The following is a 72089-nucleotide window of genomic DNA, read 5'->3' on the forward strand; positions in this document are numbered from 1 at the left end:
CTCATACAGTATTGTTGTTGAAGTGTACAGTGATCTTCTGGTTCTGCTCATTTCACTCAGCATCAGTTGATTTATGTCTCTCCAGGCCTCTCTGTATTCCTTCTGCTGGTCATTTCTTACAGAGCAATAATATTCCATAACCTTCATATACCACAATTTACCCAACCATTCTCCAACTGATGGACATCCATTCATCTTCCAGTTTCTAGCTACAACAAAAAGAGCTGCCACAAACATTTTGGCACATATATGTCTCTTTCCGCTCTTTAGTATTTCTTTGGGATATAATCCCAGTAGTAGCGCTGCTGGGTCAAAGGGTATGCACAGTTTGATAACTTTTTGGGCATAATTCCAGATTGCTCTCCAGAATGGCTGGATTCTTTCGCAACTCCATCAGCAATGTATTAGTGTCCCAGTTTCCCCACATCCCCTCCAACATTCATCATTATTTGTTCCTGTCATCTTAGCCAATCTGACAGGTGTGTAGTGGTATCTCAGAGTGGTCTTAATTTGCATTTCTCCGATCAGTAGTGATTTGGAACACTCTTTCATGTGAGTGGATATAGTTTCAATTTCTTCCTCTGAGAATTGTCTGTTCATATCCTTTGACCATTTATCAATTGGAGAATGGTTCGGTTTCTTATAAATTATGCTCAGTTCTCTATATATTTTGGAAATGAGACCTTTGTCAGAACCTTTGTTTTTAAAAATATTTTCCCAATTTGTTACTTCCCTTCTAATCTTGTTTGCATTAGTATTATTTGTACAGAAACTTTTTAGTTTGATGTAATCAAAATCTTCTATTTTGTGATCAATAATGATCTCTAGTTCTCCTCTGGTCATAAATTCCTTCCTCCTCCACAAGTCTGAGAGGTAGATTATCCTCTGTTCCTCTAATCTATTTATTATCTCCCTCTTTATGCCTAAATCATGGACCCATTTTGATCTTATCTTGGTATATGGTGTTAAGTGTGGATCCATATCTAATTTCTGCCATACTAATTTCCAGTTTTCCCAACAGTTTTTTCCGAATAATGAATTTTTATCCCTAATGTTGGTATCTTTGGGTTTGTCAAAGATTTTTGTCCTTTGTATCTAATCTGTTCCACTGATCTACAGGTCTATTTCTTAGCCAATACCAAATGGTTTTGGTGACTGCTGCTATATAATATAGCTTTAGATCAGGTACACTTAGACCACCTTCCTCTGAGTTTTTTTTCATTAGTTCCCTTGCAATTCTCGACCTTTTATTCTTCCATATGAATTTTGTTGTTATTTTTTCTAGGTCATTGAAATAGTTTCTTGGGAGTCTGATTGGTATAGCACTAAATAAATAGATTAGTTTGGGGAGTATTGTCATCTTTATTATATTCGCTCGGCCTATCCAAGAGCACTGAATGTCTTTCCAATTATTTAAATCTGATTTTATTTTTGTGGCAAGTGTTTTGTAATTTTTCTCATATAATTCCTGACTTTTCTTTGGTAGATGGATTCCCAAATACTTTATACTCTCAACATTTGTTTGGAATGGAATTTCTCTTTGTATCTCTTGCTGTTGCATTTTGTTAGTGATATATAAAAATGCCGAGGATTTATGTGGATTTATTTTGTATCCTGCCACTTTGCTGAAATTTTGAATTATTTCTAGTATTTGCTAAAAATCTTTTGGGAACAGATATCCAAACAATTTAGGATAACTACTTAAATTTTGTTTCTCCAATAACTAGGTCATGTGATAAAAACCAGCTCAAACCTTTTTTTTTAAACTATTACCAACAGAACTATATGAATAACATTAAATTAGAAACTCACAGTCCACAATGAACTTTAGGGAATTTAAGTTTTTACATTCTCATTGCTGTTTCTAAGTTTATCTAAACCCTATATCTGTCAACTACAGGCTGAAGGAGGAATCTTAAAGAAAATCTATAAAAATTTGACTTGTAAAATGAGTCCTTCAGGTTAAAGATTTACATGCAAAGATAGTTTTCATCATTCAAGTTTGCAAAATTTTGTGTTCCAAATTTTTCTCCCCCCTCCTTCCTAATATAGCAAAGCTTAGAGATTTTACTATGAAGTTAAGATGTGACTTTAATACAGCTAAGTACATTTAGATAAAACTTCCTTTTTAAAATATAAGCCAACTTATAAATTTTCCATTCTAGTTGGGAGTGAAACTAGTTCTTCAAACTCTAAAGGTTGATAAGATTCTAGCTCTAGGCTCAAGATTTAACCCTAAGCTTAAATTAAAGAATCTTTCTCTTTCTCTTATCTCTTGATAGGATGGCTCATCCTCCAGAGGTTTAATAAACAACCTTTCAGCTCTCTACTTTGAGTGATCTCAGAGTATTCATTTTGGGTAGGGGTCTTCTAAATCCCACACAATGTGGAACAATAAAACCTCTTATCTGTTGCTCTTTGTTTCCTGTAAAACTGCCAATCGGATGTTTTTACACATTTTCCAATCTTGTAGGCTGCTAGCCTGCAAACTGAAGTTCCAGGCTTTCAGTTATAAAACTCTTCCAAACTTCTTCAAATTGCCAGATTCTCTTTATGGACTAGTCAGTAGTTATGATATTAATAAAATCTTTTATGACTATAAGAGAATCTTTTTGAATTCTTTCAAACTGTAAACCACAACTCTTGCATACTTCAGTTTATACTCTTGTTAACTATTAACACTGAGTTTTCTTAGTGTGTTAACAGCTTACAAATGCCTGGTCTACTCAAATAAATAGTAATGTAAGTTCTGTTATTTAGTTTATAGAAGTAACACAAAACATTTTCCCAAATTAAAGTTTTTCCTTCCTTCCTTCCTTCCTTCCTTTCTTCCTTCCTTCCTTCCTTCCTTCCTTCCTTCCTTCCTTCCTTCCTTCCTTCCTTCCTTCCTTCCTTCCTTCCTTCCTTCCTTCCTTCCTTCCTTCCTTCCTTCCTTCTTTCCTTCCTTATCTCTTTCCTTCTTTATCTCCTTCCTTATTTCCTTCCTTCCTTCCCTCTCTCCCTCCCTCCTTATTTTTTCCTTTCTTCCTTTCCTCTATCCCTTTCTCCCTCCTTCCTTCCTTCCTTGCTCTCTCCCTTCATCCTTTCTTTTGTTTTATTCTGCACTTTGGAATCTCACTGATAACCACTTTTCAGAATTTTTTCTTCCCCTCCTTTCTTTGAAATATCCAGATAATATTCTGTAATTTCCAAATCAAGAAATTAGCATTTTTAAGTTCTTAACATTTCTATTACAATTTTTTAATAACAGTAGCATATGTTTAAAAAATTTAATTGCTAACATTTTAAATTGATTGAATTCAAGGCTAACATAGAGAAATCTTGATCAAAATATACTTTAAGGACAGAAACTTATTTTTATAGTTTTTAAATACATGAAAGACCAAACTGAAAGACTCTTTTTTGACTCTTATCATCATATACATATAGGGTGATGGTATTTTAGTTTGCTGATGACAACTAGGGTACAAAAATATCATTTGATGTGTGGCAGGAATTGATCAGAAAAGCAAATCTGAGAATTATTATTTTTTAATGCAATAAATACTTTGGATGGACCTAGTCCTGTATATTGCCTTCAAAGTCCCAGAAGTTTTCTTTTTGTCTTTTTAAAACCTATTCAGGGAAACAGAAATGCCTGGAGAAAACATCCAGTGTGTGGGGAAAAGATTCCATCCCACTTATCTGTGTTTCTTGTCTGACTTTTAAACTTGGTCAGCAAAGGCAGAGGATGTTCTTTTCTCAAAAAAAGTTTTCTTAGACTATCACAGAGGTAAACAACAAATGGGTAAAAGGAATGGGCAAAAGGAAAAACAAAGAAATGGAACTTTGAAAAAATATTCTTTTTCAGACCAATAGTTAAATTTAAATTAATTTGCTTGATGTTATCTCTCCTCCTCACCCCTAAGAAAGTAAATTTCCTCAATTTTCTGGACTCTGAAGAGAACTGATGATAGTCCATTCTCCAATTAGGAAGATGCTCAATTTTTTCAGCTCTGAAGAGCATGAAAACAGTCCCTCAATATTTTATTGGGAAAAAAAAATCCTTCAAAGGATTGTCCCCAGGGGATTTACTAGGATTTTATATTGTTAATTATTTCAAAATAGTTTCACTGAACACAATGCACTCCAAGATATTCCTTAGTAGGGTGTCTAAAGATCAAGTTACCCCATAGTGGGGCATCTATCTCATAACTCAGAGGGGTTTTTTAGATTTGAGGGGAAAGTCTGGTCTCAACTTGACTCTCTAGAAGAAATCCTTCCTTTATGTGAAAATTTTGACCAGGTTTACTCAGAAGAAAAGAAAGGGATTTTGTCAAGGATTTAGGGTACCAAGCTCCTTCCCTAAATCTTGGTGGTACCTTCAAAACTGTGGTGGGTAAATGTTGGAGTCCAGTTCCCATAGTGATAAAGGATGTGACATACTGGGGCTAGGTGAAGAAGTCATGGTTATGGACTCTTCGAAGTTTATTAATCAGAGACACAAATATATATATATGTACCTCAAATGCCCATAGGTTTGATACAAACTACACTCTTTTAAAATTCCTATAGCCTAACAAAATTCTACTATAATGCAAATTATTAAACCCCTTAAACCCCAAATCTTGGTTACTTAGAGATGTAAATAGTTGAGATATGCATCAGAATAAAGTTTATTATACCATTATCTCAAGTATCTTTCTCCCAAATACCTTTAGTCTCCTTGTGGACATTCTTTCCTGTCCTAAATTCAAAGGTTTAACTTTTAATCCAAAGAGTAGTGCTTGCATTTTGCTTTAGTCACTAGATTATTAATTTATTATATTGACAAGCAGCCTCTGCTATTTCAAAAAAGGGAGTTTTGGTGAGCCAATTACTATAAGACTCAAAACCTGGAATGGAATCTTACCTCCTGGCCCTCTACAATTCTTCCCTTTTTAAATTAAAAATGAAGTCTATGGACTTCAGTTCTCATAGTTGATAATGATTACAGCAAAACAAATCATGCGAGAGGAACAAAATGCAAATGCATAGAATCAGATTATGTACAGGATTTGTCTTTTTTAACCACTCAAATATTTGATTAGCTACACTATCAGGATCAATTCCATGGACATTACTTCTTGTAATGTTTTTTGCTAAAAAGTTAGCTGTAATCGAGATTTTAAATTGTTCACATGATTCCCTAACTATATTAATGATTGTTCCACTAAGTTTAATTCTTATTTTAACTCATAATCTATATTAATTTTTCTAAAAAGTTTATGATATACTTTTTGCTGATTTATCTGTCAATTGAGCAGTCTGAACAGTTTTTGTAAGAGCTGTAGCTGAAACAGCAAGTGTTTTAATAGTTGATATATCTGCTAGAATTCCATCAGTGGAAATCCCACAAATCTCTTCCACTACTATTATTTTCTAATTTTCTTTGATGTTGTCTCAAACCTGTTCACCTGTTGATTTATACCAATTGTGACTGACCATATTAGACATTATCACATAGGATGGCTGTTTCATAATAAGAACCGTAGGTAGGGAATTTGACAAACATTTGAATAGAACTAAGACATTGGAATAAAATACAATTGTAACATTTTACAATATATCCTTCTAACACCTTCATGATCTGGATTCTAATGCCATTCCTTAAAACAGTATCTGCAGTTAGGAATATCTGTGGTTATTTTAAAATATGTTGTACAGTATATCTCTGAGGCGTTTGAAAAGCATCATGGAATCCCATATCTGAAAAGTGAAAATTTGTGCCATTCACATTGTAACAGGAGACTCATCCAGAGACTGGATAATTTGGGATCCATTCACCAATCAGTTCCAATTCCCCCCTTTTAAACAAATGGGGCTCAAAGTCCTCTGGATGCTAGTGAGGATGATCTCATCTTCTGAAACTGTTTCCTGCTGAGAATGGGCATATATTTCAGTCAGTTGCAGGGGCCATCTTTTTATGGATGGGGTGGCAAGTTGGTGCTGACTGAAGTGTCCAAAGGTTGATTTAATTCCATGAAGCTGGCCAATGTAGCTGTAACTGACCAAAATCTAGAATACAAAACAATTCTAACAAATACAGATTAGGATGATCTGAGATAAAAAGACAAGTCCACAAGGACTTCTATAAGATGTACAAAGACCAATGTATATTGAGCAGCAATGTTCAGGTAATGAAATAAATTTGTATCACAGGACATACAGTATATACCAATCTTAAAGATGTTTCAGTTTTAGTTTTAAATGAACAATAAAATAACAGTTCATTCTTATGGAAAATCATGATAATTGTTCTTACATTATTTTGGAAACTTATAAAGAAATTATTTTACCAAATATATAATATATAATATATAATATACAAATATAAATATATGTATCTATAACAAATGGATGACTAGGTCAAATACTCATTCATCCAATTATTTAGGATATATTGACTATATATTTTCATATTGAAAATAACAAGATATTATATACTTGAATTTGTGTTGACCATTTGCTCTCATCATAGGAACTTGTTATAAAAGGAAAAATACCATCAAAACTGATTCTTCAGGCCTCAGTCTGAAGGCACACACATGACAAAATAAAACTTCTTTAGTTTAGATTGATATCCAATTCTAATGGTATTACTTTATCAGAATCAGAAATGATCAAGTATGAAACAAAGAAACAGAATTGGGAAACTGAGTCAGAAAGATCTCACTTTGAGGAAAGGATCCTGACTTTTATCCCATTCAACTCCTTTTTGTTCAGGGTCACATTTCTCTGAGTAGCTTATGAAATTTCTCTCAAGTGCTAGGTTACTGTCTTAATGATCAGGCAATCAAATTCAAAACTCAGAAATAATATATCATTTGCTGTCCCAAGAGGTTTCATCTCCCATATCAAATTCTATTAACTACAACTTAAGACTAGAAAAATTATCTCTTTTACCAAAGTTCACCAAAAGTTTACCAAACTTAAACACATAAAGATTGTTTAACTTGTTTCATATGCTAAATTCATCTGGGTGTAAAGGATTGATCATTAAATGAACTTACAGAATTTTTGTATATAATTTCCTTATAATATATGTTTCTATATCTCTTAAACAAGCTCTTTTCTCAGGCTTATGCCCTTATCTATCCTGAAAGTTTAAGAAAACTGACAAGCTTAGAATTAAAAGGTTGGACAGTTGGGTCCAGAGAAGGAGCTGAGCTGTTTGTTGCCCAATCCCCACCCTTCACCGAGTTTTGATGGGTTATGCTGTATACTGTGATGATCAGATTTAGGTTTAACAGGATGACAATAGTTACAAATAACTTAGTTAACAAATTTTCTTTTTAATTGTTTTTCCCTGAGAATAACCAAATAATTTTTGTAATTTTTCTAGCAAACATACCTAATTCCTTAATTTACATTTACAAAATAATTTGAGATAAGATGAACAAAGCTAAATAGAGTTTTCACCTTCTTAATAGTTGCCACATCTATTCTGTATCCAAACTACTGAGCTGAGAAGCTCTCAGAGATGATTTTTATTGACTTAAATAATTTTACTTTTTTGTTTAGGGAGAAGGCAAGGCAATATATGTATATACACTTGCACACACACACACATATGCATACATATATTTTTGTTGAGCTAAAACAGATTTTTGAGATTTATATGACTTCAATTCATGAAATTTCCTAAATATCAATCAAATGTTCTGGACAAACTGAATACCCATTTTGAATATTTTCCAGTTTTACACAAATCATTTTTCCTTGGTGAGCCAGTAAAGTTAAGATGTAATTTTTTTATGTCTGGACCCTGTGAAGTCTGATTCTAGATAACTCAAAAGCAGGCTGATTTTTTTTTTGATAGTTTTTAAGTTGTGAACTGCTTTTCTATTTTCCTAAATTTAATGCAAATAGATGACAATTTATATATTCTTATAATGGGCTTTGATTAAAGTTCCTTTAAACCACTTTTATCATCATATCTCAAATAACAAATTATATTGTATTATGCATATTTTCTTTCTCTTCCTTTTATTCCTTCTTCAGGTCAGGGAAGGAAAAAGGAAAGAGAAAGAGATTCCATACATTATCTTCCTAGGCCTAGTGAGGCCTAATTGAATTTGTTTAATGTAATTTACACACCCAAAAAATTATATCTCTCAACATTAGCTTTGCATATTGGTCACATCTAAAAATCCATAGTTATCAAAATATGAAGCAATTTAACATTCATATATCAACATTAGTTGTCTTTACAAATCAAAAAATTGATGAGATATAAATTAATTTGCCAGAGATTACATAGCTAGTCCATTTCTTCAATTATAATAAAGAATGGTGAATTTACCAAAAAAGAAAAGATGTTGAGTGTCTTACACACTCTAGACCATGCTGCAATGCTGAGTGACACCAGGGGCACCCAGATTTTTCTCAAGCAATTGTTGGACAGAAACTGATGAAGTTAGGATGGCTGAAGACTGGATTCTGAGAATGGTGGAGTTTGACTCCCATCCCATCTACATTCCTCTAAGCTTGGTTGGGCAGGAGTTTTTTCCAAGCTTTTGATTCTATCGCTACTAAGGCTTTTCCTACAATACTCTAACATGTAAGAGAAGTTAGGAAATAATGATAAAGATGACAGCAATCCATCCAGAATCTCACTCTCCATCTGGAGTGGGAGATTACTCCAGACAAGATAAGATTCAAAGAAAAGTTAGTAAAAACTGCTGCTATTTTCCTAATTGTTGTTTTTGACTAATTTCCAAATTCCATAATCAATTTTCTCAAAATTTTGAAACTTTTACTAAAGCGTTTTGTTCACAAAACTTTTGAGAATCTGTAAGATATTATTTTAATTTTATTTTCTAATCACTTTTTCTATGCATTTTTTCAACTTTTGGCCAGAGGTCTTAAATTCACAGAAAAAAGATTAAACTCTTTTACAGGAAAATTTTCAGCATACAAACTACAGCACAGAGGTTTTCTCTGGCTAGTTGCCTATGACTCTTTCCAAAATCTAGCTTACACACACATATGATATGGACATTCTGCGCAAAAACATAGATGTAAATAAAAATGACATGGAAGAGAATTGTAGCAACTTTGTATAATGCCATAAATTTGAAAAATATAAAACATATCATTATTACCACTTGCACAAGCATCAACCATTCTTTTACACACTCACATACAAAAATTACTGTTAAGAAATCTTTTAAACAGCAGAATATTCAGGATTTAAGCTGGTTCAAAAAACAGAAAATTTGCTATGAAAAATATTCAGAAAATCTTGAGTAGTATGCAATGTAGTAATAATTGCATATAACACCTATTGTTTTCAAGTATTTTCAAGCTAAGTATTAAAAACATATTTAGTAATAATGTTCAAAGACAAGGGTAGGGAGACAGAGATCTTGAATAAGTTTTCATTGTTATTTTTATGCTAAGGAGGGTTTTTACAGAAAAAGAGACAAAAGTCTTTTTAGATAAGCAAAAAAGGTTTGATATTGCTGGGTCATCTTAAGTTTAGGTTTTTTTCAAGCCTCTCCTCTCAAATCCATTTTTCATGGGATTTAAGGCACAATCTACAGTCTAGATAGATGGAATACACATACAAAAAGGCTAATTTTTGTTAAGTCAGTTATGGAACTATTCATTGATGGTTAGTCACGAATTGTAATTCTAAGCTAAAAATATTATCAATTGAACCTTAGTATCTATTCAGTATAATTTGCCAATCATTAAAGCTCCTTGAATCAATATCACCACCATCTGAGGGCAAACAGGAAAACCCTTCTGAGCCTGGTTAGCAAATACATCCATGCTGTCCAAGTAACAAGAATTTATTGCTCCTCCTCCTGCTTGCAATTAATCCCAGCTTATTTGGTAAGATTTCTTTTAGAATTTGGATTAGGATATCTTTGTAAAATTTGAAATAATTTTGTCAGTTCATGTGTTCCCAATTTTAAATACAGTTTTATTTAATTAATATCCCTCAATAATTCCTGATAAAACAAACTCCTGTAGTGATGAAGGATGTGACATACAGGGGCCAGGTGAAAAAGTCCTGGTTTTGGATTCTTCAAAGTTTATTGATGAGAGACACAAATATATATATATATATACCTCAAATGCTCATATACTTTTAAAAAATTCCTATAGCCTAACAAAATTCTAATATGATGTAAATGATTAACCCCCAGTTGAGATACACATCAGAGTAAAGTTTATTATACCATTATCTCATGTATCTTTCTCCCAAATACCTTTAGTCTCCTTGTGAACATTCTTTCCTGTCCTAAATTCAAAGGTCTAACTTTTAATCCAAAGAGTAGTGCTTGCATTTTGCTTCAGTCACTAGATTATTTATTTATTATATTGATAAACAGTCTCTGCTATTTCACTAAGAGTGTGAACCAAGTTACTGTAAGACTCAAAACCTGGAATGGAATCTTACCTCCTGGCCTTCTACAGGTAAAAGCTTTAAAGATAAACTAAGGTACAAACTCTCAGCATAATCAGATAGGTTTTTTGGGTGGAGGAGCAAGGCAATCCTGGTTAAGTGTCTTGCCCATGGTCACACAGCTAATAAATGTCAAGTGTCTGAGGCTGAATTTGAACTCAGATCTTCCTGACTCCAGGACTTATATTTTTCCATTGTATCTCACTTCACTATCCCAAACAATCATTTTATTAAAAGTGACACATATAATTGCTAACAAAGCAGGTTAGACTGGTCATCTCAATGGGTGAGGGGGAAGATGATTTTTTATTGACACACAGAAGTGGAGACAAGACTAGGTAGTTTTGGAAGTTATTATAATTTGTTACACTAGGAAAGTGGTTTGGCATTGAGATATGGCTAATGATAACTCTCTTTTAAAATGAAAAAATGTTAATTGTTTTATGGGACTCATATGCCTCTTGTAATCTTGGTCAGGAGATCAGTAACTCCACTATTGCTGTCCCTTTGGAGACTCCACACACACAACTGCACAAAGACAGACGAGAATACATATCTTTTGGGGAATGGCACCAGATTAACCTTATTAGGGCTTATAGACAGCAATTTTTTAAATGTTTGTTTGGGGCTAATGGTGTAAGTGATAACAATATTCCCTTTCACCCATACCTTTAAACTAACTTGGAGGGGAAAATTCATTCCTGAGGAAGGTGAGTTCAGAAAAATACTTACTCAATTAGAAAAATCAATACAGCATAAAATCAAAACGGTTGAAATCAGAGGTGATATTAATTTTGTACTTTTCCACAAGAACTATTTTAAAAACCTAACAAAAAGATAAAGAAAAAAGTAATTAAAAACCTTGTGGTAGGCCAGGTCTTCCTTAAAATGAGAGCCCTTAGAGTAGAAGTTGAATCCTAGTCCATCTCACCATTAATAAAAAGAGATTTACTTAGCTACAGGAAGGTAAGAATATTCAAAGCAGGGAGAAGGTATATTTATCAAGGAAACAACATTGGTTCAATTGAATAGCTTCCTTTTTTCACCTGGATACAAAGTAGCCAGAATATGTGGGGCTAGGAGCTCTTTTCTTTCTGGCTTATGAACAGCAAGAAATAGTCTAGACAACTATGCTGGATTGACTTGATGCTTTATCCATTTACTTCTACATGAAGAATTTTCATATGCGAGGATCCTCATTTATGAAATTTGCTATATGTGACTCTTTGTGAACCAATTTGGGGCTTTCTTGGTAAAGATATTGGAGTGGTTGCCATTTCCTTTTCCAATTCATTTTTACAGATGAGGAAACTGAGGCAAATAGGGTTAAATGACTTTTCTAGGGTCACACTAGGGTATAGTAATGGTCTGAGGACATATATGAACTTAGGAAGAAGAATCATCCTGATTCCATGCCTGGCCCTCTACCCACTGTGTACCTAGCTGCCCACAGAGTACTTATAGAATGCTATTTCTGGTAGTTTGGCTTGGTTTTGTTTTTGTTTTTGTTTTTTTGCATCAGTGGTTTATATGACTAGTCTTTGCTTTGATTGTCACTCTAAGAGGTTGATAGTCTAACTGCCCACAAATTAAGAAATAACTCCCAATAAAGTGTTAAAGTGGAGTGGAGTTATTTCCAGATTTGTGGACAATTAGGCCATCAGCCTCTTAGAGTGACAATCAAAACAAAGACTAGTTATATAAACTACTGATATAAAAATAGAATTCCATAAAAGAAAAGACATTACTGTGACTTGTCACCATTTCCAATGGATGTTTAACCAATGTAAAGCAATCACCACAATGAGGAGTCCCAAAGAACTCAGTAATTGCTTCAGCCATAGGTGCTTGACCTATTTTTCAAATAGAGAGATGTGACATCCATAGGCATCATCCATCTAGAATGAAACTCATTTGCTGTGTCTCAATGAGCTATATTGCCTAATAAAACGAAACAAGAAAAATAAGTTTGCAGAAAGCTTGGCATGAGACCCAATTAGAGCACATTATTGCAAGAGAATTTGAAAATAAAAGGGGAGGACATGCAACTGAAAGATGGAACATTTCTGTCTGCATTTCTATAACAAACTATTTTGCCAATGACAGTAGGAACAATACATTTGGAATCAAACATCATAGTCCCAGATGTTTGATATTATGAAATGAAAATGTCATAAAAAATGGAAAGAGCACATCAAGTATATTGTGATGAGATGTAAGCTGGAAGTAACCAGTTGTGTGTCAATGAGTTCTGTTTGGTTTCATTGCCCTTTTTAAGCAGCTCCTCCCATTTCTACAAATTTGAATAATTTTTTCTTATGTCTTCAGAATTTTATTTTTGAGTGCTTCCTGTCTTCTTGGGATGATTTTCTCTGAATAGTATTGTGTTAATAGATCTTAATGATATTTTCTCTGAACCTTTTAAAATCTAGGCTGCATATCAGCCTACATTTGACTTTCTTGTTCTTTATCTCCTGTGATGGAGTAGTCACTATTTTCCAATGATCTTATCACTACTACTTCAGCGACTTTCTTGTTGGTCATAAACACATCCAGAACAGCAAATTTTCTTATTGTTTGTTACACCTTTTGAAAGATGAAATTATCATTTTAATAAATAATAATTTATTACCTGCTCTTCTTTTAGCAGAGAGCACAAATGGATATCCAGATAATTTTTTTTAACTTTTAACTATGATATTTTGCATTCATTCCTGGCTTATTATTTGTTTCCCAAACTCTTCATCTAATTCCTTCCTCTATTCATGTAGTCTAGATTGTTTCTCTTTGCAATAATATTATTTATATTTTTACATTTATAGCATTTAATCTGAATGTTCTCCACCATGTCTCTTCTCTCAGGTTTCCACATACATAGAGATATGTATGTTAGGTATCATCCCTTTTGTACTGTTCACAATGTGCTTGCTGAAATAGGTAGAAAAGAACTTTATTTATTTTTAAAAAGTATTTCATTTTTCCAAATATATTTTTTTCACAAAGATATCACAACTATCACAAAGATAGTTTTTAACATTCACCTCTTTAAAAAAACATATTTTCAAAACATATGTGTAGTTTTTAATACTCACCCTTGTAAAACCTCATATTCCATTTTTTCTTCTCTCTTCCCCTAATCCCTCCCCTAGACAGCAAGTAATTTAATATATGTTAAATATATGCAATTCTTCTATCCACAATTATCATGCTGCACAAGAAAAATCATCTCAAAAAGGAAAAAAAAAGAGAAAAAAGAGAAAAATGAGCAAACAAGAACAAAAAAGGTTAAAATATTATGTTGTGATCCACACTCAGTCTCCACAGTCCTCTTTCTAAGTGCAGATGGCTCTTTCTATCCCAAGACCATTGGAACTGGCCTGAATCACCTCGATGTTAAAAAGAGCCATGTCCATCAGAACTAATCATATAATCTTGTTGCTGTGTTCTCTTGGTTCTCCTCACTTCACTTAGCATCAGTTCATGTAAGTCTCTCCAGGACTTTCTGAAATCATCCTGCTGATCTTAACATTCACTTTTGCAAAACCTTGTGTTCCAAAATTTTCTCCCTCCTTCCTCCCCAAGACAGCAAGAAATGTGTGCAATTCTAGGAAGAAACTTTTGAAAAAAAATTATAAAATTCATTAATGAAGAAACAGTTTCTTAGAAAAAAAAAATGAAGTAGTAACACAGATTGCTAGGAAGGGTGCATAATGAAGGGCTAATCTGCCCTCAAGAACTTAATATTTACTAGCAGTATAACCCTTGGCAAGTCAACTAACCCCAATTGCTTCACCAAAAAAAAAAAAAAAAAAAAAAAAAAAAAAAAAAAAAAAAAAAAAAAAAAGAAAGAAAGGAAAAAAAAGGAGTGTATAATGAATGGCTTCTCATAACAAGATTTTAAAAGGATCTATTTGAAATCAGAGAAAGGACTGGGTCTGGATATTTTTTAGTCTACTTTCACTTTGCATGATTGTTTTTAGAATATGAAAAACTATATCTGACCCAATTGTAAACAAAGTAACTTTAGAGACCATGGGAAGATCAAATAAGTATTGTTGGGTTCATAACTGACAGGAAGATAGATTTCATGAGTTTCCCATTATAAGAGAAAGAAATGTCAATAACTTTGAAAAGCCTTTGATTTGAGACTTTAAGAAATACTTGAAAAGCCAGCTGTGAAAAAGCTATAAAGCTAGAAGGAGAAGCAGGTGATAAGAAAGCTTCAGTTGCAGTTATGGGATCCTGCTAACTGGAACCAGCATTGTTCTGTGGATTGACTAAATAAAAGACTGGAAGAGTTGCCAAGGACTTCACTGAAGAAAGCTGAATTCTGGTGTAGTTTGAGTTTTGCTTTCCAATGATATTTATGCATTGAAAGAGGGGAAACATCTCAGAGATGCCTAACTGCTCTCTACTGCCTTCTCTGGTTTGAGAGGAAGAAACAGAAGGAAAAGTCAGGCTTCCTGAAGCAGATTTAAATCTATATTTATTATAAGGCACTAACTAACTGTTGAAACTACTGGTAGTTTGTCTTCTGCATAGATGGAAAATTTTTTTTTTCCATTTTGTATTTATGTAAAATGAATTAATTTTTTAAAAGACAAGCTTCATATATAGTTTGCTGTATTAATTGGATAAAGCAGAATTCTGTTGAGTAAAGATCTGGTTGTATTCGTCTATTTTACCCAGAAAGCAAATCTGAGGATTTTTACAATTTGGCTTAAGGGAATAAGCTTGTCAATGTCATAGCAAAATACTTTCTCAGATCCCTGTTAATTAAAAAAATTTGCACTTGTAAAGAACTTGTAATTACTCCAAAAAAAAAAAAAAAAAAAGAATGTTTTCAGCATTAAAGCTGAAACTAGAAGGAAAGAAGTTGGCAGAGAAACAGGTTTGTGTGATTTATCTTGTTTCTGAAGGAACCAAAAACATCAAGATCTATAGCAACAAGTTGTGAATTAATCTGAGTACCTATTTTTCTCCACTCATGGGCACCCCTACTTAGTTTCTATAAGTGTGGGCCTTTTCTCCCCTGTGGACATTGTGTATGTTGGTGGGAGACTGTGATATAAGTATACTGTGACATATTTTTTCTGTATTTGTCATATATTGTATAGATGTGAAATTATAATTATTCTTGCTTTTGTCTTCTAAGGTTAAACAAATGTTCTTTTGTTGAGAGTTAAATAGTAAATGATTTTATATAAATGGAGAATATACTGATGGGGGCTCAAGAGTTACAGTGGATAGTATAAGCATATCCTCTCACCTTCAATAGGGTGATCCTAATATTCTGAAAACCACATGTTGGTGGTTCCTCTTTAGAAATCATAGCCCTACTGATGTGATGGCAATTACAGGCAAATTAGTAAGCCCAGAGTGTTGGAGCCACATCATCTATGTGTATAGAATATGCATTCTCATAAAATGCTATTCCACTCCCTCTTTTATCCATTCTACAATAAAGTATCCTAATCACATTTCTATCCCACCAAATTTTAGTGATATAAATAAAGTTAATATTTTCTCCATGTTAGGATCTCATATTACCATGATTATAATCCATGTTTTATACTTTTGTATATAGATATCTGAGAGCATGATTTATATTGTTGATTTTCTTGGATATCATCTTTCATGAATTCCTGGTCTTCTATTCTTGACTCTTTACTGTTATCAGACTGGCTAGATCCGTCTGGGCAGTTTACTCATTTCTTCTCTCTTTTCAAGTTAAAGTCTTCTTGATCAGATGCACAGGAATCCTGACAAATGTTTGCACCTGAGCATATACGAGCAAAGGAAAGAAGGTAGAGAATGAAAAGGATCCAGGATAGAACTTTAAGAGAAACTCACACTAAGGGAGTCTTCACTCAGTCAATAAACATTTATCTTATTTATATACTAAGTGCCAGGCACTTTACTAAGCACTGGAAATGCAAAGAACACAAAAGATAGTCCCTGATCTTGAGGAAGTAAAAAATCTAATGGAGGAGAAAATAAGAAAAGAACTACATAAAAAGAAACCCCCACACAACTACATACAAGGCAAATAGGGCATTTTCAAGACAAGGCACTAGAATTGAGAGGGATGTTACTGAACTTTGTCTGAACTCTGACATTCTATAATTCTACATGTCTTAAAAGCTGATACTGGCAATAACAAGACTGACTATACAATGACCAATTCTGATGGACATGACTCTCTTCAATAATGAGATGATTCAAATCAGTTCCTATTGTTCAGTGATAAAGAGAATCAGCTACACCCAGAGAGAGGCCTATGGAAACTGAGTGTGGACAATAACATAACATAGCATTTTCACATTTTCTATTGATGCTTGCTTGCATTTTGTGTTCCTTCTCAGGTTTTTTTTTTTTCTTTCTAGATCTGATTTTTCTTGTGCAGCAAGATAACTATAAATATGTATACATATATTAGATTTAACATATATTTTAACATGTATTGGACTATCTGCCATCTAGAGGAGGAGGTGGAAGGAGGGAAAAATTTGGAACAAAAAAGTTTTGCAAGGGTCAATGAAGGGCTTTATTTTTATGTATTTATTTTTAACACATTGCTTTGGGAATCATGGGTGAGAAAAATCAGAACAAAAGGAAAAAACCATGGGAGAGAGAAAAAAAAAGCAGAAAAAAGGAGTTATCATAGCATTTGTTGATTTACATTCAATCTCCATAGGTCTTTTTCAGGATGCAGATAGCACTTTCTATCCAAAATATATTGGGATTGCACTGGCTCATTGACCCACTGAAAACAAGTATTTCATAGTTGATCATCGCACTTTCTTGCTGTTATTGTGTACAATGTATTCCTGATTCTTCTTGTTTATCTCACCATGAGTTTGTGTAAATCTTCCCAGACCTTTCTAAAATCAGCTTGTTCATCATTTTTTTATAGAACAATAATATCCCATTACTTTCATATACCATTACTTGTTTTGTCATTTCCCAATTGTTGGACATCTGCTCATTTTCCCATTCTTTGCTGCCACAAAAAGAGCTGCTATAGCATTTTTGCACATGTGGGTACTTTTTCCTCCTTTATGATTTGGGATATGAACCCAGTAGAGTCCCTACTAGGTCAAAGGGTATTGTACAGTTTTATAGCCCTTTGGACATAATTCTAAACTGTTCTCCATAATAGTTGGATAATTTCACACATTATACTCCCACAACAATGCATTAATGTTTCAGTTCTCCCACATTCACTCCAACATTTATCATTGTCTTTTCCTGTCATTTTAGCCAATTTGAGAGGTGTGAGATGGTACCTTAGGGTTGTTTTAATTTACATTTCTCTAATCAATAGTGATTTAGAGCATTTTTTCATATGACTTTAATTTTGTTCATCTAAAAATTATCTATTCATATCCTTTGACAATTTATCAATTGAGGAATGACTTGTATTCTTATAAATTCTTATAAATTTGTCACATATAATTTTAGAAATTTTTATCACAAACACTGGCTGTAGATTTTCCTCCCAGCTTGATTCCCTTTTAATCTTGTTTCTGTTGGTTTTGTTTGTGCAAAACCTTTTAAATTTAATGTTATTAAAGTTGTCCATTTTGTCTTTCATAATGTTCTTTGATCATAAATTCTTCCCATGAAGGACTTTATAATACTATCCTAAAAAGGTTATGAGGAAAAAATTTTGCATTCCTTAAAGCATTTGTTTTCAAACTTTTTTGATGCCAGAATTCCTTTACATCCTTAAAAATAGTCAAAGATCTCAAAGAACTTTTGTTTTTGTAGTGTTATATCTATTGAGACAAGATATTAACTCCCTCTTCATGTTTGCTGCTTTACTTCTGCAGGCCACAAATCCTCTGAAAAATTCCACGTGAGAAAATGAGAGTGAAAAAGACTAATCATGTCTTAGTGTTATTATAAAAATAGTTTCAATCTTGGAGACCCCCTGAAAGGGGTGTTAGAGATTGAACAGTCTATGAGACTTTTTTTTTTTTTTTTTTAATGATTTTCTTTTTTAAAGAATCATTATGAGGGGCAACTAGGTGGCGCAGTGCATAGAGCACCCCCTCTGAAGTCAGGAGGATCTAAATTTAAATCTGGTCTCAGGCACTTAACATGCCTAGCTGTGTGACCCTGGGCAAGTCACTTAACTCCAATTGCCTCAGCAAAAAACAAAGCAAAACAAAGAATCATCATGATGTATATTTCCAAGGGAAATTAGGGTATTTCTTTAGGAGGAACCTTCCTAAAGCTAGGGGAGTCAATGAAATTGACAATGAAAATATATCTATTCCAGTTTCTTGACTACGTTATCTCCAGCATCCTTTTCATTATTAGAGGCAGCTAGGAGGTACAATGGCTAGAGTGCTGCCTTTGGAGTTAGGAAGGCTTGAATTCCAATTTGACCTCAGACATTTATTAGGTGTGTATCTTAGGAAAATCACTTAACCTCTGTCCCCAACTATAAAATGAGGTTAATAACCACTTACGTCTCAGGTTTATTGTGAAGATCAAATGAGAAAATATTTGTAAAGATCCTGATACACTGTATAATAGACCCTTAATAAATGTTTGTTTTCTTCCCTTCAATATTAATCATAGTAATGATTAATTAATACACCTACAGATTATTCATCATAGTTTCATGGATTTAGAGCAGGAAGAGACCTAAGAGGCTATCTCGTGCCCACTTGTATAATTATACAGGTATAAAATGTCCAGAGACTAAATTCCAGATTTAAATTTCCATTTACATTCGTACTCTGAAGCCAAATGTGGCTCTTTGCTCACTGCACCTTTCAGTCGCTAAGGTTTCTTCCACTGCTACAAAGTCGCTTTGTACAAAGTGAGGGATCATAAGCCTCCTCCTCTTCTTCCGTAGCACTCACTTTTAGGCAGTCTCTGCTTTCCGGAAGTTCTCTTTATTTCTCGTCCCAAGATAAGCAGAGCACAGCATGACCGCCGCCCAGATCCAGCTGCGGGCTCCAGCTGCGGTCAGGGCAGCCGGAAGGATAGCCTTCAGAGTTCCCTGACGCCTCATAAACATTTCAAAGCCAGTGCAATAAATATACACAACTCAGCGTGGCGTGGGCGTCCATCCCAGCAGCTTTGACATTCGGCTACCCAAGCTGGAAACTGGAGAAGGTTTAGAAGCTGGAAAGGGAAAAATCTGTAGTCCAATTTACTTAAGACAAAACCCTTTGGTATCACCCCGCCCCCACATTCGTTCATTCTATCTATCTCTAATTCTGAGAATACCTACGTCCACAAACCCAGGAGCGACCCACTGGTACTCTGACCCTCCCTAAGGGTAAGTGTATCCTGGGTTGTTTGGGAGCTCTTGATTGGAGGCCGGGCCTGCAGGAGGCGGAGCCGAAGGTCGCCACTGGCTGGAGCCGGGACTTCTAAGCTGGCGCCGGGAGTCCAAGGGCCAGTCACAAAGGCTGGTCTGGGAACCTGAGATAGACTCCTCCTGAGAGATCCAATGGAGTCTTCGGCAGAGGGTGCAACCCGGGGAAAACCGAGACGGCGCACTCCGCACTTGCTGGGGGCGGTGGAGAAGAAGGAGGAGCTGGAGGAGACTGAAAAGATGCCGCCGCATTCGCCGAAGAGGCTTGAACGGAGGTGAAGGGATATTGGGAGAAAGAGTTGGAAGAGATCTAGAGAGCCGGGGTGGGGGTTGGGGAGGAGAGACCGAGAGCGCGCGATGTGGTGACGCAAAAGACATATTTTTCTTCCCCTCTGGCTTGAGCACTCGCCTCCTTCCTCTCCTCCGGCTTGGTTATCTCTTACTTGCCGGCCTAGGCTAGGCCACTGTGCCCAAGCTTTCCCCTTCCCTTTTTTGACAACCTAATGGGTTTGCATTAAAAAATGAAACTAAAAACCGACGACAACTGGATGACCTCAGAGAAGTCAGTCCTCTTTGAATTCCTTATTTGTCCAGTGAGGGGATGGCTATAGGATCTTATAATTTAGAATCACCAAAAGGATCTTAGAGATTATCCAGGCCTTTCCCTTCGTTATCAGAGGAAAAATCTGACTTAGAAAAGATCAGAGTTCTTAGTAGTACAGCCACCACTAGAATGCGAGACTCTGGCTTCAGATTCAGGGCTTTTAACTGTTATGTGAAACTGCTAAATTAGGTTTGCCTCTGCCGCCTCACTGTTTGACCTTGAGCAAGTCACTTCCAGAGGGCTCTAGAGTCCTCACCTTGTAACGGGCTGGGGATGGAGTAGTTCCAATGTCCCTTGTACCTCTGACATTTTGTGGCTTAATTTATCTAGGATAAATGATTTCACTTCCATTTGGATTTTTCCTGTCTTCTAAGTCACTGGTTTCAAAAATTGGGGCTTAGCTCTGACCTCAAGGATTATATGATCAACTAACTGAGAAGAATAAAATGGGTTATAAACCACTGCCTGCAGTAATGATTTTTGGGGCTTATCTCCAACTGATATCTTGGACAACTCTGAATCTTGGGCACTCCCTCACTCTATCACATCTCTCCATTGTGCACTCTTTTCACTTCTGAGCTAGGAATTGGTCTTTAGGGCATTTATAAACTAACCAGTATGGAATTCCGCAGCAATAATTCTGTTTGTGCCTATGAAAAAATGGATCCCCTTTCCCAGTCGTAACACATTTAATTTCTGCCCATTGTGCCATATGCATCTTGGAAGATAGGCGAGTCTCCTACTTTCCTAGAACCCTCTCATGCCCTGCTTCCCATTTTGCATAGGACAGAGAGAGTCCTATAAAATGAGCAGGCATGGATGGATTGTGATTGTCATCCTATATTTCCACTCCTCTTCCAAACAGCTGGATAATTGTTGAAGACTCTAGCATATTTCTAGGTTCACTAATGAATTATTATTAATAATACCTTATTTTCCTTCAGTCTATATATCATCCAGCAAGCTTTTATTAAATATATCAAGGACTTTGCTAGGCACTAGGGATAAAAAAAAAAAAAAAAAAAAAAAAAAAAGAAAGAAAGAAAGATAATTTCTGTCCTCATAGAGCCTACATTCTTTTTTTTTCCTGAGGCAGTTGGAGTTAAGTGACTTGTCTGGGGTCACACAGCTAGGAAGTAAAAAAGTCTAAATTCTAAAATGAGAGATACAAAAAAAAAATACCTGAAAGTATTTTAAGTTGGGTGTTGAAATCACTCCAAGTTTTCCCAATATCTTTCCTTTTGGTTTGTGCCTATCCTCCTTTTCAAATTTCTTTTGTATATTTTCTTCTCCCATTAGATGGTAAACTACGTAAGAGCAGAAACTGTTTATTCCTTAGTACTTTAGCACATTATTTTTTGAAGACAATGTTTCCTCTATGATATGATCCGCCCTTAGTTTTTGAAGCAAGTCTTCTGGGTTGGTTGTTTTGGCAGACATGGCATCTAGGAGTAAGGTTGTATTATATAATGTGAACAATTGTGCAAATTCTGAAGATAGGTTGAATTTCTAAAATTTAAGGAGAAAAATTTCTTCTATCTTAATCCTAGTCCATTTTGTAATAATATATTTTTGGTGTTTTTTCCTTTTTTAAAGTGTGGAAGAGAGCCAGAGTCCAGTCTTTCGAGAGGTAATCAATTTTAAGCCAGAGCCCTTGCCAGGTGAGAAAACCTGAAGTTGTGCATATTGTTTCACTTTTGCAGGCCTTATGGCAAGGATTCTTAACTGTGATCCATTAACTTGCTTTTAAAATATTTTGATGACTATGTTTGTATTTTACTATAACTAATTTCCTTTGAAATTCTATATATTTTATTTTATTCACTTGAACACATTCTCAGAAGGAGTCCTTAAGCTTCATTCAATAGCTAAAGGGATCCTGACACATAAAATAAATTGAAAAAAAAAAAAAAAAAAACAACCTCAAAGCTTCTTGCCTTCCTCTCAAGATTTCATCTGTTTCATTTCTTTATTTCAAAGTTACAATATTTCAATGGCTGTCTCCAATGTTTCTCTCATCTGTCCAGCTAGAAATTATGATAAGATCACCACTGAACCTATCAGCTTTTATTTTTCATCACTGGAGGAGCTTCTGGCATGGAATCCAGGTAGAGATGATGCCTTTAATATTGCTATGATACCCCTAGCAGATCGCCAACCCCCACTTCAAAGCCAGAGGCCTCGGACTCTGTTATGCCATGACATGATGGGTGGCTATTTAGGTGACAGGTGAGTGAATATACCCTCTTTACCCAATAAAACAGTAATTAAATTGAGAGATACCAAGGAGCTGTAGTTAAAAGAGTACTTAATTAGGAATGAGAAGACATGGGTTCAAGTTCTGCCTTTGTAACTAACTAGTTTGGGAATATTGAGTAAATTAGGCTATTTGTTGATTTAAAAATCCTATATAACTTGTAAGATTTGTTATAGAACATAGGGAGATTTTACCTGAATGAATTATGGAATTCCCCACTTCTTTTTGCAATCTCATTTATTCTATAATCAATTCTCCTCCACATTTGAAAGATATCTCCCACTAATGAAAAGCAGGGTGGTACAGTGAAGAAATGAAAAACTTGGAGTCAGAAGAACTGAATTGAACTTTTGATTTTGGTACATACTTGTAACTTTGGACAAATCACACAGTCTGTAGGTTTGTTTCTTCATCTATAAGTGAAGGGATTTTTCTTTTCTCTCTTTAACTCTAAGATTTTGTCATCTTGTATGTCAAAACCAAAAAGAAAGATGCTTCATGGGGAATTATTTTGGCAGAAGGGGTGAGTTAGAATGGACATAGATGAATTCAGTTATCCAATTCAACAAACATCATTTTAAAATTGTCTTTTTTATTAAGTTAGCCATATATAAACACAAATATTTCAATATGCAAAGATGAACAACAAAATATTATGAATAAAACTTTTTGTTAATTGAACTTCTTGTTCCTTGTTAATTCATTATAGTTCCTATAATGTATATTGTTAAATTTTAAAAGGAAATAACAGAATTGGCCTGTGTTCCATTTTGATTTTGTCTTTTTCTTTTGTGTATTTTGTAAATATTTTGTGGTTGCTTTTTCCCCGGTTTTTTTTACATCATGTCATTTCCCACCAACTCATCCTATTCTATAGCAAATTAGGATAGATTAGGATTAGACAAATCAAGGCTTTACCTTGATACCTAAATATCTGTCTTATTCTGTAGCTGGAGTTCATTGTTTCTTTCGAGAGGCATGCTTTATCAATAATATTTTATTTTTCTAATTACATGTAAAGATAATTATCAGTATTCATTTTTGAAAGATTTTGAGTTTTGACTTTTTTTCTCCCTCCTTTCTTTACCTCCCTTCTCCTCAAGACAGCAAGCAATTTGATATAGATTATACATGTACAGTCACTGTAGATATATTTCCATATTTGTCATATTGAAATGACAGAAATATCAGAACAAAAGGGAAAATTCACAAGAAAGAAAAAGCAAAAAAAACCCCACCAAAACATAGTGAAAATAGTATGCTTCTATCTGCATTCAGTCTCCATAGTTTTCCCTTTGGATATAAATGGCATTTTCCATTCCAGTTCTATTGGAATTATCTTGACGTACTGTATTACTGAGGAGAGATAAGTCTATCACAGTTGAACATGACATAATCTTGATATTACTATATACAATGTTCTTCTGGCCCTGCTCACTTCACTAAGCATTAGTTCATATGAGTCTTTCCAGGCTTTTCTGAAATTAGCCTGCTTATCATTTCTTATAAAATAATAATATTTCATTACATTCATACATTACCATAAGTTATTCATCCATTCCCCAATTATTGGACATCCACTCATTTTCCAGTTCCTTGCCACTATAGCTGCTATAAGCATTTTTGCACATGTGGATGCTTTATCAAGTCTTGAAATCATGACCAATCACTGTATTAAACAGTTCTAAATTTTTCAGAGTTGTTTTTCTCTTTGAATATTGTGATCATAATATAAATTATTCTCTTAGTTCTGCTCATTTTATTCGTCAGTTTATGAGTTTCCCACATTACTCTGAATCTGTGAGTCATCATAATACTCCATTAGATTCATAAACCCTAAATTGATGGACACCCGCTTTGTTTCCAATTTTTTGCTACAACAAAAAGTATTTTTGTATACATGGATTCTTTTCCTTTTTCTTTGATTTCCTTGGGATATAAGCTTAGTGTTATTGCTGGATCAAAGAGCATAGTGACTTTTTAGTATTGCTCCAAATTACTTTCTAGAATGATTAGACCAATTAACAGCTTCACCAAAGGAACATGAATATATCTGTTCTCTCAGAGCTCTTATAGCAATTGCTATTTTCTTTATTTTTGTCAGTTTGTGAAACCTCAGAGTTGTTTTAGTTTGTTTTTCTCTTATAATTAGTAATTTGGAGCATTTTTCACATGGTTACTTGCATTTTTTTCTTTTGAAAACTTACATTTGACAAATTGTCTTTTGGAGAACGACTCTTGTTCTTATGTAGGAAATAGATATTAGACCTGTGATTTCACTGGAATAGGAAATGCCCTGGTGAGGAAATTCTCTTGGCAGCTTCTTTATAATTTATAATCTTAGAGATTTGCCTGTAACACTGATAAATTAAGTGACTAAACTAGGGTCATACAGTTGAAGACTAGACTGTTCTTATATATTTGAAGTTTCTGTATATGTATTGGATATCAGGCCTTTTATCAGAGAAATCTGTGGTAAAGGTTTCCCTTCAAATTCTTACCACATTGATGTTTTTGAACAAAAGTTTTAAAATTTTAGTTCCTCAAAATTTTTTATTTTACTTGTTTGAAGTCTTTCTCTTCCTAGTTGTGAAAGGTTATCTCCTCTTCTCGATTTTTTTAAACTTTATAAACTTTTATATTTATATCATGTATCCATTTGGAGTTCCTTTGTGGTATTCTTGTAATGGTTATGTTAAATACTTTGCAGTTGTGTTCATTTGCTTTTGTATTTTGTTTATTTAGTCTATCCTCAGATACTTTTCAAATGTTTCTATTTTTTTAGCCATCATCAAATCGTTTTTGTGATTGCTGCTTTTTAGTGATCAGATACTACTAGACCCCTTTACTTCCTGATTTGTTTCCCCATTGTTTTCCTTGATATTCTTGACCTTTTGTTCCTCTAGATGAATTATGTTATTATTTTTAGTTCTAAAGTAGCTACTTGGTACTTTGATTGTTGGGGCGTTAAATTAATTTAAGAAGTACCATCATGTTTATTATATTGATACAGCCCAATTACAAATGCTTAATATATCTACAATTACTTGTCTTCCTTTATTTCTGTTAAGAGTATCATGTAATTGTATTCATATGTGTTCAGTGTCACCTGATATGTATAGTTCTAGATATTTTTATGGCAAACATTTTCTCAGGACTTGTGTGCAGATGATTGCAATACCTGCCAAGGTAGGAATAAAACTGAATAAGACATAATCCCTGCCCTCTTATTACTTTCTGGTGATGGGGTGAGATCAGGGAACATGGCATATATACAGATAAATATGATATGTCAGAATCCAAATGTAAAAAGAGAGATACAGATAGTTTCCAGTACCTTTTACTTGGAAATTACTTTCCGTGTATTTCCATTTCGAATTTCATTTCATACGAATGTGTTCTTTTCCCTCCAAGAGAATAGAAGCTTTTTGAGGGCATGGTCTGCTTTAGTTTGTCTTTTTATCCAACGGTGCCTAGCACATAGTTGGTATATAACAAATGCTTGTTGAATTGAATTGAGTTTCACAATTTAAAATCCTGTGATTTTATTTCATTCTATTCCTTTTCCTAGGTTTATTCAAGGCTCAATGACAGAGTCTCCCTACACCTTCTACCACTGGCAGTACATTGACATCTTTGTATACTTCAGCCATCACACAGTCACCATTCCTCCAGTGGTCTGGACCAATGCTGCCCATAAGCATGGGGTCTCTGTGCTGGGTAAGAGTGATGGCAGACTGAATTTAGCTTCTGTTATTAAAGAGAGCATATATGTTAGTTGGTCTGAGGAATGTGGAAATGAAGAAAAAATCCAGTTGTGGACTGGAAGTGTGTAAAAATAAGTTCAGTTCACAGATAAGATCCCATCAGAAGGGATCTTAAAAGTCCAATTCCTTCATTTTACAAATTAGGAAACAGGTGTAGAGTTTAAATGATCTGTCCCAGGTCACACAGGGAGGATGTATACTGATTTTTTTCTACACTGCCTCCTTAGCCTGGGGTGTAGTAGAAAGAACATTAACTTTGAAGTTAGAAACCTAATGTTGAAGCTTCTCTAACTCTTCAACGTTATTAGCTCTGGGTCCTTAGACAAGTTCTTTGACTTATCTGTGCCTCAGTATCCTTATCTGCTAAATGGGATAACAACCTAATGGGATTATTGTGAGGATCAATGAGATCATGTATATAAAATATTTTGTAAAACCTAAGATTTTACATAAATGGGAGCTGCTAATACCACTAGAGGAAGTGGTACTGGCCTTGGAACCAGGAGAGACTTGGGCTTAGATCTTTCCTCCAATATTTCTTTAGTGGTAAGGCCATAAATAGTACTTTACTTTTACATCTTTCTTTTTTTTTTTGGTTTGTTTTTTTAATAGTTTTTTATTTTTCTAAATACATGCAAAGATAGTTTTCAGCATTCACCTGTGCAAAACTTTGTGTTTCCAAATTTTTCTCCTGCCTTCCCTTGAGCCCTTTTCCTAAGACAGAAGATCTTCTAAACATATTTCCATATTCATCATTATGCACAAGAAAAATTATATCAAAAAGTAAAATACCATGAGAAAGAAAGAAAAAACAAACAAAAAAATTACAACACAAGGTGAAAATATTATTTTTGATCCATATTCAGTCTCTATATTGTTCTCTCTTTGGATGCAGATGCCACTTTCTATCCCAAGTCTTTTGGAATCGCCCTGAATGACCAACTTCATTGCTGAAAAAAGTCAAGTCCATTTCAATTTATCATTACATAATCTTGTTGCTATGTATAGTGTTCTCTTGGTTCTGCTCACTTCACTCAGCATCAGTTTATGTAGTCTTTCCAGGCTTTTCTGAAATCAGCCTGCTCAACATTTCTTGTAGAATAATACTATTCCATTACATTCTTATGCCATTAGCCATTCCCTAACTGCTGGGCATCTACTCAATTTCTAGTTCCTAGCTACTACAAAAAGAGCTGCTGCAAATGTTTTTGTAGGATCCTTCCCCTCTTTCATGATCTCTTTGGGATACAGATCCAATAGAGACACTGCTGGATCAAAGGGTATGCATAGTTTTTATAGCCCTTTGGGCATAGTTCCAAATTGCTCTCTGAAATGATTGGATCATTTCAGAACTCTACCAATAATGCATTAGTGTCTCAGTTTATCCAACATTTGTTATTATTTTTTCCTATCATCTTAGCTAATATGAGAGGTGAAGTGGATCTTAGAATTGTCTTAATTTGCATTTCTCTAATCAGTAGTAATTTAGAGCATTTTTAAAAATATGACCATAAATAAGCCTGTTTCCTGACCTGTAAAATGGTTACAATAATACCTCATAAGGCTGTGGTAGAGATCAAATGAGAGAAAATATATCTAATGTATTTTTACAAAGTTTAAGCAAGCAAGCATTTATTAAATTCTATGTAAGACGTTGTTCTAAGCATTGGGATTATGGAGACAAAAACAGAATAGTAACCCGTTTTCTCAAAAAGATTACATTCTGTTGATAATGGAAAGGGAAGACAGCATATGAAGGGGATCTGGAAAGGTAAGGGCAAAGGAGATATGTATGGTGACAATAGGATGTGGATATATATATTGGAAGTAGCTACGGGGGCTTGGCTATGGGCAACACAAAGTGAAAGCTCATCTGTAAGAGAACGGTGCTCCAAGGGCAGAATATAATTCTAACACTTGGTTCAGGGGTGATGGGGATGATGGCCACCTTGCAGACAGTTTGACTCATACCATTGACTTTTTTACTTTGACCTTTTACTTCTCCTGATGTAAGAGTTTGCTCAATATCAAACCCATGTAAATAAAAACAAGTTAATTTTGGGTTTGGGAAAGACAGCATCCAAGAGGTCAAGAAGGGCCTCATGTAGGAAGTTGTACATGAGTTAAAGTTTGAAGGAAGCAGGAGAGCTTCACGATAGTGATGGAATTTGTGCCAAATGTGTATGAGCCACACAGTCTAGATAGATCATAAAGTTCAGTAATATGTAGCAAAATATAAAGATTTGCCATTATTGCATAGCCAGAACAACTGCAGACCCATTGGTTGCCTTTTTCATTTGCCGCTGAAGTTACAACTCTGGTGTTTCCGTACAAGGTATACTCACTCCTGCTTAGCAAGTGATTTAATCACTTGTACATCATCAAAGAGCCTAACCTTTTTGTTCTGTCTTTTAGGAACCTTTATCACAGAGTGGACAGAAGGTGGGCGGCTCTGTGAAAAATTCTTGTCTGGAGACCCATCCTCTTACCAGACACTGGCAGATCAGCTAGTCCGCATTGCACAATTTTTTCGCTTTGATGGCTGGCTGATCAACATAGAGAACACACTGAGTGTAAGTGTGGTCTTCTCCCCCAGCCATTCTTCTACCCCGCGTTCTAGTTCATTTCTCCCCTTTTACCAGTGACCTCTGTTAACACTGACTTGTCTCTTAATCTTTTCCTCTCCTCTCACTTTCTTCTCCATTCTTTGTGATGGAATACTGTAGCAGCTCATGTAGTCTAGCCTTATTCTCAAACAAAGCCATCCTTGCCCTAGGATGCTTTTTCTGATATTGGGGAATGGTGTGCTTTCCTTATGTGTCTCCAGATACTTAGCCTGGTTTTTCTGCCTCTTTCATGTTTGGATTGGCTTGGGAGCCTCTTCTCCCCTTTAGGTTAGATAATCTCCCTGATTGTGTTCTATTCCTTTCATCTCTGCTTTAGGAGAGTTATGTGTCAGCCACATTTCTTTGATTGAACAGATTATGAACTCCAGGTTTTAGTGGTTTTTGTTTTTCTGTATTATGTATTTCTGCTTTGTAATACCCAAAATCTTATTCTTTTCTACCAAACAGATAGAGCTTTTATTATAGAGCCAGCCATCATGCTAAAAACTGAGGAACCAAAAGCAAGTTAGCAAGATTTTTGCTATTCCTTCTTGCTATTCCCACATCAAGGAGCTTATGTTCTAATGAAATAGAACAAAAAGAGGAGCTGGAAAAGTGAGGAAAGAGGAGATATGTGTAGTGGTTACATAGTGACATAGCCCTGATATAGTATGGGGCCCCGGGGATGAGCAAGACAAAGTCACCTATCAGAGACCCAGGGCGGAGTAAAAAATGTAGTGGTGGTTGGGGCGAAGAGAAGGGGAAATAGGAATGATGGCCAGTGTGCAGGCACCTTAGCTCACAACAGTAGTTTTCTTCCTGTCTTGAAAAAAGCCCTTTATGTTTTCTAAATCCCCCTCGTCTCAGACAGTGTCAAATCTGCTTTTTCCTTTCTTACAGATGGCTGCAGTAGAGAACACTCCTTTCTTCCTACGATACCTGACTGACCAGTTGCACCAATATGTACCAGGTGGATTGGTCATTTGGTATGATAGTGTAGTGAAGGATGGACAGCTAAATTGGCAAAATGAATTGAATGAAAGTAATAGGTGAGCTGATTTAACAATGGCAACTTTGTCTCTGTTTTCCTTGTCTCCTGAATGTGGGCAGAAGGGTGAGAAAAGATTTGACTAGAATCCATTCTGAATTTAATAAGCATTGTAAATATTATGGATTAAAAGTTGTTGCCAGATTAGCTGAGAAGCTCTGAGAAGAATCTAGTCTTCATCCTTGCCTTTCTAGATCTAATTAGCTGATATTCAGTCTTCCTACCCAAAAGAATTCTACCTACCTTTGGGGGAAGTAAGGCATTTTTTAATTTGTCTTTCCTTAAGCATAACTATTTGCATAGGCCAATTTTAAAGTACTGTGGGTTGGTTATAAAGAATATTAATTCATTCCTGTGAAGAGCATGAACTGCTTAAAAAAAGAAAAGCAAAAAACTTTGGACTATTTGTGTGTGTGTGTGTGTGTGTGTGTGTGTGTGTGTGTGCATACGTGCACGTGTATATGTGTGTGTGTGCACATGTGTGTGTTGAAACTCAGCAGTGTCTCTGACTTGTAAGAGTTTTGAATTTTTGGCCACTTTGGGTGAGAAGTCACAGGCGGATTAAATTTGCTTGTGGCTTTATCCTTAGATTTATATGGAGAATGATTTATAGACACAGTTCCTGTTCTTTAGGAGTTTATAGTCTGTAAGATTCTACTCTTTTAACTTTAAAGGTAAGATGAGTTCTCAGGAAGCCAACCTCTAGTCCCCACTTCAGGTAGAAAGGGAAGCCTTTTGGATAAGAAAGCTCTATAAAGACTGAGAACAGAGCTGGCTGAATTGATGCCTCTCCAATTTTGTGTCTCTTATTGCTACTTAGAGTATTCTTTGACTCCTGTGATGGTATTTTTACCAATTACAACTGGAAGGAGGAACACCTGGAACGCATGGCATCCTTTGAACTTCGAAAGGAAGATGTTTATGTGGGAGTGGACATATTTGCCCGGGGAAATGTTGTGGGAGGTGGATTTAATACAAACAAGGTGAGTAGACTGGGGAGGTGGATCAGGCTTAGTTACTGTTTGAAGGGGTAATGGCTTTCTAATGGCTATTTCCAATGGTTGCTGTTTTTTTTTTTAGCTTTCCTTTCATCTTGGGGGGAGGAAGGTGATGATCTTTCTTCTTAGGATAGAAAAATTGAGTCTTAAACACTATTCACCTGTGGACTATCCAGTATGTGAGTGATAGGGTTTATCTGGAGGACTTGGAAGCTGGGGACCCGTATTCTAGACATGGTCTTTGAGTATGTCCCTATTCTTCTCTGAAAAAAGGAATGCTGGTGGGGAAGCTGAGGGCAGCAGTAGGGATGACTAAACAATTTCTAAGGCTTCTTTCATTTCTCTTCTGTGATTTTACTAATCCTGACTGTCAGGTCATTGAGAAGTAATGCTGGACACAGTGCTCAATTTGAAGTCATAACCCTCAGGTCAAGAACTTGCCTCTGCTCATTATTATTGCTTCTGTGATGTTGGGAAAGTTACTTAGCCTCTCAGTGCCTCAGTTTCCTCATCTGTAAAATGAAAGAGTTGCACTAATTGTGGTGTCTTCTAGCTCTAAATCTATGATCCTGTAATGAGTTCTTGTACTTGGTAGTAGCCTGTACCACCAATCCTACACATTTCTGACTAATTCTTACCTTCTTTCTTTTTACCTTTTCAGAACAGCAGAGCAGGCTGGGGGAATACTAATAGTATTTTTATATAATTTTTTATTTCTTTGGTCAGTTTAGATGATGCCCTGAGGCATTTGGTTTTGGAAGATAAGTTGATTATAAGTTTCTTGCAGTGCAACTTAAAGCAGCAGAAAAGAAAAGGGAGGTTGGGGGTTGATGTACCACATAAGAGAAAAATAGACAATCAGTCTGTCTCTTGACTGTCAATCCTATCCTATTTCTATTTCTATAGGGAGGTCCTCAGTCATTAATTAAGCTTTAAATGAATAAATTAATGCAATCACCGAACATTCTTCTCATGTCCTGTTATTTTGAAAATGTAATGAGGTGTGAAGTTTCCTGTCTTCCTATATTGTTTGGATGTTCTTTCTGGCTTTCTTCCACTCTATAATGCCCTCTTATGGCCAATCTGTGAAACTATAGAGTGCTCAGATCGGATTCTACACCCATCAAGAGAAGAAGTCATTCAACCAACAAGCATTTATAAGTGCTATCTCTGTGCCAGGCACTGTGCTGGGTGTGGGAGACACAAAGATAAAAATGGATCAATACCTGTTCTTCAGGAGCTACAGAAACTCCAGAATTTATCAAAATAATAGGAATCATCAGAACAGATTGATGAAAAATGTTTGGCCCATATTTGATGAGAAATAAGATGCTGAGAGAATCCTGATCTTAGGATTAGCCTTAGCCTCAGAGAAGGTAGTAGATGAATGATTTTTATTTTCTTATGAACAATGCTCCTCTTTGTCTTATGTCTTTTTGTAGTCAATGGAGCTGATCCGAAAGTATGGGTTCTCAGCTGCACTCTTTGCTCCTGGCTGGGTGTATGAATGCTTGAGTAATAAGGATTTCTTCCAGAATCAGGACAGGTGAGCCCTCATTCCCATTTAAGGTTTAAGATTTGATTATTATCTGGGTGGTTGTTTTTTTTTTTTTTTTTTTTTTATCATTTTTGTCAATTTCATAGATGTGAGGTAAAAACCTTATAATTTTAGTGTGAAAACTTACAGATAATTATTGACAATTTACATTTCTTCTTTTGAAAACTATTCCTATTCTTGGAGTACTTGGTTCTTGTTCTGCTATGTGTGTCAGTTTCTTAAATAGCTTGGATACTAGAATTTTATCAACAATATTTCAAGGCAAGTAAAATTTTATCTTGGATAGGGTTGGGGAAACTATAAGATAGAATGGTTGAGATTGAGGATATGCTGAATCTCCTCTTGATTACATATCTTGAGTTCTTCCTGCACCCATATGTCTCTGTATAGGTTCTGGAGTTTGCTGGAGCAATATCTGCACACTCACAGCATTTGTTCCCTACCTTTTGTCACCTCATTTGGTCTGGGCTTGGGAACACGGAGATTCTCCTGTGGACAGGTGTGTGGAGTATTTGTGATTCTCTTGTTCCTTTGTAGTCATGCTGGGTTGAGGGCTGAACAAGAGTTTCCTGCTTGTACTGGATTAAAAAAAAATTAATTGATGCTTTTTTGTCTTTACATAACAGTAATTTCCAAATATGCCCCTTCCTGCCTTATGCTCCAGCTATGAGTCTTCCCTTATATTACATATAATTTATACATTTTTGCAAGGAGAAGCATTCTCCCTTTTGCCGTATGGTTTCCATAAATTTGTGGAAAATGAGGTGAGATCTGTTTTGCATGACTAAGCTTTGTGATCTGAATAGAACTGATATCCAACTTTGTCTGATCCTTGTCCACTTTTGCTCTCTAGTTTGTCCTGCATGACATCATAGAAGGCTCTTCTTGACTCTGCTTTTTCTTTCAGGAGGAGACACTAGGACCATGGTACAACCTAAGTGCTCAGGAAATCCAGCCTATCTTTGGAGATCATGAAGTAGAAAGTGAGTCTGGTTGGGTGAAAATTCACAACTGCTTGATGGATGCCTGGAATGGAGGAAGCTCCCTGCTTGTTCATGGGATGATTCCTTCCAACACTGGGAAGGTGGCTGTGAGGTAGGTGAATGATTGAGGATTAGGGACTTTCAGCCTTTTGACTCTATACTGGCTGCTCAGCTGGCCTACTTCAGAGGAAAAAATGCTAACACTAATTTTCAGTGTATATACTGTGCTTTGATTTGGGAAAAAATCTTGTAACTTTTCAAAGTCATGATTTTAGCTAAAACTAGCCAAACAGCTGAATCCTAGAAGGGAAAGGTAAGAGATCCTAGAGTTTATAATGTTCTTATTTTTGTGGCTCAAGAGACTTGAGCCTTGTATCTTACTAGAGTTTCTTTAAGTTTCTTTTTTTGATCATTTTTTTCCTCTAGGCTTTTTTCTCTGAAGGTTCTAGCACCACCAAAAATTTATCTGTCTCTCATATACAAACTGGAAGAGCGTACAGATATCACTGTTGCGTTGGAACTCTCCACCTGGGATGTAAGAAGATGTAGCATTGGGGGCTACCCATCTTTTGATGGTGAGGTACTGGGACAGGTCTCCCTCTTGTATTCACTATATTTCTTTCCTCCCATGACTTTTCTTCCATCTGGGCATCTTATTCTGATTTCTATGATTATTTCTAGAAGCAAAAATCTGAAAGGACTTGGATGACCAACAGAGTGGAAGGAATAGGACCAGTAATATAATTTTCCCTGTTGGCAGGGTCCTGGAAGTGGATATTAAGATCTTAAGTAAATTGTCTGTGTCTTCAGGCAGTGGCAAAGTTCTTAGTGGAGTTTGTAGGTAGGAACACTATGTCCCACAATGATCATGTCAGAAGTAGACTAAAGTAAGAATTCACTTCTACTTTTGTTTTTAGACTAATTCTAATTGTCTTTGAGCTCAGAAACTGTACTTCCAACTGGGTGTGTGACTTGGGAGTAAGCAGATAATGTGGCATAAAGTAGATGAAAAATCAGGGAACCTTATCATTGAGTGATTTTCTTATTCAGAAGTCACTTTTACTGAAGAAAGATCAGATGCTCCCAAAGTGACAACTTTTTCAAGAATGGAAATTTTAGCTCCCTTGCTGATTTCTTCCTGGTTTCCTTGGCATTTCTGAATTGGGGATTGGGCTGAAAAAATATAATTGAGTCTCATATGTTCCCTGACTTGTTTCTCTAGCAGGGTCAAGCATTAGGCACACTCCCCAACCTCTCCAGGTGCCCCCAGACAAGCTGCTCAGGTCGGCTGATAGAAGTGGCCGGCAGTTCAACGGGGGCTGGATCCATCGGTGAGTCCCCCTCTCCCAAGGGTGTGTTGCACTGTGCAGGGGCTGGCCTACCATGAAGATGGGCTAGAGGTGAGTGGGAATAAGAATTTTCAAGCTAAGAATTCCCAGGACTGAAGGGCAGTGGGGAAACTCCCAGGCTTAGCCATTTTTGCATATTGGAACAGCCCTGCTCAGCAAGTTTCTAGGCCATTGCTGGGTATAGGTCCTAGTTCATTACATGTGCAATTGACTTATCTCTGAAATCCTAAGTCCTGGATCAGGACCTGGAACTGCCCCTCTCCAACCCCCCATCTTCTATAGCTACTGTAGAACCAGGTCATGGTAAGCAGTCAACAATAAAAGTGGTAAACTGGAATTTAGTCATTGAGTGAAGTAATAGGAGATTCTTTACAAGATAGAAGCCTTTCTTTCTTCCTGAGCTTGCCTCTGTCTTCTCCACAGCTATTATGAAATGAATCTGCAGGACTGCTTTTTGCAAGACATCTTTGTTAATTTTACATGCCCCCTGGGTAGCCAGAAGGATGAAAACTTTACTTGTCGCTTGGGAGAAATCCAGGTGAGGAGCCCTAAACACTTATGGAATGGAAGCTTAGAGTCCTGGAAGTTCAGCCTGTTAAGGGCTTCTGCTAAATTTACAAGGAAAAGGCATGGTATTGCTATAAAACTGGGAACAGTAAAAAGCTTGCTGGTAATATCCCTTGTTTCTGAGAGAGGGGGTGAGGTGCAAGTGGCCAACTTATAAATAGAATAGGGCTCTTCTTTCCCATCTTGGGACTAAAAGTTAGGAATTGGGGACTATTCTAAACTTTCTTTCTCTTGGCAGGTGGTGGATGCAAACAGCCTAATGACTCCATTGTCCCAAGTCCGGGATCTTACTGCTTCCCATATCGGTTGGCACCATATTCATTCAGAATTGCATAGAGGCAAAACCAAACTTCTTCTCAGCTGTACTCTCTATTGGTCCTATCTGCTACCCCAAGCTTATGGCTTCCGGATCTACCATCAGGGTGGGAAATATTCAAGTAGAAAGGAGTTGCTAGACTCGGAAGAGCCCACATTCTTGGGTCTGGCCCATGCCAATATGTACCGTGTGGTGAACCTGGAAGTAGAAGAAGCCTTAGCTGGCCAGGACTGCTTTGTGGAGTTCTTTGTGCAGCCCATCCCCAAGGAAGGATTCTTGGTTCCTCAGGCAGAGTGGGGCAGATTAACCCTGCTCTACTCAAAACCCAATGCCTAAGCATTAAAGCAGAACTGTCTTATTGACTCCAGATTTTTTTTCCTCATTGTACTGGAAGGAGGCTTGATTCAAGGATGTAAGTTTGGAGGAATTGAGGCAGTGAGCACAGGGAGAGGACCTTGGGCATAGCTGTGGGCAGGAAGCTGTGGGAGGCCCAAGTAGGCCTTGGTACCTGAATTGAAACTGAGGCACACATAACTACTTTTATTTTTTTTTTTTTTAAGTCAACTCCTTGAGGTTGAAAATTTTTTCTCTGGTGTGGTTTGAAAACTTTATTCTAATCATTTTCTTTATGTTGAAAAGTTTCAAAGTAGTAGTTACAGGAATTAGAAATATTTAGATAAAGGAAAATAGAGAAAGCTAAGATTTTATGCTTACATTGAGAATGGTAACCATTTTTAATTCATTGCAGTCTAAATAATGAAGGAAATAAGTTTAAAACATAGCTTTTAGGTAAGAGAGGTATGAGGTCTAACATCAGATACTACAATAGTGCTTTCACTGTGGGATGAATGCTCTGGACCTAGTAATTTATAAAGGCCCCCACCAGGGCAAGTTTTTGTAGAAACTCAGTCAATACCCATTGTTTCTGTAAGTCTAGGGACATGAGAAGGAAGGTTCAGCAATTTCTCTAAATCTCAGTCTAACTTTTACCCATATAAAGGTTAAAATATTACCCATGGTAGCACAAAAACTCTTCTCTGTAGAAACATGAAAGATTTTTTTAAAAGTATTTCCTTTCACCTCATCTCCAAAATATACAGAGAATTGACTCTAATTTATAAGAAATCAAGCCATTCTCCAGTTGATAAATGGTCAAAGGATATGAACAGATAATTCTCAGATGATGAAATTGAAACTATCTCCACTCATATGAAAGAGTGTTCCAAATCACTGTTGATCAGAGAAACGCAAATTAAGACAACTCTGAGATACCACTACACACCTGTCAGATTGGCTAAGATGACAGGAACAAATAATGATGAATGTTGGAAGGGATGCAGGAAAACTGGGACATTGATGCATTGTTGGTGGAATAGTAAACAGATCCAACCATTCTGGAGAGCAGTTTGGAACTATGCTCAAAAAGTTAGCAAATTGTAAATACCCTTTGATCCAGCAGTGATACTACTGGGCTTATATCCCAAAGAGATACTAAAGAGGGGAAAGGGGCCTGTATGTGCCAAAATGTTTATGGCAGCCCTTTTCATAGTGGCTAGAAACTGGAAAATGAATGGATGTCCATCAATTGGAGAATGGTTGAGTAAATTATGGTATATGATGTTATGGAATATTATTGTTCTGTAAGAAATGACCAACAAGATGATTTCAGAGAGGCTTGGAGAGACTTACATCAACTGATGCTGAGTGAAATGAGCAGAACTAGGAGATTATTATACACTTCAACAATGATACTATATGAGGATGTATTCTGATGGAAATGACTATCTTCAACAAAGAGAAGAGCTAATTCAGTTCCATTCCAATTGATTAATGATGGACAGAATCAGCTACACCCAGAGAAGGAACACTGGGAAATGAGTGTAAACTGTTTACATTTTTGTTTTTCTTCCCAGGTTATTTTTACCTTCTGAGTCCAATTCTTCCTGTGCAACAAGAGAACTGTTTGGTTCTTCTACACCTATAGTGTATCTAGGATATACTATAACATATTTAACATGTCTAAGACTGCCATCTAGGAGAGGGGGTGGAGGGAGAGAAGGGAAAAGTCGTAACAGAAGTGAGTGCAAGGGACAATGTTGTAAAAAAATTACCCATGCATAGGTAATGCCAATAAAATGTTATAATAATAATTAAAAAAGAAATAAAAATAAAGTATATAGTGTGTAAAAAAAATTACTTTAAAAAAAAAAAGTATTTCCTTTCCTATGATTGGACTTGGTCTGATGTTATCTGCCTCCCTTAGCTGCACCCCCATTCTGCTCTAACTAGAAGCCGTTTGGTTCAAGGAGGTGAGAGGCCAGGTCAACCATAGCCCTTTCTACCACATAGGATATAGCTTGTCTCTTTCTGTCTTCTAACCTGGTGTCTTTTGTTATTCACCAAAAACATCAGATTGCTCCATTGGACTACATCTTTTTCTACGGTCTTTTCCCTTTTGAAAGTTTTACTATGTGCTGAACCTTCTTCATCTACTGCTTTTCTTCTCATCTCCTTGCTCTTTGTTCTTCATTTTGTCTTTGTCTTGGATTAATCGGTTTCATGGTCAAATATCACTGAGGAGCATCCAGCTCATTTGTTGATTAAACTTTTCTAACTTGTCACTAAAAGCCTTCTTGTTTCCTTCTTTTTTCTCCATCTCCCATTTTCTCCTTTTCCCCATGTTTGCCTAAGGCTTATCACTGAGCTACCAACAATAGGCCTTACCTAGCCATGGCACTTTTGACCTAAAGAGATTGCTGACAATTTGATAAATGAATATATTCCCTGTCTTAGGTCTGTTAACTTTGCTACTTCAGTTACATTCTGACTGAGTTCTTGTGAATATGAAGGATTCATAGAGCAGTGTCCCTGAAGAGGAGGAAGAGAACCAATAAGCCCTGCTTGTAGGACTTAGGATCATACATATAGTTGCTAGCAATTATAGAAGTCTCTTATTTTGCAGAGAAAGGCGAATCACCCAAGTGTTATATCCACTATCCTGAGATACTTTGTTAGAGCAAAAAGTCAACTTTTAGCTTTTGTGACTGACATCAAAAAAGACTGCTACATTGTACTGTGATCCACAAGGTGGCAGCACAGATCTGGCTTCTTCTGGCCTTTGGAATTAGGGGGCTTTTTGGAGAATTGGCAAAATCTAATGTAAGATGTAGGATACCTAAGATTTATTTATGGAAAGATGGTACTTTTTCTTCTCTTTCTTTAGGTTGTATGTTTCTTCCAGAGAAGAAATTCTTAACCTAGACTGTAAACTTAAAAAAAAAAAAAAAAAAAAAAAAAAAAGGAAAAACTCTAACATTTTTATTATATTTCAATATAATTGGTTTCTTTTGTAATATAGATATTTTATTTTGCGCATTTAACAACAATATTCTGAGAAAGGATCCATGGGTGATCTTGCCATAAGGGACCATGTCTCAAAAGAGCTTAAAAAGTTATGTTTGGAAGAAGGTAGCCCTGACTTACTATATCCCAGAGTCCTACATCTTCTATCTACATCTACATCTACATCTTTATATCTTATCATCTACATCTTCTATCAAACTAACTAGTGTCTTACAGGTAGCAGCTTGACTTTTGGAGAAGAGAATGATACCATGTATTCTTCCTAGAAGAATGCCTAACAAGGCATCTAAATATGCAAATTTCTGGAGTCTTACAAATCTTATGATATGATATTTAAGGAGAAAAAGGAAGGAGAAAGGGAACACTACTTTATTATAGACACTAAGATAGTTGCCATAAAGAGTAGTAGTAATAAATATCAGTAAGAAGACAGCACAAAGTTCATAGGTGACAAAATCCAAGAAAGGAGATTTAAATACCAAGGAGGAAAATACGCCTCCTTAGAGGTCACTGAGATTTGGTGGAGTGAGACTAATGATTGGAATATGGCTTCATAAAGGTATACTTCACTACAAAACAAAACAGGGTAAGTTATTTGGTTTAAAGTTTCATGTGTATGGGGATAGTGATGTTAAGAAATATTGTATGTTAAGAAAATATACTCAATGTGAGGCAATCTAAGAAGCAAAACAGAAAGCATGGTAAAAAATAATGTTTGGGTAGAAAAGCAATGGAAGCAGAAAAAGAAGCAATTTTGTCATTCAAGACCAGCTGGACAGAAAGGCAAAATATGAGAAGTTCAAAAAACATAAGCATAACAAATTGGCTTGATTTAGTATTGATGTATTTCCAGACAATTACTGGAACTCTTACTTCCAAAAATATAGAAGCTAGTAATTTGTTGTTTTTAATAATAATTTCATTCTTCTAGTGGAGGAATTAAATGTAAAGAGAAACTGGTATCAGAAAGTAACTATATTCTATTAGATTTTGCTATAAAGAGAGGAAAATTTGAAATGATTTTGCTTGCATATTTCAAAAGGTTAAAAAAAATTAGGATTCCGTGGATTAAAATTCTCCAGGAAAAGTCATTCTAGAAGAAATGGGAAAATCTCAATGTTGAAATTCTGAAGATATAGAGAAGCAGTTCTAATAAGGAGAAAGTAACTATTGAGATAGATGTGGATGACAAGTGAGTTCATCAAACAACCTAGATTTTAAGTTTCATACTGAAGATGGAAGCAAAGGCAGATAATGGAGAGTGAATGTGGAAGTGTAACTTTGTTCCATAAAAGTAGTGAGGTATGCTAAAGCTACGAACAAGTTGAACTTTGTGGGGAAGTGCAATAAAAAAAGGCTTAAAATTATGCTGGAAAAAAAGAGGATGTAGAAAGAATAGAATCCTTATTGAATGTATGAGGTAATAATAAAAGACAGCAGATAATGGCAGCACTTCTTAGTCTACATTTTGCTTCTGTTTTTGCCACCAAGAAAAATATTTGTAGAGTTTATACCCAAGAGAAGTAGGGAGATATTGAAAGCACCTGGCTGTCCTTAATGAGCTGTAGTCGCTGGACTGAGAGAAACTATGTCCTCTGGTATTGAAGCAACTGGAAGATATGATTCTCAGTATTCTTTGAAAGGCTGTAGAGAATAAGAGAGGTATCATGGGATTGAAGGGCAAGCATGCTGATTTCTAAAAATGAGCATAGGAACATAGATGTAGAGCAGGAAGGGATCTTAAAAGCTATCTAGAATGATGAGGAAGCTAAGGAAATAGAGATAAATAGGCTAGACAGGGTACAGTTTGGTAGATTTGGGATTGAATGAACAATTGGGCTTAAATTGTTTGATGTCATCTTGGAAGGTTTTTAATGGAATGTCCCTGGGATCCTTGCCTGGTAATGATTTTTGTCAATGATTTGGATAAAAGCAGATGGTATGCTTATCAGGTTTGCAGATGGCACAAAGCAGGAAGGGATAGCTAAAAGAATCAGGATACAGAAAGATCCCAACAGGTTAGGACATTGGACCAAATTTAAAAGATGAAGTTTAATAAGGCATTGGGGGATTGAAATTTTCACTGGCTAAAATTCAGCACCAAAGCACCTGACCAAATTTAAAAGATGAAACTTAGTAGGCATTGGGGACTGAAATTTTCACTGGATAAAAGTCAGTATTACTGCACACAGGCTTTAATACCCACAGTTGTGCTTAATAAAGACAGAAATTTGGTCTAGGTGGGAGCCTCCTAATTCTACCTTTTGTTGGGGTTGAAATTTATTTATAGCTAAGCCAAAGAGGCTTTTTGGAGTGTTCAGGTTATTATTCAATAACCAAAGACTTTGATCCGAAGATAGTGATTTAAGGGGGAAAGGAAAGACCTAATCTTACCCTGGGGGCACTCTGCCTGGCTTTTGTTAACGGATTGCAGTGTCTACAATTCTGTCAACCTGCCCTTACAAGGCAGGAGTGTTAGTCTTGAGGTACTTCCTAGCAGAGTAAAGCCAGACTACTGAGCCTACCCTAAAGAGATGAACACACCAGCAAGTCTAGTAAAGCATTATACCCAGCCAAGAGTAAACCTGATTGGTGCTAGAGCAGAATTGTTAATGTTACCAGAAGACATCAGAAATCCTACAGTATGGGAGGTGTCAATTGCCCCTCACATGTGATTCCTATCCCTGGACATAACTTGTAACTGGTGTTTATATTTGTGGAGGAACATATTCTCTATTTGATCTTGTATTGCAAATCTTATTACTATGATATTTCAATAAATGCTTTTGCTTTGAACTAATTGGGTCCTCTGGTTGGAAAATAAATGCGTTTGTGGGGGGTTCATGAGAGATGCAGACTTAGATTACCTTGAATTTGAGTAGTCATTCTGTGATCCTCGTATATAAGAGGGAGTTAGCACTGATGCTACAAAGGAATGAATATAAAGTTCTAACACAGATTCAGAAAATCAATTCATAAGTACAAGATGGATAAGTGGCTGTTTGATCTAAAAAATTCTGGGGACTTAATGCACTACAAATTCAATGAGTCTGTTTTACCATTAAAAACATCCCCCCAAACTAATGCAATTTTAGGTTTTATTTCAAATAAGAGACATTGTGTCTAGCCTTAGTGAGGTGATGGTTTGGTATCCTTTCTGATTAACCAACATCTTTAGTTTTGAGTACAATTCTGGGCACCACATTTTAGGAAGGACATTATTAAATAGGAGAATGTTCAGAGGATGGTGACCAGTCTTCAAACTCTTGTCATGAGGACAGATTGAAGGGCCTGGGAAAGTTTAATCTGATGACAAAAAAAAAAAAAAAAATTAGGAGGAGTGACATGATAGCTGTTGTCAAATATTTGAAAAACTGTCACTGACAGAATTGTTCCACTTTTGACTTCAGAGATTAGAAGTGGGAGCACTGGGCAGTGAGTGCAAGGAGGCAAATTTAGGCTGGATATCCAGAAAAAACCCTGAATAATCAGAGCTGTTCTATTGCTGGTGTAGGATTTTGTTTTGCTTGACCATATATGTTTGTAATAAAATTTATTTATCTCAGATTGGGGGAATGAGGGAAACAAAGGGGGAAATGTGCATTTTTATGGATGAAAAAGCAAAATTTTATTTAAAAAACAATTAGAGCTGTCCTAAAGTAGAACTGGCTGCTTAAGTTTCCCCTTAGTGGAAGTCTTCTTGTATAACAGATTGTTAGTGTGTTAGGGAGGATTTGTGTTCAGAGAGTGAATGGATTAGTTTGCTTTTAATTCCCTTCCAATTCTTGTGATTCTGTAGGTACCATACTCACATCCTTCACATTCTTAATGAGGAACATAACTGCAGTCCAGGGAAAAAATGCTTTCTGAGTCAGCAGCTGCTTGGAAATGTGAGGGAGTGAGTCGAACATCTCACAGGTTCCTCTTGTTGATCAGGTCAAATCTTGTTACATACACCTGGCACTGTGGCTCATCCTCAAAAGCTGCAGTTATTTTGGGGGGTGTTGCCAATAGAAATGGTGCTTCCTGGGTGGTGTTAGGATGGGAAAGAGATGCTAAAAATTGGAACCAATTTTTAGCCAAGTTTTTTTTTTTTCCAACAATTATCTGAGGTTGTATTTGCTTGTTCTGCTTCCCCCCTCCCCCATTTTTGAGCTTGATGGAGCAGAGGTGGTTTTTATTGTATGTCATTTGCCCAAACTGAACAAGCATGTTGGCCCCAATCTCCTCAGGTTTCTGCCCTGACCCCTACCCCACCTGTTAGCTCGTATAATACTGATGCCTGGCTTCATTTATTTGCATGTAGTCATTTTTCTAGTAGAGGTTCCTTGGAATATTTTATGCAGAGGAGAGAAAATTTATAGTGGCAATTATTTTCTCACAGTCTGGTGAGCAAGCAATTAGAAGTAAGGGGGTTTAGCAGAGCATGGCGCGGCAGGATCACACAGCCCCAACTCCCTCGGAGCACAGTCCCCAATTCCACCAACAAGAAAGCCTCATATGTAGGAAAATTAATATCTCGGCATTTAAGCTGGTGCCCCTCTGGTGGATGTAATTGCGCTGAAATAAATTATCTGACGTTTTGAAAAATGAAGAACTCAACTTTTCTTTACGTGCAATTCTGGCAAGAGTAGTGATTTAGAACCTGAGAATATATGTACCCCTTGCCCTGTCCCATTGTAACCCCACCTCCAAACACAACCAAAACTTTATTATTCTGCATTATGTTCAATTTCATCTCCCCACCCCCCGTGATTCATCCCTTATTTTCTTCTTATCAAAGAGGTAGGTCCCCAGATCAGATACCTCAAACTCTTTTCTGGCTTCTGCTAACCCACCCATTCAGGGAATGGAGGAAGCCAAAGAAACCATTTGTACTTTGAAGCAAGGAATATCCTATCTTCTTACCTCTTCTTTAGCATTTTTTTCCCCTTCTTCTTCAGGTGGGGAGGTATCTAGATTATTCAAACATCATTAAATCTTGAAAAGAATATATAACAGGAACAGTGGGACCTCAGATAACTAACCTTTCTGGATGGACAGAGATGAACCCTCTGTTATCTCCTCTCTGCCCCGTCCCATGCATGATGCATTTATTTTCTCAGTGTTCTGAGTTAGAATGGCAGTGTGGCTTTTTTGAGTAGTATCCTGTTGAGGAGTATGGCTTTGGTTTCCTTGTAGCTCTGCCTAGAGTAAGCTATACCCCACTGCTTAGTAAATTTGATTGGAATTCAGTGGTGGCAAAACCATGTCACCTGATCTCTTAGTGGAAATCTTGGGATCAGAGGATTTAACATAGGAAGGGAAACTTCTGAGATCATCTATTCCAAATCTTCTCATTCCTGAATGGTAAGGTCAGATGCTTGGTACCACACAGCTCTTTTAAAAGGTGTTTTTTTTTTTTTTTTTTTTCCATTTAAAATGAAAAGATCCTATATTGGATTACTTGCTGTCTAGCTAGGGGAGGAGGGAAGTGGGGAGGGAAGGAGAAAAATTTGGAACAAAAAGTTTTGCAAGGGCGAATGTTGAAAACTCTTTGCATGTATTTTGAAAAATAAAAAGCTATTACTATAAAAAATCAAAGGGTCCCAGGAATTAACATGAAAGCATCTCCATGTTTTTCCTCTAGAGACATTGGAGATAGGGCAAAAAACGAAAGAGTGACTTTGGATTTGGATCTTAATGGTTTAACAATCCCATGTCTGGCAAGAGTTTTTCTTTTTGTGTGGAGGAAGGATGTTCCAGCTAGTAGTCAGCTCTAGCTTTAGCTAAAGTTAGAACTGAACCATTTAAAGAATGTACCTAGTTTGGTTCCAATACCCACTCACTAATAGGGCCCATGATACTTCACTCTGTGTCCAGAACCGCCCCCTTCCCACCATTCCCCAATCAAAAAGCTGTCCTGGTTTGAAGAAAGAAATCTTTATTAATAATCTTAATAATAATACTGTTAATTTGAATGGTCACACCTTGGAAGCATACAGAATGTTAAGAAAGGAGGTTGGGGGCTCAATTGCAGTCCTAGAAGGGAGGAGGGGAATAAATTTAGGAGGAGAGGGGCTTGGGAGGAGGCTGCCAAGAGAAAAGGATCCAGTACAGCAGATGGAAGGGCAGGGGGAGCTTTTATACAGAAGACAAATGGCCAGAGGTAGGGACCGGGTTCTATGTACATCACGAATAGAAAAGGAGAATTCCATTTCGATAGCTTCAGGCGCTTATGCTGAATATAAAGTGAGGGTTTTGTTTTTGTTGTTTAAGTTTCATGAGACGGTGGAGCTATGTTGGGAGACTTTTTCCTCCCTTTCCTTTTAGCCACTCCAGTTGTCCTTACCCTGGTAGGGGCTTTCTCCTCCCCCTCCCCCCCAAGCCCCTGCCATCTGTTTTTCGTCCCTACCACTTACTGCTAGACAAAAGCCCCTTCAGCCTCCCAAGTGCTCCAGAAGGATGATCTGTTGCTGCCGTCAGAACTTTGGAAACCCAACTACAATACCAAGGGCAGTAACTGTGGGTCAGATGAAGCCTCCACTGTTGGGCCTGAGAGTCTGCTCTGAATCTCTCTTCCCCTCAAACTGCAATTGTTTCTTGGCTCTCCTCACAGGTTCCTTTCCCTGGCTATGGTTTCCTTGACCCATAGCACCATAATCTCGAATCTTGCTGATAAGTTGCACCAATGGAGCTAAGTTACCCCCTTCCTTCTCCTCTACCTTTCAGCAGAGTCAGACCCTCAGCATCTACCCCTGTCTATTTTTCTACTCAAATATGTCCAATACCCCCTCCTGCTACTTGCCCCTTAGCCTCCAAGGGAAATAGATGTTGGACAGAGAGCAGAGCACCAAGTGGGAGAACTAGAGTGAAATCAACTTCAGCTGCCAGAACAAAACCTGTTTTGAAACTCCTCTTCACTCCATGGCCCCTACCTCTATTTCAACTCTTGCCTCTTCTCCAAGCCTTATGACTGCATGTGGTAGAGGAATCAAGTAGTTTTGAAAGAGAAGGCATGGCTGCAGGGGACCCCCACCTTTCAAAAGTTCTTACAGAAGAGGAACACTGGATGTCCCTGTTTACTTTTAGCCTGAGTCTCACAGACAGAGACGCGTCTTGTTCTATTCTGCTGTGTGGGAGCCAAGAGAGGCTGGAGGAGAGATCTGTGGACTCTGGTTTTCCTGGAGTTCTGCCAATGCTTTTTTTATTTTACTTTTTTTAAAGGAGTTGGCACTTGAGGACTGGTGGTCAAATAACATTCAAGCAGCCTGCAAACTCTAATGTGATGCACTGCTCAGCACATCGCTTTCACTAGGGTGAGGGCAAGGGCATTTTTCTTTGCCAGCACAGCATGGGGAGCTGGGACTCAGAAAACTCAACCCACGGATGACTTGGCGTGCACCAAAGCCTGCATTCCTTGGGAATACAAAACTGCCTTTGCTTCTCTTTCCCTCTCCTCGTTTCTCTGTTCTATGCTTCTCCATTCAGCTGCTCCTGGCCTCAACTCTTTCTTTTTGCATCCTATTCCCAAGCCACTTGGAACAAGATCATTATATTTGTCTTGCTTCTGCTCTCCCATTGCTCTGCCCTATCAGTCCCTACACAACCCAGGAGTGAAGGGTGACGCAGAGGAAGACATGGTAGCAAAAAAAACCCTCTCTTTGGGGGTAACAAAAGCTTGGTTCCCACCCCCAACTTCACCCTCATAAGACCAAGAAAGAGGAGGGGTCCCCCAACATGACTTAGGTAAAGGGGTGAGAGGTGGAGGTTGGGGAAAGTCTCCCCCTTGGTGCCATCAGGTTGGTGTTCACTTTGTGGGTGCGGGGTATACAGCGCCTCTTGCTGGACTCTTCTTGCTGGGCACCTGTATGTGGCCTCTTATGTGGGACTTGTCACTTGGTTGATTGCTTCTTTTCTCTGCTTAAGTTTTGTTGCTTTCATTTTAAAATATTTTTAGGGTAGGTTTTTTTTTTGGCGTTGTTTTTGTTTTTTGTGTTTTTTCATTTTGTTTTTTTAATTTGTTTTTGTTTTTGTTTTGTTTTTTTGCCCTTCATGGTCCAAGAAGAAAACAGCAGATTTCACTACAACAGAAACAAAAAAGCCAAGCTTGCACAGTTTCACAGATGCAACACACTGTGTGCAAAGACAAGGCCAATAAAGGCCCTGGACACTGGGGAGGACCTTTGAACCCAGAAGGATATAGTGAGATAGTGGGGAGGCAAATATTTACTTTTTAACATATAAAAGTGCCCCAGGGAGACAAAGGGAGAAAAGTGCTTAGTGTCCCCCTCCTTCCTTCCCCCTCCCTCTTTCTCTCTCTCTCTCTATATATATCTACATATAGATATACATACATACATATATATATACATATATATATATATATATTTCACCCCTGACCCTCAGGAGATTGCTGGCTTTATAATTTAAATGGCGGTTTTAATTTGTCCTTCAATACTTTCCAGGAATGGCTGGATGTATAGTGATGGGATAGGAAAGTAGGATCTAGCAACTGGAAGTTCCTAAGGTAACCTAAAGTCTCGATTAAATAGAATGTGGAGAAGCTAGAACAAGCTAAACTGAGATGAGAGAAGCAATTGTTGCAGACAGATTAGGACAGCAAGGAATAAAGGTCATAACAAAAGGTTAAGGGGCTGGAGACAAGAGTATGTGGAAATAGTGTTCAGCAAATAAGATGTGGAAAAGTGCTGGCAAATTTGTTGGAAAAGGTGAATTTTAACATCAGGAAAGAGACAAATTGGACACCTGAGAGAGGAGTTATGGGAAAGAAAATACGAGAACAATTTTTCAAATAGAGATGTGTGGATGGGATAGAGCAGGGTGTTTATAGCGGAAACTAAGTCCCATAGCTGGTAGGAAGCCTTTGTCCCTTCCAGACCCCAGATGCTTTCCTCAAAGATAAAAAAAACTCCTGCTATGTTTACACCTGTATAGGGGGATGGTCATAAAAGGCAAAGGGGGAAGAAGATGGGAATAAGCATTTATATAGCACCTCCTACTGTGCTAAGCACTTTACAAATATTATCTCACTGGATAAAAAAGGCTCAAGGAGTAGCTTATTTAAAATCATGGCTGATACAGAACAAAAGGATCTCTTGCCTCGGTTGTCTCCCTCTAAGCTCCCTGAAAGAAGTTTTCTGAATAATAACTAAAGCAGAAAAGCTAAGCTTTCTTCATGAGCAATATGAAATTGCATTTGAGCCTGATTGAGACCCAGGACACTTCAGTTTTAGACTTGATTTTGCTGCTAAGTTGCTCTCAGGAGTCCTCCTGTAAAATGTGGAATTTTGAAGGGATGACCTTCTAGGCCTTTCTTTCAGGTCTAACATTTATGAATTGGCCAGAGGGTCTCCATGCCATGGTCAGTGTACCGTGTTGGCTGGGCCAGGCTAAACAGATCTTTCATCAAAAAACAAAACAAAAAAATCCTATCTGCATTAAAGTTGGAGGTCGTAGAAAGGGGAACTGGATTCCGGGATTCCGTCTGAGATGAACCATCCAGAAGTGAGTTCCTATATAAGAAACCTACTTTGTGAAGAGCAAAGTGATACAAGTACGCAAATTAAAGATTTTTTTTTTTTTTTTTTTTTAGCTTAGGCACAGAAAGGAAGATGCTTTGGCTAGGCAGCACACACACCAAGGACAGAGCTAAGAAAATAAAATCTGCCACTTTAGAAGGGAGTTAAGGGTCTCCACAGCTAGGACACTGATGGCTTTGAAGGGTAAAGGAGAGATTTGAGACCAGTAGTATAGGGGAACTGTAAGGCATATGGACAGATGCAGGGAACCGGGGAAGGGAGAACTCATTTCCATTTTTACCTCTTGCAAAGAACACTTTGGCCAGGACATTCTTATAACTTCCATAAGGAATGGAATCTATATAATTCAATTTAAAAAAATTATTTAGCTGAGAGAAAAGATGAGGAAGACCTGTATAAGGTGTGAAAGAAAAAGAGGGAGGGAGAAGCAGGGAGAGTTAAGGGGTTGAACTAAGATGGAAGAGAGGACAAAAGAATGCTGATCCCCTTTTCCTGTCCTTCTCTTCATGGAAGAAATTTTTTTTTTTTTTCCAGCAGTTTCAAGATCTATTGGGTGGAAGTGGGAGACAACTAATTGTAGAAAGATAAATTACTGGGGCAAAGACCAAAATGGGAGTAATGGACAACTAAATATAAAGTGGAACGTAGAAAATGGCCCATGGTCTGTGGCCCTGACTTCCTTTCACTAAGATTCCCTGACTTCAGTCTGTTGATTAAAGAGTCAAGATGGACTAGGGTGGAAGTAGAGGGACTGGTCAGGGTATGAGGTCCTTCTGCTAACCTTTTTGGGGATAGCTATATGCTGAAGGGTCAGAGCCATGGGGAAAGGGGGCTGACCTTCTGACTTCAGGCTCTACTTCTTGACTTTCTGTCTTCCCCTCTTACCGCCCTCCCCTCCCATGGCCCCCAGTTTTTATACCATACCTTGATGGTTTGGGAGTAGACAACACCGACAAACTCAATACAGGAAATTAGTTACAAACATACAGGTACAGTCATGGACAAAGACACACACACCATCATGGGGCAGGGAGAAACAACTGGAGGTAAAAATCTATGGTTTTAGAGTCGCGGAGGGTCAGCGGTGAATGTCCCTGACCCGCTGGGGCAGTTTGTCTTCCCGGAGGATCTGCCTGGTGTCTAGTTTGTTTGGTTTGGTTTGGAATAAGCAGTCAGTGTGAATGCTGTTAGGGGCTGGGTCTCTTGCTAGTAGGGGGTGAAGCGGCTGTACCCTCCTCGGCAGAGGCTAGCCTGCAACATCAAAGATGAAAAACAGCCAATCAGTATTGTCTTTTGGTAGGAAAAAAAAAATCAAAAAAAAGGAAAAAGAAAAAAAGAAAGGAAAAAGAGAAATAGCCAAATCCCATTTTCTTCCCCCAATGTTTTTTTTTTTTTTTTTTTTCCCCTCCATGGGGAGAATAAATGGTTTAGGTGATAATTTGCCATGGCAACAGGGTAGTGAGGGCCAGGTTGAGGGGCTTGGTTTATTTCTGAGTGGGTGGTATCCTTGAAGTCAGGAGGGAGAGAGCCTTTAGGGACAAGCAAAGGAAGTGGCCATCAGCAATACTGGCCTTGAATATTTTCTCTCTTTTAATTCTTAATTAGTCCTTAGTGTGCCCCTTGATTTCTCATGGAGTGCAGCCTAACATGATGGGAAAAGCAATGGATTTAGAGAGGACAGTTTTAAGTTAGTAGCCTCTGTTACTTATAAGTCGTGTGATTATGGGCAAGATACCTGCCATTGGACCTCAGTTTCCTTAGGGAAAAGAATATAATAATGGTACTTGATAGCAAGGACTTCTTTTTTATCTTCTGTTTCTTAAGCACCCAGCACAGTGATTTGCACATGTTAGATGCTTGCTGAATTAAATCAAAGGATGGAATTGGATCTGGCCAGTTCTAACTACAGTGGGCCTATGACCATGGGTTAATGAGACTTTATAACAGGATACACACTCCAAGCAGGCTTTATCTGGGGGAGAAGGGGGAAGGATGAGATAAAGTCCTGATCTTTTTGATGCAACACTACGCAATTTTGATTTAGGAATTAGATCTATTGAGCTTTCCAAGGCCTAAGCCAAAGGATCACATCGGACAAACCCACTTTAGGCTCAGGGCTTCCAAGTAATAGCCTAAATTTCCTCGTATATGTCCACAGGTTTTCTTCTTCTATGATCTGGGTATGAGGGTTCTAAGATGCATGTATTTTCTTATATAGAAAATGTAAGCTTTCTTATGGGTAGAGATTTTTTTTTCTTTTCGGGTTGGTGCTGGTGGTAGAGAAGGAGAGTCTTTGTTTCTTAGGTATAGAGAGTGTATTACTGGAAAGATCACTGAATTTGGCGAATTTTGAATCAGAGGACCTGTGCTTGAATCTCAGTTCCACTGGGGTTAATCACTTAACTTTCTGAGCCTCATTTTCTTCATCTGTAAATGGAGGTGGACTAGCTTAAATTCAAAGTCCATTCTAGTTCTGAATCTATGATTCTGTGTTCTTCTCTTTGGATCCCTTTCTCCCTGGGTTTCCAAACCTCTTTTCTCCAATCTCTTTTGGAATCCTGAACTTGCATGATCACTTGATTTCATTATTACCTTGCAAGAAAGATTTTCTTGTTTCCCTCCTACCCTACTGTCCATTTTCATTTGAAAAGGGGACAAAATGGAAAATGTTGAAAAGTTGACAAAAAAGATAAGTTTTAAAAAATAATGTTAAATAAAACACAAAAAAGGTAATCCTTCATTAATTAGTGAAAACATTTAAGTTGTAGCAGAACTGAGGGCATTGGGCTTTTTAAAGAAAGCATTACAAAGCATACCAACCTAGGGCCTGAGTACCTGTCCTGAGAGTCAATGGTCGCAGGGAGTGCGAGCCAATGAAGGATTGAATCTAGCCCATGGTGTTGCCAGGGCCAACCTCAGGCAAGATTGGATTTTTGAAGATTGAAAACACCCAAAAATTAAAAAGAAAAAGAAAAAATAGGATAAAGAAGTGAGGGACCCTTAAAAGAAAAGAAAAAATCTTGCTGGATTGACTCTTACCCATTTTTCCCATTTCCCTTCCCTGACCCTTTCCCTCCCCCCAAGTTTTCATCTTTGATGCTGGATGCCAAGCTAGCTAAAAACCGACATTAAGCACAATGCCGGGATGAGGGTTTGGGGTTACTCTTAGGCTGATGTGTTATTAAGAGAATACCCTATTGTATAATGGGCCTGGGTTTTTGTGACTACAGCTGGCATATGTACACACACACACATACACACAGGCTCTCCTGCAGATCACCATCATCAAGCCAAGCTCAGAAGTACACCCTTTCTCTCTTCCTGACCCCAACCATTCTGCCCATGCAACGATGACCACTGAACCCAGGGAGAGAGAATCCTGGAGCAAGCACCTCAGGGAGCCAAGGAGAATAATGAGTCACAATCAGTAGGCCTCTCTCCTCAGTTTTGGATAATCATGTTATGTATATAGGAGGAATGTCATTTTGAAACACAAAGGGACCAGGGGGGGATCATTTTTGCATCTGGGGGAATTAAGTCCATTGTTGTAGGTAGGAGGGTGCCACTGAAGAAGGGAGGAGGCTGTGTTTTGGCATCTTTCTCAATGGCAAATTCAAATCAGGATCATGAGTCACTGAAGATTGGGAAGTTGACCTGGGATAATGACACAGACTGGGAGGCCAGAGAGACACACACAGAAAGGGCCCAACAAACTGTAATATATGATATCCCTTTCTTACTTTAAGAAGGGAACATGAGGAGAGGGGTACTATTATATACTTATGGGGTGGGAGGTTTCCAGGCTTTCTCTTCCCCTTATTCTTAAATACTTGAACCTAAGGAAAGTTATTTTAGATTCAACCTGGAGCTTTTTCTAATGCTCCTTCCAACTTTCCAACACCCTCCCTTCTCCTCACCCTCGAGGGATAAGAGCTTTTTCTGACCATGAACAGCTAAAGCAATCTATGACCAAAGCAGGGCTGGACCTTCTTACCATAGTTCCAATGCTATAGGTTGCAGCAGGGCCAATGGCGTGGTGATAAGGGTCAGCAGCTGCATAGACTCTGCCATAACTAGGGGACAAGAAAATACAGTCAAGATGTGGTCATGGTGTTAAGCCGAGGAGATGGAAATAAAATAAACAGGATAAGAGACATCTGCTTACTTCTCAAACCTAGATTTAAGTCTTTTGATTTCAGACTCCCATATCAATTAGGTCATTTTCCTTCTCTTTCTCCACATCTAGTATACCTCTTGTAGAAAGCCCTTTTTAGAAATTTGTGACTACTAATAACTGCCACATGCCCATCATGTTTTCCATCAGACCCTCTACCATTGAATGTAAACTTCTCAAGAGATGTGAGGTAGAGCCTGTCTATGTTTTCACACATAACTTTGTGTACAACATATGTTTTATTCAATGAGATGAAGAAATGAGTGATTACATGCAGATGTGGGGGCAGGAGGGTCCCAGTGAGTGTGTCTGCAGTGGAAGGAAAAAAGGTTACTGGGGTAAAAACAGATTTTGATAAAGTAATTATCATCAGTGATGAGTAAAAGTCTGAAATATTCATAATTGGCAAGCACAACAGTGAGTTGTGAATTTCTGAAACCTGGGCTTTCCCTTTAATAGGGGTGAGCATGCCCTCTAGACAATCTTATAAATTTGATTTTTCCATAACCAAATATTTATTATTTAATTTAAGATGGCAACCAAGTTCCCCCTCTGTTTTTGGACTAAACAGACTAAATAATCTTAAGTCTTTGAAGTCACAGCAGATACTGAACATCTTAAGTAGGGTAAGGCTCCCATTGGATGGGGAAGGATAGTGTGATGAGAACCTTGCCCCATCACAAGAGCATGAAACTCCTAGCAGATAAGGAAAGCTTGCTGGCGTCTTATACCTGGCAGAGCTAAGTATCCCAGGCCATACTGTAAGCAATTCTGCTGGCTCTACAGGATGGAGCTTCAGGATTGAATAAAGTAGAATCTGAATTCTTTGACTAGAAGGGCAGCTTTGAGGATTGTGAGAGAAGGTCCCAGCTGGGAAGGGTTCATCAAACACAGCTGCACCTTTTCCTCATCTTCTCACTCTTATTGTATCCCACTTTTCCCAAACATTTTCCACTTCTCTAGCAGTCCCAGTTCCACCAGTTTTGTTTAGGGACCTGAGTTAGTTGCTACCACCATATTAATGGTCTTCAAGAAAAGAGAAGTTAACTCGAGGTTGAAAAAATTGGGAGGAGTATTTGCTGATCACTTCCATCTGGGGCTGTTCCTCAAAAATGATAACAGGCAATTTAGAAAAATGGTGATTAGCAAAGTGCCTGGCACACAGCAATAAATACTTTTTGACTAATTAGAACTGCTCTGGCAACTAAACTAATTAGCCAAAGGACAAGTATGGTGGGTGCACTTTTCAAGTGCACTTTGTGCACAAGTCGGGACAAGTCACAGGAATGAGACAGTTCATGAAAGATGGAAATCTTTGACACATATAGAGGATCAGGGATTAGGTTAAGAAAAGCACTTTTGCAAGTGACAATCCTGATGGATCCTACAGGAGAGATGGGAGAAGAAAAGGAAGACTCATCTGGAATTTTCCTACATCACCTTTTATAGACAGCTCTCAGTTATCTCTGCATGCAGGGAAGAATTCCTCCAATAGAGTAGCTGAGGTTCCAGGGGATTTAGAATCCAGTTTTAGAGACCCCTTTTAGAGCCCGAGGAACAGGCAGTAGCTTAATCAAAGAAACCTAAGGAACCAGAGATTGTGAAACATTTGGCTCAAATGGTGGGGTGGAATTTAGACTAGCCTCTTGGCCAATGGTAATAGAAGAATGGAAGCAGCAGACTCACAAATGTCCTAGAAAGGGGGATGAGAGAGTTCACTCCCCCCCTCCCCCAGAAATTTTCTAATCTTAGATAAAGGAAGAAGAAGTCACTATATGTTGCTGACCAGAAGACAGCTAGATGTACTGAAGGCTAAAATGCTCTTTGGTTAACAAAGAGACCCTTGTGAACAGGTGGAACTATAAAACAGTATTTTCCCTTCTAGTTATGAATGCCTTCCTCTTTCAGATTACCTATATATTTTCTGCATACATACATAAAGAAAAGACATATGTATACATATGTATACATATATTTATATGGAACCATATGTATGTTTGTATTTTGTTTGTATCTCTCTCCCATCTCTCTCTCTCTCTCTCTCTCTCTCTCTCTCTCTCTCTCTCTCTCTCTCTCTCTCTCTCTCTCTCTCTTATTATTTTTATGCTTGTCTCTCCCATTAGAACATGAGGTTCTTGAGGACAGGAACTGTTTTTCTTTGTATTTCTCGTGCTTAGCAAGTATAGTGCCTGACACAAGGTAAACACTTAATAAATACTTGTTAACCGAGTGACTTCTCCATCTTAAAGTGCACATTTTTTTTTTTTTAAGTTTAAATTCTTGTGGCATGGAGGTGGCCTTGGGGTCTTGAAGGCTAGGTCTTCAGAATAAGCTATAAAGCTACCAAGCTATAAAGACTTTGAGTTTAGATCCAATGAAGTGTATGTGTGCACTTGCCTGAATGTCTACTGTCTGAACACCAGTCTAGTAAGCTCATCACAATGCTGGCCACCACCTGACATTTTAACCAGCAGTGACTGATAAAAACAACCAGACATGAAGGGCTTGAGATCTGCCTTCATGGAGACACTCCTTTAAGGTCTTTGAATTCCTGGAAAAAGGCAAATAAAATGGAGGACATCTAGAATCCTAACTAAAAGCAGTAAGAGTTATACCATAAGTTGTAGCAATTTCTGCCCAGAATCTCAAATAAATTGTAAGGGTGTGAAAGTTTTGAAAGAGCAGAAAAAGACAATTTTGCTGTTGGAATAAGATGTTGCAATATAGACAGAACCCAGGGACAATCGGGCTCACCACTGAGGCCTAATATCATTTGAACTGACTTAGAAAATAGCCAACATTCTCTAAAGGATTCCTGAGATGGGATAGTGATTGGGATAGGCAGCAACTATTTTCTGGATGAAGCAGTAGAACTGGGAGACTAATAAAGAAATAATAGGGAGAGCTGGAAAGATCATTTAAGATCATGTTCATGATTATTTATCCTTTGTCATCTGTTAAGTTTACTTACAGGGACTCACTCTTCACTTCTCTTTCACTCCTTTAAATTCCCTTTAACCCCCCTCCCCACTCACACATACACTTCCACACCCCAGATTGGACTCATTTCTTACCTGTCGCTGTAAGCTGCTGCTGTTGCTGCTGGCTGAGCATATCTGTAGGCAGCATAACCTCCCTGCAGGGACAAGAAAGAGAGGAGAGAAAAGGCAGATGAGTGTTATAGATCTCAGCTTGAGGAGATCTGTCTGCTGAAAAAGGATAAGGTTGGAAAGTGTACCTAGGGGACTAGGTTTTTAGAACTAGCTCCCGAATCTTTGGGGACCCAAGTTCAGGTACATATTTAAGGCATTGAAAAACACTGGATAATAGAAAAGACTTGGGAAGGTAAAGACTACTTGGCCTATAAGGAATATTGCTCCCGATTTCCCTGTCTAGGTGGGACTAGGTTGTTAAATTGAAAAAGTCAAATTCAGTTTTCTGGCAGGGAGAATTTCAATTTTCTTTAATTTTGTAACATGGATTCATTTGCAGTATTATGAAGTCTATTGATTCCCTTTCAGAGAAAAACATTTTTTTCTAAGTGTACAAAATAAAGTATTTGGAAAATTTAAATTAATTATATTGAAATATATTCATCAAAATATTTTTTAAAAGTTCACAGCCTCTCCTGAATTCAATCCATGGATCCCTTCAGTATTTGTAGATCTTAGGTCAGCATCTTTTTATTTAGAAGGATAGAGAAGCCATATATCTCTCTGAATTTTAGGAAAGTCTTCAGGGTATTAGATGGCCTTCAATGAAGTCCAAGCTCTATTCATCTTTTCTAAATGAAGATGGATTGGTTCTTTCTGATAGGATAATACACAAGACAGTAAGTAGGTGTAGGAGTAGGAAGGGAATTTTGTAACAAAATTACATATTTCTAACTAATTGGAAGCAACAGTGGCAAAGAATCTTTATGAGGGATGAAGGATTTCTTTTTTCTCTTGGAGATGCTATGAAGTAGAGGGGTAGGGTTGAGGAAGAGGCAAAATAGGGAGAAAACAGAGAGGTTGGAAGTACAGCAAGTTCTGCTATCTGCATGTTGGGTTACACATGTGGGTGTACTGCCATCCTCCTCCACTGTTAAGAGGTAAGGAGAAGGCAACACCATCAAAGCTAACATGATTAGGAATAGAAATCTGTTGCCTCATCTCTTCTCCTGCCCCACTCCTCCTCTTCCCCACCCACCCACGATCTTTCTTTGGTGGTTGTCCTTTGTTCTAGAAGAGGACCAAAATGACATCACTATGTTGGAGTCAAGATATGGTGTATCTGATTATGGCTGATCAGACCAATACAAGCTTGGAAGGCTCTACCACAGGTCAGACACAAATAGTTCATACTGTCTTTCATACAAGAAGATCAATGTCAATTCACTGCTGTGGATTATTCCTACCCTGCTTTCCTAAAAAAAAAAAATAAATAGTTGAGAGTTAACTATAATGAGCCATAGGAAAACAAATGCAGGACGCACATATCTGATACCCTCTCTGAATCTTCCCCAATTGTATTAGACTCATCTGAACTATGGGAGACATCCCATTGGCTTAAACACAATTGGGAGGAAGTAGGGTTTTATCCAGTGAAATGGGTAACTGTGAAGGTGGGGCACACTTACATAAATCTCTGCGCCATAAAATCCATCCTGATACACGACCCTGGAAGCAAACGGACAAGAAAGTGGTGGGAACGCTGGAGAGGTGGGGTAGGCCGGCTCCGGTGTCTGCTGAGGAGGGAGGGGGCATGGTGCCAGCCCTGCCCATGGGACTGGCATTTTAACAAGCGTTTGCTCCAGTGCCCTGTTTTGGTATAACAATAGAGTAACACCCTTGCTATAGTCAGCAACTTTTTCCCCACAAGCCTAGGGGGCCCGTCAGCCCCAGTCTCACTTGCTACCCCCACCTCCAACCATCCCCACCCTCATCCCGGGGAACTGTGATCCCCTTTAGACATCAGAGGGCACTAGGGCCCTAGGATGGATGGGGTTTGTCCTCAGTTCCTCAGGGAGGCAGCTGGGGCAGAACCATAAATGGAAGCCTGTCTTCCAGTCCTGAGGTATCCTTGGAATTCTCAACATACTGGGAGGACACAAAAGATGCTCAGAGGTACCACTAGTATTATGGTTTTTTGGTCTCTGGCTAAATGCCTTGGGGGAACAATTTTAGAGAAGTTTCTAGATTGTTCAGCATCCTATAGGAATTAAGACTCCATTGTGATTTCTACTAGAATTCCAGGTGAACCACTTTTACCAATACATGTCAGCACCTTTCCTGCAACGTAGGGTCCTAGAGAGTTGCTTAGGAAGCTGAGAGGGTGAGTGATTTGCCCAGCATCCATATAACTTGTAGATGGCAGAAGTTTCCTGGCTCTGAGGCCAGTTCTTTATCTTCTGGTCCTGTGTGACTTCTTTATTATTGTTAAAATGTTAAGACTAGATATAGTCTAATATAGTGCATAGGGCACTGACCCTCAGATACTTCCTGTGCCTCTGTTTACTCATTTGTAAAGTGAAGTAGTTGGATTCAGTGGCCTCTAGGTTTCTTTTGGTTCTCAATCTATGATCCTGTGATCCTAGTTTATAATTTCCCAAAATGCTCCTCAAGCAACTTATACTCTCCCCCCCTCCCCAAGTTGACCAGCCCTCTTTGTCTTCACTAGAATTCTCAGGCTTCTGTATCCCTTCCTTGGCTTTTATTCCTTCTCCATCTTCTTATTCCTGGAATCTCCCAGCCTTTCCGTGTGCCCACACAAGCCACCAGGAGTTCCCCATCCTAGGTACTCACGCGCCATATGTTGGAATGGGGGGAGGAGGTGGTGCAGCCCGGAATGTGTTATATACAGCCCGTCCCCGACCTCGTAAATGTGCCCCTCGGTATGCCACTGCTGTGCCCGTTGTGGGGTATGGGAATCCTGTCACTGCAGAGAAAGAGGAAGAGGGGAGTCACCAAACAGAAAAAAAGAAGTGAGCATCAGGGGAAAGAGGTAAATTTAGCTTTTACCTGAGAGGGAGCAGAAGCATCTACTACCTTGCTAGGCTCTCTCTGCATTTCTGACCTCCTCTGCATTATTCAAGTAGGAGCAGAGGTCCCAAAGATATTTCTTTTGGTTCTGTCCTATTCTTCCTTCCTGGCCCGGAAAATTGGGACACTGCCTTATAAATTCCTTTGAGGTTAATGATAGCTAAGCAATAGCCACCCCTTCATTTGGGTATAATTGCTATATGTGGTTGGGAGAGCCTTCTCCTAGGATCCTGCCATTTTTCCTCTCCCATGCTCAGGCCTTAAAAATGACATTTTACCTGCATAGAATTCAGGTCCATATACAGCACCCACTACGGGGTTTAGCTTCCAGCCTGGGATAAAAATAAAGAAGGATAGTTATTATGTCCGGACCACCATTACCCACCAAACTATCATGTTTCTCTGCTCTCTCTGAACTTTTTTTCATATCTCATCTAATCCCCTTGGATTTGGGTCATCCTAAAGCAGGGCCCAATGTGGGGGAAGGCTAAGGACTCCTTAAATATTTTGACCTTTAAATTGGATGTTTTAAAGGTCTTTAGAGAAAGACCAGAAATACCACCCACAAATGGCATCTGCCTCCCTGTTGTGACCAGAGGTATCAAATTAATAAAAGTATGAGAAGGGATGAATTCATTCTAAGAGGAACCAAAGACTCCTGGAGGTCTTAGTTCCTCAATTTTTCTTTATGATTTTCTTTATGCTATCACCACCACTGCTTTTGAGGAGAAAAGAACAGGACAATCTCTTAGAGCTACTGCTAAGCCATTTAGACTTATTTCTTCTTCTAGTCTCTTCTATATAAATACTTCCCAATTATCTAACCTTGTGAGTTATTCCACCCAACCTCCACAGCTCCCTTCCCAACCCTGACCCCAAGCCTGTTCCTTTGTCAGTAGTTGTGTGTTCTGGGAATAAAATTCCTTCAACATCAACCTAAGAAAAAGAGAATCATGAGAAAAAAACAGCTATATGGTATATATAACCCCATCACTTTTATTTGTGCTACTACTTTCCTAAGTTAGAATTAATAATTAAGAGTTGTATGTACTTGATATGTATTATCAGTTTTGATGCTCCCTGTCTATGCCTAAAACTACCACTTTCTTCTTTCTTTTTTTTTTTTAACTTTTGTTTTTGGTGCCATGTCTGGTCCTTTACTGGATGATATTCACTCATTTTTACCCCTTCCCTTTTTTAAAGGAACATTCTCTCTTGCTAGCAAAGGAAAGGAGGGAATCAAGTGAGATTGGAGGACAGAGTAGGTTAATATCACTAACATTTCTGAGAATGAGGCAGGCTGTAGTATAAAGAAGGAATGGAAGCAAAGGGCTGAAATCTCTTATTATGAACGTATCATCCCTATTAATGGCATTGTGGTCTTTTTCTGGAATTCATCATCTACTTATTTCCAGTTCAGTTGTCTATGATACATTTTAATTGCAGAATCATAGATTTTAAAATCAGAAAGGTCATTTCAAATTTTTACACATAAGGAAACAGGATGGCTAAGAAATTTGAATCAATATATAAGTAACAAATGGGAGAAATAGGATTTGAATTCATATCCCCTTGACTCCAAGTTCTGTGCTTTTTTATATTGTAGGATGCTTAAAGAATCACTCGAAATTTAAAAATACATGTAGAAAATATGAGTGGATAATTGATAATAAATAAAAAGGCAAGGCTTAGCTTTTTAAGAATAATGGGAGGGAAGATGAAGGTAAGAGAATAAAGGAAAAAATGGGAACACAAAGTACTACAAAAATGAATATTGAAAACTGTCTTTTATGTATTTGAAAAAATAAAAAAACTATTGAGAACAAATGAATAATAGGAGTAACTTTAAAGCTCAAGATAAACTGAGGCTTATAATGGATATTAAAGACAACAAAATATTCTATTTTAGTTATGTAGGTGGCAGGACAAATAAAAAGATTTTTTAAAAGCATAGAGCCAATTGCCTGGGGGTAGATTCCTTTCTATTTCTGATAAAAAGAGACTGCCTTTCCTAATTATGTGGAAGTGAGCTTAACTATGATTCTTGAGGACATGCAAGAAAAGACCATTAAAAAGTTGGCTAGTGAAAAGGAAGCAGTGATTCCAAAGAGATAACCTGGCTTCATCAAGAGCAAGTCATAACAATTTAAACATCTTTTTTTCTTTTTATTTTTTTTTGACAGAATTACTGAATCAAAAGAGGGGAATCTAGTTTACCTAGACTTTAGCTAAACTTTTGATAAAGTATGCCAAAGCATTTTTGTGAGAAATATGAGAGAGATCTGCATTAGCTAACATAATCAGATGGATTAAGAACTAGTTGAATAGCTGTAGCAAGATTAGAAAGACCTGAGTTCAAATGCAGCCTCAGACACTTAACACTTATTAGCTGTGTGAAGCTGGGCAAGCCACTTAACCAAGATTTGCCTCTAAAAACAACTGGTTGAATAGTTGGTCAGTTAACCCAAAGATCTGTGTTGTTTCACACTTTTATCAATGACTTGAATAAGGTGACAGATGGTTTTCTCGTGAAATCTGCAGGTTTGAAACAAAGCTGGGAGGGCAGACAGCTAATAACCGTCAATGGCAGATTCCAAAAGGACCTTGATAGGTTAAAGCATTGGACTGAATCTAATAGTCTAATGATAGTGAATCTAATAAGTTAAATTTCAATAGTGAAAAATATAAAATCTAACACTTGAGTATTAAAATCTTCACAAGGATAAGATGGGGAAGATAGCTGTTGTGGAAAAGATCAGAAGGCTTTAGTGGACTACAAGCTCAAAATAATTGGCAGTGTGATATGGCAGACAGAAAAGCTAATGCCAAGTTGGATTTTGTCAAAGAGGGGTAATGCTTCCAGGAAAAAGAAGGTGATAATCTGCCTACTTAGCTTATGTCAGATCTCATCCATTCTGGGTTCAGTTCTGGGTTCTGTAGTTTTAAGAAGGATGTTGACAAGTTGGAATATGTCCAAAGGTGGGCAACTGAGATGGTGAATGGCCATGAGTCAATGTCACAGTGGGATCCATTCACAAAACTGGGCATATTTAACCTGGTAAAAGACAGACTCAGGGTCAAAGGGACATGATGACTGTCTTGTAGTATTTCACAAGCTAGAATGTAGAAGAGGAGTTGGATTTATTTGGCTAGAAGTTGGACCAAGGTAAATTTAACCTTGGTGTCAGAAAAAACTTCCTAACAATTGGAGCTGTCCAAAAATGCAATGGGTTCCCTTAAGGAGAAGTGGAATTCCCTCCTTGGAGGTCTTCAAGCAGAGGTAAGATGATTACTTTCAGGTTGATTATAATGAATATTCCTTTTGGGTAGAATTAGGCCAGATAACTATTGAGCTCTCTTCTACCTCTCAAATTCTACAATTCGATTATCATAGACTGAACTACTCTATTTTGCCTCCATTTTCTCTATTAAGGAGATGATTTTCAGAGTGATAAATATGGAACAAAAAGGGTTAACCAATCATCCAGACCTACAATAAGAGAGCTCTAACTGAATGGGCTTAGCTGCTTTCCATGAGTTCACCAAGTCACTGACCCAGAATGAATCTAAGGAAATGATTGCTGAGGCCCTGTTTGGATCTGACATTTCGTACTAGTGAGATTTCTGCCAACTCACATAATGTCTCTGGGCCTCAGTTTCTTGACTGGTAAAAATGAGGAAATTGAACCAGATGACCTCTAAGGTCCCTTCCAGGTTTAAATCTGTGAAGAGTCTTAGAAAATATAGAATATTGAAAATAGTTAAATAGATAAATTTTCATAAAGGGAAAGAACACACTTTAGGCCACTGGATTTGTCTTCAATTCCTGGAAATTTTTGAGATTGTATCATTAAAGAGATGATTAATGACTCATTGGGAAAGGGAAGGGATTGTTATGAGCTACCAATGCTTTGAATGATAGAATCAGAATTCAAAAAGCCTGAAATAATGGGCTATCATTTGTTATTATTATACTGATAGCTTATAACATGACTTCAGATTTATTTACCAAGTTTCTCCTTACAACAACTTTATGAGGTCAGCAGTGAGGGTATTATTATTTCTATTTCACAGATTAGGAAACTGATGTTTAGAGAGCTTAAGCGACTTACAAAATAAAACTACTGTGGTTATGCCACATCATTATTTTAGATTCTTTTTCTGTAAAAGAGAAATAATTATAGCTTTATTACCTAGGTCACAAAGTTGCCCTTAAGCAAAGAGCTTTAGATACCTTTAACCACTATATAAATGTAAGTCATTATTTACAATTGAATAAGACAAAAATGAATGGAAAAAAATATAAAGTTTTATACTTGGATTTAAAATATCAACTATAAAATATATCATGGATAAATAGATATCAGTTCATATAAAAAGGAACAGGAACTTTTAAGGGGCATCGAGTTCCATTAAGCCTACACTAATATGACAGCCAAAAAATTCTAATGTGATCACAGGCTGCAATAATACATATGTAGAATATGTACATAGTGCTTAGACAAGGGGAGTCATATTCGCTGAAATTTGTCCTTTGACAGACCCTATATGGAGTATTCTGTTCTGTTTTGAATGGAAGATGTCGAAATGCACCCAGATGACCAAAATGGTGAGGGCCTTGAAATCATGACATGAGGATTTTTGAAAGGAAATGTTTAGCCTTTAGATGCAAAGACTTGGGAGAGGGCATGGCAACTGTATTTTAGCATTTGAAGGACTCTCATATGAAAGAAAAATTAAATTTACTTTGTTAGATCCTAGAGAAAAGAACTATGAGGTTTAGACAGTAGTTATAGAGAGGTAGATCTTGGCTAGATAGAAGGAAAAACTTGCCCATAATTAGAGTTGTCCAAAAGTGGAAATCGGCAGACTGTAGGGGTAGTAAGTTACCCATTTTAAAATTGAGGTTAGGTAACCCCTTGAGTATGAAAGAGACTCTTAAGGCTTTGGCTGGGCTAGATGACCAAGGTTCCAGTCAATTCTGAGATTCTATTTCACAATTCTATTAAACTGAAACTCCTTTGAAGTGGAAAATAAACTGAATTAACATGTGATCCAGTTTGATGGCTTCAGGGTGGGAAGGTAGAATGGTTCCCTTGGGTTACACAGCTTTTTTTTTCCTATTTCCTCCTCATGGTACAATCTTGGATTTTCCCATATCTAGGCTCTGGGCTCATTTAGTCCTCCTTTTTTAAGGACCTGCATGATTAGAGAGATCCTTTAATCTCTTCAGTACCTAAAAGAGAAGAAGCATCTTTATTCTTTTGTCAGGCTGGTAGGACTGAGGGTTAGGAGAGTTAGGAGAGGAAAGCTGCTTGGAACCTCTTGTAGTAATGAAAAAAAAAACTGAATTAAAGAATTAGAAAAAAAGAACAGGAAAGAGAGAATAAGAGTTGGTTTAAAGTCGAGAACTCTATGAGATAAGCTAGGCTAGGCTTGGGGATTGGGGATAGAAGTCTCACTCTTGAGATTTCCAAACTCAGATCCTAGAGGATAAACTGATCATAAAGTATTCATAAAGAGTCTTCAAGCAAGAACATTTTCTAATTTGCTAACAATGTAAGATCTGAAGCATATTTCAGGAATCGCTATCATTTTTATGGGAAAATTGTAGGAAGTCAAAATATTCTGAATAGAAAGAAATATTCCATCTCTTGGGAAGACTCCACACATAAAGAAAAGAACTTTTTAATGAAGGTACTAATCAATGGGAAAGTGCAGCTAGTGGTATAGAAGATAGAGCAATCAAGACCAGATTTCAAATCTGGGCTTAGACACTTACCAGTTGTGTGACCCTGGGTAAGTCACTTAACCCAATTTGCCTCAGTTTCCTCATCTGTAAAATGAGCTGGAGAACAAAATGGTAATCCCCATATCCCAAATTAATCCCATCTCAGAAGTTTAATAGGAGTGTAGGAAGTTGCTTAAGCTTTCTATATCTCAATCTCCTCATCTGCCAAATAGAGATAATAATTGTGTCTACCTCTGAGAGTTTGTGAAAATGGAATGTCATAATGTATGAAAAGTATTTAATAAGCCTTAAGTTATAGATAAATGTGAGCTCTCATCATGATCATCACTGTTGTCACCAATGTAATAAAGCTAGAGGCATGGAGGACAAAATCTTATCCTTTTCTCCATCCTCTCTCTACTTCTCCCACTTTTCCATTGCTCTATTGCTATTTTAGGGCCAACCCTAAATAGTCGAAGGTCCTTCCTGTTAGATTTCTCATACAGTATTTTCTGCTTCTGCTTGGTTCCCTTCTTCTCTACCTATTGTTATTTATATATGTAACAATATAGACTTGCACATTATTACATATATATGTATAAATACTATATATATGTAAAACAAATGATTTCTTACATAAATTAGATGCTGAACACTGTATTAGAAAGGACCTTAGGATGATCCAATCCAACTCATTTTTTTAATTGATTTTGTTATTGAGGTCTGGAAAGGGTGGGGGTTAGGGGAAGGGATTTACCCTAAGATCCATGACAGTTAGTAGTAGTGTTTTGGCTAGAGCTTGTTTTCTTATTCCCAGTCCATATATAGGCCCTAAATCATATTATATAGACATTTTTCCTGGTTCTTACTCAAAAAAAGGATTGCTTGCATTTTAAAGCCTATTCATTTGCTTTCACAGACAAATCTGGTCTTTTTTTTTTTTTTCTGAAGATGAATTTTGCTTTTGTAGATGGAGGCAAAAGTCACATGAAGTCAATGATGAGCAAAGCGACATGTGCTGCATCTTATCAGCAGAGTCTCCAGAGAACATAGCGCCTTCTACATTGGAATGACATTAAAAGAAATCATATTCTAGGACATGCCAGTGAATAAATTTAGGTGAAGTTGTCTCTGTTACAAGGGCATATGGTGATTTTTGTTTGACCTGATTGGTCTCAATCATTAAAAGTCCTGATTTAATCTTTCATGGATAGACTGATTTCTTTTTTTTTTTTTTCCCTTCAGAGTTTTAAAACCCTTCAATTTTACCCAGAAACTAGATGAAAGCTGGAGAGCCCTCATGTGGTTAGTGACCCACCTAATTATTTTTTTATATTTTTATTTTTTCCCTTGGTGGATCTGTGATTTCATTAATATGGGTATTACCTCTCACAGTGCAGATTACAATTCATCTATGTCTGCCCATCTTATAATACAATTGTCCACATCCTCCCATAAATCCTTCATAGGAAGACTATACAACACTGGGGGAGGTGGGGTCTCTTAGAGCTTTTGACATTGTGTGAGTACTAATGGAGGTGCTGGCTGTCCAACATGGGTGTTCAGGAGGTAGTTAATTGGACCCAGAATGAGGAAGACCTGGATTCAAATCCTGCATTAAATATACACTGTGTGACACTAGACAAATCACTTAACATTCTTAGGCCTCAATGTATTGTAACCTACTCACATCCACTAGATGCTGGTTCATTGCTTTTTGTGTGACATTTATTTAGGAAAATTCAAAGAATATGTATTCTTAAACTATTAGTGTCCAATCCTAACCAAAACCCAGATTTTCCTTAGAATACTCAAAAACTTTCACCTAAACTAATCCTATCATCATTGGACCAGTAGTATTTAAAATGGTCAGAGATATAACTGCTCTCTCCTACAGTCACAGAGAAATGATTCAATAGTCACATGACACACCCCTGAATATGCCATAGCAATTGAATCCTTAGCATTAAGTTTTGTTGATCGCAGGGGGATTTGGTGAGAATGTGTGTACAGCAAACTGTCAGCACCACAAAACCAAACTAAACAAAACCTTACTTCCCTGTTGAGTTGCAGATTATTAGCTATTCATTGGGTGCAGAGCCTGAAGGGACATCTAGCAGCATTGATGTTTTAGAGAGTGCCAAGTTTGATAGGAAACAACAATGTGGTAGGGGAGTCGAAAAACTCAATGTGGGCTTAGTTAAGCAGGGGGCAGAGCCCCATTGTTTTCCGCTTTAATCAGGCCACCTCTAGAGTATTTGTGCTCAGTTCTTGGAGTCAACAGTTTAACAAGACCATTTAGGGATGAGCAGAGGAGCATGATTTAGGATGATGGTGACAGAGAGTACCCCAATACTTAAAACAGACCCACTAATTACCACCAACTTCTGATTTTTGTGGGAAAAAATGAGATCACCAGAAATCCTAGGCAGGAAAGCGGGGTCCACATAACGATATTTGATTTTTTTTCTTTTAATGTCTACTCTATGTCATATAAGGATAAATGAAAGACATATTTGCAATGTAAGATATGCAAAATATACATTTATACACAACACAATATTATATATTTATTGTTCTCTATAATAATATATATTTATAATAATAAAGTTATAGTTTATAGGTAGTGGGGGTCACATTCCCAAAATACCAGGAGAAGGTATGGGGGAAAAAAGGAGCTATCTAAATAGTGGAAATCTCCCCATTCTTCCTATATTGTACCTTTAATGATAATCTAATTTTCTTGCAAAACTCATCAGCTATTTTTTCCTTTTGGCAAGATAGTCTGTGATGTAGTTTTATTCTAAAATCATAGATTATATAAAATATAGATTATAGAATCATATAACAACTGGAAAGGACTTTGGATATTATTTAGACTAATCCTCTCATTTTGTGAGTAAGAAAATGGAGGCTTAGAGAGATTAAGTCACTTGTCCAGTGACTTCCAAAAATTAAAGCTAGATTTGAACTTAGGTCTACCTTCCCCCAGACCCAGCATTCTATGCTGTCTGCCAACCGGCGCCCCTAAGTCACACAGCTAGAAGGTAATAGAATCAGAATTTGGATTTAGATCCCTTGACGCCAATTCCAATACTCTTTCTATTATGCCACAGTGCTTATGTAGTAAGGTATTTATTATAAGTAAATAATTCTATGAAAAATGGAAATTCACCGTAGAATAACTTCCCCTCGTATACATTTATACACATGATACTATTTCACGTTGGTATTGTCCATTGTCTATATATGTTAGGGAAAATCCCAGTGGCCCTGTAGTCTGCATAAGCACAGACAAGTTATATTGGGCAAGAAGATTCCAGGCTCTGCTCAGACCGTATAAACACTCTGATGACCCTCTTCCATCCTGGGAAAAGAGAGTTGGGAAGAGAGTGTAGGCTAGACTTGTAAGGAAATAAAAATCAGATCCTTTTCAGGGAGATTTGTAGTTTCCCAACATTGTCCCCTGGAGTCTGACTCAGAGCAGAATGGCCACCCACCATTGCCTGGGCCTCTATGTTCTCTGCCATCTTACCATTTGTGTAGGGATTCGTGGTCTTCTTGTTGGTCATTACCCGAGCTGTGGCATTATTTACCTGCTCAGAGAGAGAGAGAGAGAGAGGGGTAGGCTGAGCATTAGACCCTCCCTCAGTTCCTGCTTGATCCCTATGAGCTGCCATTGGTTTTATTAAGAAGTCTTGAAGTCCAGGGAGTTGACTAGGTATCTATAAGCAGTCTCAGGCACAGCAGGTTTTAGCCAATGGTCTGTGCCAACATCCTATGCCCAATCCCATTCATCCAGAATTTGCCTTCTCCTCCCAGACTCATGCAACCCTCTCCCCTCCCACAGTGTTAATTAGCTCCTAAAATGCTCCTTGTTGGGACTTAAACCCTAGGCCTGGTTACTCTGGAAGTCGTCCCATCCCATACCACAGCCTTTCACTTCTAACTTCTAGCTGGGAAATACTATGGTAGAGTCAACTCAACTCAATTAAAATCTATTACTAAGAGCCTAGCACCACTTTGCAATCAAGTTGGTATTCGACAGTGTACTGTAAGCCCTACAGTGCTTGAAGACCAGGCCTTCAGGCCAGCCAAAACCTCATATTTATGCTCCTCCTTTCATCTCCAGTCCTAATGTCCTGCAGAGAGGTGAGCCAGACCTCCTTCCTTTCCCTGCCCTTTCCACACTTCCTTTCATTTTCAGTTTATGCAAATTCATTTTTAGGCAGGAGTCTCACTCCATTCATCTGTCTTTGCTAGGGCTCTCGACAGGCTCAGAAGGGAAGCCCTCCCTAGTCCTCAATTTCCCTTGGTAGTATTACCAAGGCTAGACTTCACTGTGATCAGCAACCAGCATCTACCACTGCTTTCCACATTAAATAGCTCTGTAGAGGAATATATGCAGAAATACACCCACTCCAATTTCATGGGCAAGTGATCAGAACTATGAAGTGGGGTGTCTCTTTGGACTCCATACAGCCAGAGGGAGTCCATTCTCAGAAGAATTGTGAAGGAGAAATGGATACATTTAGGACAAGTGGAGAATATATACTATTTTTACTTTGTCTATGAGGGAAGGGAGTAGTGGGGTCCCTAGTGTATGGACATTTTCTTCAATGATCTGGCTGCCTAGTCAAATCCAGCAAGATGGATTTCCTAAAGGCCTGAGGGCCAAGGGAATCTAGGATTTAGGGAAAAGGAAGGGAAATCTTTTAGGGAAAGTTTAGTGAGAGCAGAATAATCTACCACAAAGGTAGGATTGTTGAATGAATTTTATGGTACATAAGTGGAGAATAGTATGGAGAAGCTGAAAAAATAAAGTCTGACTCTCCTCCACCTACCAATGCACATACTTCATGGGGGTGCTTTCAGGCCCCATTTATACAGCATTCCCTTTTGTCTTCTATCTTTCCTGACTCCTCAATTTCTTGGGCCCTCCCTTTTTTCCTTCTCTTCCATCTCCTTCCCTTCCCTTCCCTCCCTCCCTCCTTCTCTCTCTTCCTCTCTTTCTTCATTTCTTCCCTTTCCAGCTCCCCTAATTCAAGCTTCAGGAGCTTTAAGCCTAAACATTTCTTGGATGCTGGCCTGACAAGGAGCTCAGGGATCCATGGTCATTAGCACAGATCAATACTCCTCAGCAATGGGACTTTCCTGATTGGGACTTTGTTTCCTTACTAACCCAGAGCAGGCTAGGATTTGAGAAGAGGAGCAATAATAGATGGAAATAATTTGGTTCTGCTAACTCAGACAAACTAAATCTATTCATTGTTCCTACCTTGCTTGACCCCCCCTCCCCCACTGCTTTGGCCCAGGTCTAGTTTCTGCAACTCCTTCCCCTTACTATTGCACCTAGTCACCAGCTCACAAGTTTCCCAGTATTTTCAATACCAGTACAGAAAATTAAATCAAACCAATCCGAACTACCAGCATCACACACAGAGGAAGCATGCATCCCGGGACCCGGCTCTCTGTGCCCCAAATCAGGGAGGGGGATGAGTGGCCTTTAGCAGTTCTCTCCCACCCCCATTCTGACAACTTGTGCCAACTTATGCATGTGCTCAGTGTTGTACACTGATGCCATTTCAGCAAGGATTGGAAATTAGAGGAGGGGAGTGGAGAATCATTGAGATTGCAAGAATTATAGGGCATGGGGGAAGAAGGAAGAGGAAGGGACAGAAGTAGGCCAGAAAAGGAAACGGCCTTTGGTTGGTGAGAGATTCAGCAGAAGGTTGAAAGGCTGCCTGTGAAAGAGATAGGGGAGGGGGGGTAGGTGCAGAGAGACTCAGGTGAGCTTAGCCCTTGCTCTTGGAATGCTATTCTATTTTGTCTCAGCCAGTAACCAGTCAGCAGCTCTGAGGAGTTGGGTGTCAGAGGGTCAGCTGAGCAGACTTCAGCTTCAAACCCTTGCCTCCATCCCCAAGTTTGTCAAAGTAAAAAATTCCAGGGATTCTGCCAGTTGAGGCTGCCCCTTGTATTCCACCTCTGAAGCCAGTTTGGGAATGTCTCCTCTCTTACTTCAGGGAACAGAAAGAAGGAAGAGACATTCCTGCCTATTTCCAAAGAAGGGATGGAGGAGCATGGGGCTGGATTGGAAACTAGGACTAGACCAAGAAACTGGAGCATTGACTGGATTCCTTGATCTTTTCCAAACTATCCCTTCTCTGTCACCCTTTAAACCAGGGGCAAGTGCCTGTGGCAAAAATCCTACAGGAGTCATACTGTCTGTCTACAGGGCCTTGGTAGAAGCAGCTATGGGAAAATGAGAGCAACCAAAGGTTTAGGGGTGAGAGGTGGGGGACACAGAGAGACGGGTATAACGCAAAGAGGGCATCCTTGCCCCTCGTCACACTTATCTGAGCACCTCTATTTTCCGTCCCTCTACGATTGTCCCATTCAGCTTCTCTCGTGCTCGGTCAGCATCTGTGCTAGTTTCAAAAGTTACAAACCCAAATCCCTGTGAGCAGAGGAGAAGGACAGACATGGAAAGAAAGACACAGGATGAGAAAAAAGGAAAAAAAAAGGAAGGGGAGGCAGGGATGAGGGAAGAGGGAGAGGGTGACAGGGAGGGAGAAAGAAAGAAAGAGAGAAAGAGAGAGAAAGAGAGGGGGGTGAGTCAGAAGAGTTGATAGGAGAGATTCAGGCTGCTGAACTGCAGAAAAAGGTCTGGTTTTAGTGCCACCATCACACACAGAGAAGGCTAAGGGCACCAGGCTCTGGGCAGCAGCCGTAGAATTTGTCCTTTCTGAGCTGCCCCTCCTTGGTAGCAAGGGTGGCCCACAAGAGGGGCAGAAGCTACCAGAAGGATATTAACTGGTGAAGGGCTAGAGGTGCCTGCCTTGCCCCCTCTTGGAAAAACGCTGGAGTAAGTGAAGGGAGGAGCAGAGAGTCTGAGGACTGGGGGGAGCTGAAGCCAGGGCTTCTGGTCAGAGCCCCTTGGGCTGGCACCTCTCCCCCACCTCGACCCCAGACGGCTCAGCCTTGCCCAGTTCTCCAAATCCCTCTTTCCCTTGCCAGCTTTAGATGGGTACCTTTGTGCATTAACCCCCCCCCTTGGATGAACCTCACCCATCCCCAACCCTGGTGCCCATGATGCCCAGGTAATCCCACCTCCAGTGAAAAGCTCCCCAAGCCAAAGCCAGGGACAGGCATGTGGGGACAGGATGCTGGTGGGGACGAAATGCTGGTTGATCCAACACTGAGGAGAGGGAGAGAGGTATAGTGGGAAAAGGAGGACACAAACAGAATAGCAGGAAGTGTTCCCAAGGGGTAGGCAGAGGTCCTGTCGCTTTTAGAAAGGAAGAAGCAGCAGCAACACAGACAGCTTGGGGAAAGGTGGGAAGAAGGGAGGGGTTGCAGGAGGAGGAGGAGATCAGGATTGCAGGGAAGAGGCAGGACAGGTGTGAGTCAGGAAGAGCAGGGAAT

The 72089-nt window shown here is 38.0% G+C and overlaps 2 protein-coding genes across 26 annotated transcripts in view; one reads left to right on the forward strand and one right to left on the reverse strand.

The window, feature by feature from the left end:
• The first annotated feature begins 19820 nt into the window (after positions 1–19820).
• Positions 19821–36190, forward strand: ENGASE (endo-beta-N-acetylglucosaminidase). 3 transcript variants are annotated; one of them, XM_074260296.1, is made up of 14 exons: positions 19821–20053; positions 21979–22043; positions 22410–22611; positions 26211–26359; positions 28822–28979; positions 29913–30061; positions 30881–31043; positions 32501–32604; positions 33007–33115; positions 33524–33711; positions 34026–34174; positions 34825–34930; positions 35372–35486; positions 35754–36190. In XM_074260296.1, the coding sequence occupies exons 1-14, from the start codon at positions 19914–19916 to the stop codon at positions 36165–36167; spliced, it is 2211 nt and encodes a 736-aa protein (XP_074116397.1). In that variant the 5' UTR covers positions 19821–19913; the 3' UTR covers positions 36168–36190. The 3 variants fall into 3 exon arrangements, with proteins under 3 accessions (XP_074116397.1, XP_074116396.1, XP_074116399.1); XM_074260295.1 differs by having other exon boundaries at positions 19822–20053; positions 34822–34930; XM_074260298.1 differs by lacking the exon at positions 19821–20053 and having other exon boundaries at positions 21977–22043; positions 22410–22490; positions 34822–34930.
• A 10897-nt stretch (positions 36191–47087) lies between these two features.
• Positions 47088–72089, reverse strand: part of RBFOX3 (RNA binding fox-1 homolog 3) — a 918966-nt gene continuing 893964 nt past the window's right edge. For 13 of the 23 annotated variants that reach the window (XM_074260318.1, XM_074260316.1, XM_074260300.1 and 10 more), the window contains 8 exons: positions 71029–71121; positions 68200–68260; positions 59212–59265; positions 58697–58829; positions 57532–57712; positions 55985–56046; positions 52731–52809; positions 47264–49987 (listed from right to left, as the gene is read on the reverse strand). In XM_074260318.1, coding sequence (XP_074116419.1) covers positions 49943–49987; positions 52731–52809; positions 55985–56046; positions 57532–57712; positions 58697–58829; positions 59212–59265; positions 68200–68260; positions 71029–71121 — 708 coding nt within the window. In that variant the 3' untranslated portion in view covers positions 47264–49942. The other 10 variants (XM_074260306.1, XM_074260305.1, XM_074260313.1 and 7 more) reach the window with 4 other exon arrangements.

Source organism: Sminthopsis crassicaudata, chromosome 4 (genome assembly GCF_048593235.1).
Source record: "Sminthopsis crassicaudata isolate SCR6 chromosome 4, ASM4859323v1, whole genome shotgun sequence".
In the NCBI taxonomy this organism is placed as follows: Eukaryota; Metazoa; Chordata; class Mammalia; order Dasyuromorphia; family Dasyuridae; genus Sminthopsis; species Sminthopsis crassicaudata.

Bases quoted from the DNA above. Each gene is read 5' to 3' on its own strand.
- ENGASE (XM_074260295.1), top strand. From the start codon at position 19,914: ATGGAGTCTTCGGCAGAGGGTGCAACCCGGGGAAAACCGAGACGGCGC. The intron at 26,360-28,821 runs GTAAGAGTGATG...TCTGTCTTTTAG, and splicing joins GCATGGGGTCTCTGTGCTGG to GAACCTTTATCACAGAGTGG. The intron at 34,931-35,371 runs GTGAGTCCCCCT...TCTTCTCCACAG, and splicing joins AACGGGGGCTGGATCCATCG to CTATTATGAAATGAATCTGC.